The 56,620-nt window shown below is 40.7% G+C and overlaps 6 protein-coding genes across 6 annotated transcripts in view; 4 read left to right on the top strand and 2 right to left on the bottom strand.

Annotated features, from left to right (window-relative positions):
* The window catches only part of LOC103662479 (olfactory receptor 10G9-like), a 7,409-nt gene extending 5,757 nt beyond the window's left edge, over window positions 1–1,652 (top strand). Inside the window, exon 2 of the mRNA XM_008690164.2 lies at window positions 1,474–1,652. Coding sequence (XP_008688386.2) covers window positions 1,474–1,652 — 179 coding nt within the window. The remainder of the gene's footprint in view (window positions 1–1,473) is intronic.
* A 1,062-nt stretch (window positions 1,653–2,714) lies between these two features.
* Window positions 2,715–3,635, bottom strand: LOC103662269 (olfactory receptor 10G9). Its single transcript, XM_008689926.2, has one exon. The coding sequence runs from the start codon at window positions 3,633–3,635 to the stop codon at window positions 2,715–2,717; it is 921 nt and encodes a 306-aa protein (XP_008688148.2).
* A 10,584-nt stretch (window positions 3,636–14,219) lies between these two features.
* On the top strand, window positions 14,220–15,695 carry LOC103662270 (olfactory receptor 10G9). Its single transcript, XM_008689928.2, has one exon. The coding sequence runs from the start codon at window positions 14,694–14,696 to the stop codon at window positions 15,693–15,695; it is 1,002 nt and encodes a 333-aa protein (XP_008688150.2). The 5' UTR covers window positions 14,220–14,693.
* A 9,474-nt stretch (window positions 15,696–25,169) lies between these two features.
* Window positions 25,170–26,105, bottom strand: LOC103662480 (olfactory receptor 10G7). The gene has a single exon (XM_008690165.2). The coding sequence runs from the start codon at window positions 26,103–26,105 to the stop codon at window positions 25,170–25,172; it is 936 nt and encodes a 311-aa protein (XP_008688387.2).
* A 12,759-nt stretch (window positions 26,106–38,864) lies between these two features.
* Window positions 38,865–39,921, top strand: LOC103662271 (olfactory receptor 10G6). The gene has a single exon (XM_008689929.2). The coding sequence runs from the start codon at window positions 38,929–38,931 to the stop codon at window positions 39,919–39,921; it is 993 nt and encodes a 330-aa protein (XP_008688151.1). The 5' UTR covers window positions 38,865–38,928.
* Window positions 39,922–50,713: 10,792 nt separating this feature from the next.
* Window positions 50,714–51,703, top strand: LOC103662272 (olfactory receptor 10S1). The gene is given in 2 exon segments (XM_008689930.1): window positions 50,714–51,540; window positions 51,542–51,703. Coding segments are annotated over 2 exon segments (969 nt in total). The 5' UTR covers window positions 50,714–50,733.
* Window positions 51,704–56,620: the final 4,917 nt, after the last annotated feature.

Below are 56,620 nucleotides of genomic sequence, written 5' to 3' on the forward strand. Positions count from 1 at the left end.
TATTTGGAAAAAGAAAGGGTCTGTAGCAGGAAGAACATTTTGAAGAAATTAGGTAGGATTGATATAGGTGGAGACTATGGGGCTCTGACAGTATTTTTCCCAGAGGAACCCACAGCTTCATGGGGAACACATAAGGAACCAGTGGGATGAGACTGCGGGATGACACGTTTGTAATCTCAGTTAGGTGGGGGTAGAGCAGATCATGTGCTTTTCATAGTCTATGGGGGAAAATGTAGTTTCTATCAAAATCCTACATTTCAGTTATAAAATACAAATGACGATTGAAAAATCTGGTTTTGTTATCCCAATAATTACTGATGTACATTGATATTGCTCTGCTCCCCCCAAAATAGAAAGTTCCTGAAGTTAGTGATTGTAATGCACAGTAGAATTTAACGCTATGGGCTTTGGTGCCAGATAGCCTGAAATTAAACCTTGACCACATCCCTTACTAGTGTGGGACATTATCAGGTTATCTAACCAGCCTTTGTTTCTCATTTTTCATAGTAGCAGAACCCATCTTATGGGTTCTTGTAATGATTAACTTGTAAAGTGTCTAGCATAGCCCAAGCTTAATAATGTTTACTGTATTTGTCTCTGAATTATTCTAGAATACTTAATTCATTATAATTTTAATGTTACAGGTATTTTCTTATAAATTCCTTGAAAACTAGTAAATATAGGGGTAGTAAATTTATCAAAATACTTAACGAATCAGAATGATTACATTGTCCATAATTAGCTAGAGTAAATCCATGATCTATAAAGTGATGTAAAGAAAGCAACATTCACGCATCTTCAAAAATACGATTTTAATGGCTGGGAATCTTGACATAATTTGTGAAGAGAATGATTCTGAGAACCAGGCTATCTGACTGGTGGCCACAGGGTTGAACTTTAGATCTTTAATTGAGAATGTACTGTGGTGCCTGGGTGGCCCATTCTGTTAAGCATCTGCCTTTGGCTAGGGTCATGGTCTCAGGGTCCTAGGATGGAGCCCCATGCTGGACTCCGGCTCAATGGGGAGCCTGCTTCTCCCTCTCCTGGTGTCTCTCCCCACCCTGTTGGTGCTCTCTCTCTCTTTCTCTCACTCTCTCTAGTGAATAAATAAATAAAGTCTTTAAAAAAAGAATTTATTATATAATCAGTATCAATCAAACCAGTTCTATACACTCATTTAATCCTCATAACAGTATTTTGAGAGACGGTCATTTCTGAGAAGGAAAATTGAGATAAGGAGCATAAAATATTTCCAAAGTTATTTGAGCCAATATTTGTTTTTGTTTAGATGCAAGTATAGCATTTCATCTATTATATGTGGTGGATGCCCACAACTACGGGCCATGTAGCTATTAAACAGGTATTTTCAGGGTGCTTTGTCCTCTCTAGGCTGTTTTTCTGATTTTTAAAAGAAATGTTGAAATCCCATGAACAGGTTACTTAGAGATATTTTCATTTTTCTCCTCTACACAGGAAACATCATTGGCCCCAGCCTGCAATGTGGGTGTTCCTGTCGCAGAGCAGGTTGGAGTTTGGTGCAGCTGAATTTCCAAGACCCTAAGACGGTGGGAGCAGGAGCTCCCTGGGCAGATGACCAGCCGCCACCAGCTGTGGTAAAAGAATGCAGTGATGAATGGTTCGGTGCTAACTGAATATCGGGTCAGGTAGCCCAGGAATTCAAAGTCAGAGTATGTGATGGAGACTAGTGGTTTCTGTCCTTACCTTCCTCCCGATCCGCCTCACCCAGCCCGGGAAACTGCAGGACCCTGGCAAGGGGGTGATCGTTGGCGGTTCCTGAGAGGAGCATGTCAGCTCCACAGCCTGTCCTGGCAGAGCCACCTGGAGAGTTAAGGAGCTGCTCAGAGCTTAGAACTCTTTCAGGGGTGCCTGGCTGGCTCAGTCAGTTGAGTGTCTGCCTTCGGCCCAGGTCATGATCCCAGAGTCCTGGGATCAAGCCCCTCATCTGGGTCCCTGCTCAACAGGGAGCCTGCTTCTCCCATTCCCTCTGCTCCTCTTCCCCCAACTTGTTCTCTCTCTCTCTTTCTCTCTCTCTCTCTCTGTCTGTCTCTCAAATAGATAAATAAAATCTTGGAGGAAAAAAGGAACCCTTTCAATGTGGGAGCATTTAACATGGTCATGACGTGACAGGAAAAGGGGTGGTCACACTGGGACACACACTCAACACACACACACAGAGCCACTAATGGACTGAGAAGGAAGTCACACAACTGTAACCATGAGTAAGTGACTCTGATATTTGCTACTGTCCTTGGACACTATGCCCAGGAGTGTAATTTCCAAGTTGTATACATAAGTCTCAAGCAAAAATGGAAAAAAGCATATTATAAACTTAGCTATATGAATAATATGACCTTTGTGTCTGAGATCCAAACAGAATAATTTTTAAGAAGGCAAAAACAACGGTATATGTCAACTGTAGCTCAATAAAATGGAACAAAAGATAAAATAAACCTTTCACAGAGAAAAATTTGGTAGACCAAAATTTAAGCATGCTCATCATCAATAAAAATTTAATTCTGGTTTTAAAAATTACTCAGACAAATCCGTGAAACAAATATTTCTGAGTGGATGGTTTTGGACATTTAATACTGAGAACTACATATGTAATATGTTGCATGTTGATGCCTAAATTGTATTACTATTTTTATAGAAAAATGAGCATATCTACTTTCCAACGTTTATTTGCTTGGGGACTATGTCACTGTTTCTATAAGCTTCCACAGAGCTCTCTTCACTTCCTTGTTCCTCAGGGTGTACACCACCGGGTTTAGAAGGGGCGTCAGCACTGTGTAGAAAATTGCCACAACCCCATCTACAGAATCCCGGGAGCCTGGCCTCAGGTAAATGAAAACACAGGGAACAAAGAAACAAAGGACCACAATGCAGTGGGAGGCACAGGTCTGAAAGGCTCTGTGTCTCCCCTCTGAGGTGCGGATCTTCAGGATGGACCAGACGATGGACACATACGACAGCACTATCAAGAGAAAGCAGCCCGAGGCCACGACCCCGATGTTGACAAAGATCACCATCTCGTTCACGGAGGTGTCCGCACAGGCCAGCTTGAGGATGGGAGGGGCATCACAGAAGTAATGCTGGATCTGGATGGGCCCACAGTAGGGCAAACGGAATGTCAGTGTGGTCTGGACAGCAGAGTGCAGAGAGCCACTGAGCCACGTGCTGGTGGCCAGGAGGGCACACGTCCTCCCACTCATCATGCTGGTGTACCTGAGCGGGTCACTGATGGCCAGGTAGCGGTCATAGGACATGACTGTGTAGAGGAAACACTCGGTGCTCCCCAGGAAGTGGAAGGAGTAGAGCTGGGCCACACAGCTGTGAAAGGAGATCGCCCTGCCTCCTGGGGACGCCAAGGTCATCAGCATTTTGGGCACGGTGACCGTGGAGAACCACATGTCAATGAAGGACAGGTTGGTCAAGAAGTAGTACATGGGGGTGTGGAGGTGGGAATCCACCGTGATCACTAGCAGGATGAGGAGGTTCCCCACCACGGTGAGTACATAAATCACCAAGAAGAGTCCCAAGAGGGGGACGTCCAGTGCTGGCGCACGGGGAAGCCCCATGAGGAAGAATGTTGTGACAAGGCTCACATTTGTCATTTTCCACGCCTTGCTGCCTCTCCCTATGGGAATAGAGAGAGCACCTAGCATTTAATTGAAAACTGAAGACCCATTTTCATGTGGCAAGTACATCATCCATGGCAGATAATTCAAGAGTTATACTCCACTTGCTTCATCATCATCCTCCCTCTGTCTCTTTCTCTCTCTCTCTCTCTCTCTCTCTCTCTCTCTCTCGCACACCCACAAACACGTGCACACACAAACAAGGCACCCACAGATATATGTAGCAGAAAGTTTTAGAAATCCATTGTATTAACTTCTGGTTATGTATCACAAATGACCACAAACTTAGCAGCACAAACCAATGCAAATTTCCATTCTTACAGTGTCTGAGTCAGGTGAGCTGGGTGTTCTGCTCAAGATTGAAATCAAGATGTCAGCTGAGTCTGGAATCTCATCTGAGGCTTGGGTTTCTCTTCCAAGCCTATGGAAATCATTGGCAGAATTCAGTTCCCAGCAGCTTTAGGACAGGTGTCTGTCTTTCCTGCTGACTGTTAGTAGGACTCCTCACTCTCAGCTTTAGAGCCCATCCTCAGGTCCCAACCACCTGGCCATTTGATACCATGGCAGCTTACAGCTTCAAAGCCAGTAGAAGACTCTTTCTCCAGTTTGCTATGACAAAGTGTGATGTAACAAAATGCATCGAAGGTGATATCCCATCACAGTCTCAGGTCTCAACCACACTCAAGGGCAGGTAACTCAGCAAGGAGCGTACACCGGGGGCAAGTATCTAGAGGGCCTTTGGGAATTCTGTTTTCTCTCCAGAGTTTATGTGAAAACTTAAAGAACCAAGAGTTTAATTGCCGATAAGGCTGCACACTTCAAAAGTCTACAGTATAGCTGAATAGTTCTCTGGGGTCCTCATATGTAACTCAGCAGTAGTAATACCAGCTGAGAAATTAAAAGTATTAAGTAAGACAATAGATGTGACGTCCTTAATAAAGTGTCTGGCACTTGATAGCTGCTCAAGAAATGATAATGAATCATACAAAATTACCTTGTGATCCAGAACTGGCTTCCTATCGATATCTATCGATATCTATCTATCTACCAATTCATCTCAGATTGGGGGAATGAGAGGGAGAATAAAATGTATTGCAAAAACTTCTCAATTTCAAAGCTGGATCTTAGAGAAAGGCTTCATCACAGGTATTTGACTGGTGTCACTACAACCCCCCTCTGCTTATAAAAGGAGTTCCCTCAGAGGAGTTTGAGGAATTCAGCTCCATGATGATTCCTGCAATCTGCCATCTGATCCAGAAAATACCAAGCCTTGTACACTGCTGGTTCCATACTTCTCTTACACTAGGCTATCCTTTATGAGACTCTAAGAACATAAAATCCATATGTGTTCTCCTAAATCAATCCACTGGCAGTTTTCTAACATATATCCTTCCATCTTAAATATCTAGATATTTATACTAACTTGGCCTTGTTAGAGATAATATCCATTCTTCCATCTTCTACTCCTCATACTCATGAATTCAGGCAATGCCCTTATAAGAGAAAACATCTCCATCGAGAGTATGTTTCTTATTTAAGACCTACTACCTGAGACAGGAAGAACAGAACCGACACCAGAGGAAAGGATATTGCCAGCTTGATGTCAAGAAAAGTTGGAATTCTGTACAATGAAAAGCAAGGCGGAATTGATGTTTTTTTATCTAATCCAAATTAGTTTTGAGTTCAGGATCGTTATTAATTATTCTTTGAGGGAAGACTATGAAACCTGTTTTACAATACGAGAGAAGCCAGGATCTCCCATTTCTAGACAATGTGGCTTAAGCTACACCTAAGCTGTAATTTTCATAGGTGAAGGGGAGTTCAGGCTTCCAGACATGGAATGAATAAGCCATGGGAATGAAGGCACATAGAAAATACTGTCAATGGTATTGTATAATGACAAATGGTGGCTGCACTTGTGGTGAGCAGAGCTTAAAGTACAGAGAAGTTGAGTCACTATGTTATACACCTGAAAATAGTGTAACAATGAATCAACTATACACACAAATTATTTTGAAACCGTACTTTTCAAATAGGAGAATAAATAACAGAGCAGAATTATCATAATCACCTATATGGATATCAGAATTCAAATAATGGTACAAATGTATTTGAAATTTCTATTCTACCGGTGGGATCCCATACCCAGGATAATTTCACATTCAGATTAGATGAAATATGAACCTTTTCATCAGGTGAATTGCAAAGTAGCCTGAGATTTAGCACTATTGATAAGACTGTCAATTATGGTGTAGTGTGTGTGTGTGTGTGTGTGTGTGTGTGTGTGTAGTGAGGAGAAACAGACAAACAGAGACAGAGACAGAGACAGAGAAAGAGAGACTTAGTAACCCAATGTAGAAGGATGTCTAGCAATGCCCAAGCATCTTATCTCTCAGTGGAGGTTCAAGAGGGAAAACAGGAAGACTAAGAGAAATCTACCATTTTAAGAACTCACCTTACAGTATGCGATTCATTTCTGTATAAAACTAATCTGGTTTTTTTTCTTCCAATTTTTTACTATCATTGTCAAGGTGGTAGCTTGCAAGTTATTACTCAAAGAACAGACATACCTGTGATTCTTTGGTGCAAGTGGCTCATTTCTATCCAAGGACCCAACTAGTTGAAGTGCAGGGAATGGAAACTAACATGGCTGGATGGGTAGGAACTTAACTTGATTTGGTGTCTCAGGGGAAGGATTCCTTTTGGGTCTTCAGTTTCCCTTGATGAGCAGAAAAACAACAAGAAGAGACTAAGGAAAGATTTTTCATAATCATGCGTATGTTTCCCACTGTTTTGCTTTTTGAACCCTCCTGAGAAGAGTTCATGTCTTTCTGAAACTAGTATTTATACCTAAGAGGAAGGAAGGAGGACCTAGTTACCCTTTTCCCTCAACAGTGATGCAGATAAACACACGACTGTTGACTCTCAGCTTAAAATTGTCCAGAACTCATAAACAGTCACCACCTGTCCCCACTCTGCATCTCAATGCAACTGTCTCTTCCACCATCTTTTTAAGGTGTGTTTAAAACATCTAAACTTCTAAAAATTTTTGTTGTTTAGAGTTGTAGAGTGACTTTGCTGAAGGAAGTGCCTAAGGATACATAACTATTTCCCAGTTGTATATGTAATAGATTACATTGTTGTCATAACTTTTATGCTCTTATAAGCATGTGTAAGCACTTAATATGGTTAAGTAGTTCTTAATTTATAAATAAGTTTTTCATGAACTTTATTGATTTCTTTGTTTTGAGGTCATAGTCTTTTCTTATTGCTTTGTCAGGACTTTTACAAATTATTTTTTTTATATTTTTTTATTATATTATGTTAGTCACCATACAGTACATCCCCGGTTTCTGATGTAAAGTTCCATGATTCATTAGTTGCATATAACACCCAGTGCACCATGCAATACGTGCCCTCCTTACTACCCATCACCAGTCTATCCCATTCACCCATCCCCCCTCCCCTCTGTAGCCCACAGTTTGTTTCTCAGAGCCCATAGTCTCTCATGCTTTATTCCCCCTTCTGATTACCTCCCCTTTCTTTATCCTTTCTTCTCCTACCGATCTTCCTAGTTCTTATGTTCCATAGATGAGAGAAACCGTATGATAATTGTCTTTCTCTGCTTGACTTATTTCACAGCATCATCTCCTCCAGTGCCGTCCACGTTGCAGCAAATGTTGAGAAATCGTTCTTTTTGATAGCTGAATAATATTCCATTGTATATATGGACTTTTACAAATTAAGATAACTAATTCAAGGTACTCATACCAACATCTGTTGCTGGCTGGATGAAGGAAAAAGCTTCTTCCCACATAATGTTGGTATAAATCTATATACTTACAGTGCCTTCTTTAGGAAAGCAATACGACAGTAGTTGAAGGTAAGAATGCATATACACTTAATTCCAGTAATTCCGCTCCAGGAATTTTTTCGTGATTCTAAAAGTGCCAGTCATTAAGTGTCTTTATCCAAACATATGTGTTGGGGAGCCTTGCTGGCTCAGTTGGAAGAGCCTGGGACTCTTGATCTGTGGCCATGAGTCGAAGCCACACGTTGGGTGTAGAGATTACTTTAAAAAATGTAAACAAACCAAAAAAGAGTATGTTGATACATGGTTTCTAGTGACAAAACAACTGAAAACCAAGTGAATACCCTTACAGAGAAATGGTTGAATAAGTCATGGTGCTGCTACATCATGAAATATTAAGCGGTAACTGAGAGATTATAACCACACCCGATAACTCTGAGTGGCTTTCCTGGGATATTATCAATAATGCACAGAAGTGTTAGCGCTGTACCATCTTTATAAAGAAAACAATAATAATTTGTATATTGTAGGAGTATAGATAAAGGAGCAGGAGGATAAAAATGAGATTATTAATCTGCAGTTGAGAGGTGATGTTGAAAAAAAAGACAAAAAATATTTAAGGATGAGAACAATCATATAGCATATATAATATAATATAATTACTTTATATTTTTTCTTTTTTATAATAATATTTTTTATTATATTATGTTAGTCACCATACAGTACATCCCTGGTTTTTGATGTAAAGTTCCGTGATTCATTAGTTGCGTATAACACCCAGTGATATAATCTAATTACTTTAAATTATACACATTGTTATATGCCTAAAGACACCAGAAAATTAAAGATTTGGATATTAATCTATTGACTTGCAGTTTTTCCACAATATACATTTTAAGTGAAAAAAGTAAGTTAACCAAAGTATATATTTCAGTTGAAACACATTCTTCCCCCCACCCCCACTCCCCGCACACACTCATGTAACAAACCCCTAGAAAAGCCAATGACTCAAACTTGCAAAAGGAACAGGAAACAGGAATGGGCAGAATTATTGCAAATTTGTGCCTCATGAATATGTGATGGTGGTCCACTGACGTCTCCATGGAAGGCGCCAGTCCACAGCGGCTTATCATCACCCCAGCCATGAAGCCCTGAACACACTGCAGGACGAGGTCACCCTGCCGTTCAAATCTCTGTGCTGTTAGTCCTGTCAGGGCCATCCTCTGAATCGTCCTCTCTTGCACGTGCCTTTTATTGCCCCTGCTTTTGACCCAAAGTCTAGGCTGATATATCTTATTGGCTAAGTCTAGATTCCATGTTCATGTTCAGTATTTGCTGCATGGAATGGGAAAGCATCTAGTATTGTTGTTTCTGTAGCAAAATGCAACCCCACTGACAGGAAGAGGGTTTAAATGATACACAGCCAAAATATATGCACAAATAAGTATGCCAATAAAGATCCATGACTGCACACCACCTGTATACATCCTTCCCTGACTATTTACGCGCACACACACACAATGTCAGCACTTACTACAGAGAGACTGTATTCCTCAGGTCACTCCCTTCACAGGGAGCTATTCTGATACATCACCATTTATGCCATCCAGATCCAAATCTGAGTGATGTCCGTTCCATCTCTGATCTGAGGCAATTCTAACTCGATACCGTGTACCCTATACACAAACTAGTAAAATTACCATGAACACGATTTACACATGAAAATGCAGTGAATAGAGGGGAAGAAAGTAAAAAATGGAAACACACACATACCAGAACAATGTGGAAATACATGTAGAAGGTACAAGGCTTGGGCGCCTGGGTAGCGCAGTCGTTAAGCATCTGCCTTCGGCTCAGGGCGTGATCCCGGCGTTCCGGGATCGAGTCCCACATTGGGCTCCTCCGCTGGGAGCCTGCTTCTTCCTCTCCCACTCCCCCTGCTTGTGTTCCCTCTCTCGCTGGCTGTCTCTGTCAAATAAATAAATAAAATCTTTTAAAAAAAAAAAAAAGAAGGTACAAGGCTTATTTTGCAACTGGTTATGGGGGAAGAGCTAACATTAAGGACTTCTGTCTTCTTCAACACATTCCCTCATCAGGACGATCAGCACGTCAGTGTTGCCAATGGGGTGAATCACACCATTGTTTCTGCAAGACGCATGTTTTGATCTTGCCAATATATGCTTCAGTCTTTTATGATTCATTCATATGTCTGGATGGAGTTACATGCAGGGGCTTCCCATGGAATTCCCTAGATTCACTGTCTGGGAAAGGAAGAGGGCAAAGTAGAAAAATTACTGTCTTATGTGTTAGTGCAAATACATTTTCAGTAGGGGGATAAAAGCCAGTAATTCTAAAGTTTTGTGTTGCATGGCAGGTCAGATACTTCTTATCACACAGTATATCAAGAAAATGAAACCTTGGAGAGCCCCCATGTGGATATAGGAACACCAGGGGAAGTTGTGTCCTTTGTCCTATGTCAATCTGTCACATAGATTCTTGGAATTACTTCTTTGGTACCGCAGGAGTAAAACGAAATAAAAGAAACTTGAAGACAGTACAAGCTGACGTTGCTGAACATTATCAAATTGGACCAGATTTTGTGGACTAGCCTAACTCATCACAAGGCAACTGGATGACCGGAAATGTCACTGATGTGGGAATTGGTTTCCGTAGCCTTGACTCCCACAGTGCGGTACACACATGAATTTGCAGGGCATCTGAGTTATGTTCTATTTCCCACACCAGCCCCTATTAGCATGAGGTTACTAGTATAGTTAACCAGCGTAATGTCCTGTGTGTTTGTGAGTGCGCAAGTCACTACAAGCGAAAGTGTTACACATGCGATCCAAAACTGTATGTGTCACATGTGAAAAATTAATGTTGAATAAATAAACTCATGGTGTAGAAAAAAATTCTCTTTAAAAGACACAAAAATTTCGTTGCTTTTCCACTAGAAACCATGTATCAACACACATGTTTGAATGAAGACACTATATCCTGGTACTTTTATAATCAAGAATAGACTCCTGGAGTGGAATTACTGGAATTAAGAATGTACATAATCTTAAACTCAATAACTACTCTTGTATTGCTTTCCTCAAGAAGCCACTGTAACCATACAGATTTGTACCAACACTATGTGGGAAGAAGTTTTCTCCTTCATCCAAGCCAGCAACAGATGTTGACATTAGTAACTTGAATTAGTTATCTTAATTTATAAAAGTCCTGACAAACCAATAAGAAAAGACTATGACCTAAAAAAAAAAAGAAAGAAATCAATAAAGTTCATGAAAAGCTTATTTACAAATTAAGAACAACTTTAATGCATCAAGTGTTTACACATCTTATAAGAGCATAAAAGTTATGACAGCAATGCAATCTATGAAGTATACAACTGGAAAATAGTTCTGTAACCTCAGGTATTTCCTTCAGCAAAGCCACTCTAAAACTCTAAACAACAAAAAATTTTAGAAATTTAGATGTTTTATTTTATTTATTTATTTTTTCTTTTTTTTTTTTATTATTATGTTATGTCACCATACAGTACATCATCAGTCCTTGATGTAATGTTCCATGATTCATTGTTTGTGCATAATATCCAGTGCTCCATGCAATATGTGCCCTCCTTAATACCCATCACCAGGCTAGCCTATCCCCCGGGCCCCCCTTCCCCTCTAAAACTCTCAGTTTGTTTCCCGGAGTCCATAGTCTCTCGTGGTTCATCTCCTCCTCTGTTTTCCCTCCCTTCATTTTTCCCCTCCTTCTCCTTATGTCCTCCCTGATATTCCTTATGTTCCACAAATAAGTGAAACCAAATGATAATTGTCTTTCTCTGCTTGACTTACTTCACTTATAATCTCCTCCAGTCCCATCCATGTTGATGCAAATGTTGGGTAATCATCATGTTTTAAACACAGTTTTAAAAGATGGTGGAGGAGAGAGTGGCATTGAGATGCAGAGTGGGGTCAGGTGATGACCATATATGGGTTCTGGACTATTTTAAGCTGAGATTCAGCAGTTGTGTGTTTATCTGCATCACTGTTGAGGGAAAAGGGTAACTGGGTCCTCCTTCCTTCCTCTTAAATATAAATACTAGTTTCAAAAAGACATGAACTCCTCTCAGGAGTGTTCAAAAAGCAAGCCCAGTGGGAAATATATGCATGATTATTAAAAACCTTTCATTAGTTTCTTCTTGTTTTTCTGCTTTTCAAGGAACCTGAAGACCCAAGAGGAATCTCATCCCCTGAGACACTAAATCAAGTTACGTTCCTACCCATCTAGCCACGTTTCTTTCAATTCCCTGGACTTCAACTAGTTGGGTCCTTGGATAGAAATGAGCCACTCTCACCAATGAATCACAGGTATGTCTGTTCTTTGAGTAATAACTTGCGAACCACTGCCTTGACCATAGAGAGTGAAAAATTGGAGGAAAAAAACACAGATGTATTTTACACTGAAATGAATCCTATACTGTAAGGTGAGTTCTTAAAATGGTAGATTTCTCTTCATCTTCCTGTTTTTCCTCTTGAACCTCCACTGAGAGATAAGGTGCTTGTTAGACATCCTACATTGGGTTACCAAGTCTCACGTTGTCACTATGCCTGTCTGTGTCTCTCTGTCTTGCTCGGTTTCCCATCTCTGTCTGTCTGTCTCCTGTCTATTTCTCTCCATCTCTCTGTCTACACAAACACACACTTTTTAATTAAAGGCCTACAAATAGGGACCAAATTGCTGCGGCAAGCACAAACAAGTCAAACACTGACACCTCTAATCGATAGTCCTGCCTTAAATCTCAGGCTACTTGCAATCCACCTGATGAAAAGTTTCCTATTTCATCTAATCTGAATGTGAAGTTACTCTGGGTATGGGATCCTGCTGGTAAAGTAGAAACTTCAGATACATTTGTACCAGTTCTTGAATTCTGATATCCATATAGGTGATTATAATAATTTTGTCTGTTATTTACTCTCTTATTTGAAAAATAGAGCTTAAAGAGTTTTTGTGTGTTTGTATATTTGACACACAATGTCACACTATTTTCAGGTATACAACATAATGATCCAACTTCTCTGTACTTTTTTTTTTTTTAAAGATTTTATTTATTTATTTGATAGAGATAGAGACAGCCAGCGAGAGAGGGAACACAAGCAGGGGGAGTGGGAGAGGAAGAAGCAGGCTCATAGCAGAGGAGCCTGATGTGGGGCTCGATCCCACAACGCTGGGATCACGCCCTGAGCCAAAGGCAGACGCTTAACCACTGTGCCACCCAGGCGCCCCCAACTTCTCTGTACTTTATGCTCTGCTCACCACAAGTGCAGCCACCATCTGTCACCAAACAACGCTGTGACAATACATCGACTGTATTTCCAATGCAGGGCCTTCATTCCCATGGCTTATTCATTCCATGCCTGGAAGCCTGAACCTCCCACTCCCCTTCACCCATGAAAATTACAGCTTAGATGTAGCTTAAGCCACATTGTCTAGACACGGGATGCATTTTGTCTAAGCTTTGCTGAGATCAGGGATCCTGGCTTCTCTCATTGTGGAGCTGGTTTCCTAGTCTTCCCTCAAAGAATAATTAATAACGATCATGAACGCAACACTAAGTTGGATAAATAAAAAACATTAATTCTGCCTTGCTTTTCATTGTACAGAATCCCAACTCTTCTTGACATCGAGCTGGCAACATCCTTTCCTCTGGTGTCAGTTCTGTTCTTCCTGTCTCAGGCCGTAGGTCTTAAATAAGAGCCATACACTTGACGGAGATGTTTTCTCTTACAAGGGCATTGACTGAATTCATGAGTATGAGGAGTGGAAGATGAAGGGACAGATATTATCTCTAACAAAGCCAAATTAGAAAATATCTAGCTCTTGAGGATAGAAGGATATATGTTAGAAAACTGCCAGTGGATTTTGTTTGGGAGAACAGGTATGAATTTTATGTTCTTAGAGCCTCATAAAGGATAGCCTAGTGTAAGAGAAGTATGCAACCAGCAGTGTACAAGGCTTGGTATTTTCTGAATCAAATGGAAGAATACAGGGATCATGTTATAGAGTTGAGTTTCTCAAACTTTACTGAGGGAATTCCCTTTATAAGGGGGTGGTGGTTGTAGTGAGACACCAGTCCCAATACCAGTGATGAAACCTTCCTCAAAGATCTAGCTTTGAAACCGAGAAGTCTCTACAACACAAAGAGAATTTATTCTCCTTCTCATTCCCCCCTCTCTATTGATAAATAGACAGATAGATAGATAGATAGATAGATGCATAAGATAACAATTTTGTATGATTCATTGTAATTTTTTGTGAAGTTCTCAACTATCAGACACTTTATTATGGACTTCACCATTATTATATTATTTAATGCTTATTTCTTAGCTGGTATTACTACTACCAAGTTACATATGAGGACCCCAGGGAATTATTCATCTGTACTGTTGATTTTTGAAGTGTACATTACTATCAACAATTAAATTCTTGGTTCTTTAAATTTCCCCATGAACTCGGAAGAGAAAATAGAATTCCAAATGGCCCCCAATTGCTGCCCCTTGTGTACACTCCTTGCTGAACCGCCTAGCTGTGAGTAGGTGAGACCTGAGACTGCGATGGGATATCACCTTTGATGCACTCTGTCACATCACACGTTGTCACAGCAAACTGGACACAGATTCTCTTACTGGCTTTAAAAAGTAAGCCGCCATGTTATCAGATGGCCAGGTGGCTGGGACCTGAGGGTAGGCTCTAAAGCTGGGAGGGATGATCCCTGGTAACAGCCACCAAGAAAGACAGACACCTCAGTCCTAAAGCCGCAAGGAAATGAATTCTGCCAACAATCTCCATTGGGTTGGAAGAGAAATTCAAGCCTCAGATGAGATTCCAGACTCAGCTGACATCTTGATTTCAATCTTGAGCAGAACACCCAGCTCACCTGACTCAGACACTGTAAAAATGGAATTTGCATTGTTTTATGCTGCTAAGTTTGTGGTCATTTGTGATACATAAGCAGAAGTTAATACAATGGATTTCTATGACTTTCTTCTACATATATCTGTGGGTGCCTCTATTTGTAGCATGTGTTTCTGTGTGGGCAAGAGATAGAGAGAGAGAGAGGAAGAGAGAAAATGTTGATGAAATCATTCTATCATCTTTACCAAATAAGTTTTGTTACAAGTAAAGTTGAGTTTAACTCTAGAAATATCTACCATGGATGATGCAGTTGCCACATGAAAATGGGTGTCCAGTTTTCAATTACATACTGGGTGCTCTCTCTACTCCCACAGGGACAGACACAAAAGGCGTGGAAAATGACAAACGTGAGCCTGGTCACAATGTTCTTCCTTATGGGGCTTCCCTGTGCACCAGCACTGGACATCCCCCTCTTGGGACTCTTCTTGGTGATTTATGTACTCACCGTGGTGGGGAACCTCCTCATCCTGCTGGTGATCACGGTGGATTCCCACCTCCACAGCCCCATGTACTACTTCCTGACCAACCTGTCCTTCATTGACATGTGGTTCTCCACGGTCACCGTGCCCAAAATGCTGATGACCTTGGCGTCCCCAGGAGGCAGGGCGATCTCCTTTCACAGCTGTGTGGCCCAGCTCTACTCCTTCCACTTCCTGGGGAGCACCGAGTGTTTCCTCTACACAGTCATGTCCTATGACCGCTACCTGGCCATCAGTCACCCGCTCAGGTACACCAGCATGATGAGTGGGAGGACGTGTGCCCTCCTGGCCACCAGCACGTGGCTCAGTGGCTCTCTGCACTCTGCTGTCCAGACCACACTGACATTCCGTTTGCCCTACTGTGGGCCCATCCAGATCCAGCATTACTTCTGTGATGCCCCTCCCATCCTCAAGCTGGCCTGTGCGGACACCTCCGTGAACGAGATGGTGATCTTTGTCAACATCGGGGTCGTGGCCTCGGGCTGCTTTCTCTTGATAGTGCTGTCGTATGTGTCCATCGTCTGGTCCATCCTGAAGATCCGCACCTCAGAGGGGAGACACAAAGCCTTTCAGACCTGCGCCTCCCACTGCATTGTGGTCCTTTGTTTCTTTGTTCCCTGTGTTTTCATTTACCTGAGGCCAGGCTCCCGGGATGCTGTGGATGGGGTCGTGGCAGTTTTCTACACGGTGCTGACGCCCCTTCTAAACCCGGTGGTGTATACCCTGAGGAACAAGGAAGTGAAGAGAGCTCTGTGGAAGCTTATAGAAACAGTGACATAGTCCCCAAGCAAATTAACATTAGAAAGTAGATATGCCCAATTTTCTAAAAATATGGTAATATAATTTAGGCATCAACATGCAACATATTACATGTGTAGTCTCAGTGTTCAATATTGTCCACAATGACCCACTCAGGAATATTTGTTTCACAAATTTCCTGAAGAATTTTTAAAAATCAGAATTAAATTTTATTGATGATGAGCTTGCTTAAATTTTGGTCTATCAAATTTTTCTCTGTGAAAATTTTTTTTATCTTTTGTTCCATTTTATTGACCTACAGTTGACATATACCATTGTTTTGCCATCTTAAAAATTACATATTCTCCTTGGAACTCAGACACACGGGTTGTTTTATTCATATACCTAAGTTTATAATATATTTTTTTTCATTTTTGCTTAAGACTTATGTACACAACTTGGGAATTACACTCTTGGGCATAGTGTCCAAGGACAGCAGCAAATATCAGAGTCACTAACTCATGGTTACGGCAGTGTGGCTACCTTCTCAGTCTGTTAGTGGCTCTGTGTGTATGTGCTGTGTGTGTGTCCGAGTGTGACCACCCCCCGTCCGGGCACATCATGACCACGTTAAATGCTCCCACATTGAAAGGTTTTTTTTTTTTTTTAAGATTTTATTTATCTATTTGAGAGACACAGAGAAAGAGACAGAGAACAAGTTGGGGAAGGAGGAGAAGAGGGAATGGGAGAAGCAGGCTCCCTGTTGAGCAGGACCCAGATGTGGGGCTTGATCCCGGGACCCTGGGATCATGACCTGAGCCAAAGGCAGACACTCAACTGACTGAGCCAGCCAGGCACCCCTGAAAGAGTTCTAAGCTCTGAGCAGCTCCTTAACTCTCCAGGTGGCTCTGCCAGGACAGGCTGTGGAGCTGACATGCTCCTCTCAGGAACCGCCAACCATCGCCCCCTTGCCAGGGTCCTGCAGTTTCCCGGGCTGGGTGAGGCGGATCGGGAGGAAGGTAAGGACAGAAACCAGTAGTCTCCATCACATACTCTGACTTTGAATTCCTGGGCTACCTGACCCAATATTCACAGTTAGCACTGAACCATTCATCACTGCATTCTTTTACCACAGCTGGTGGTGGCTGGTCATCTGCCCAGGGAGCTCCTGCTCCCACCGTCTTAGGGTCTTGGAAATTCAGCTGCACCAAACTCCAACCTGCTCTGCGACAGGAACACCCACATTGCAGGCTGGGGCCAATGATGTTTCCTATGTAGAGGAGAAAAATGAAAATATCTCTAAGTAACCTGTTCATGGGATTTCAACATTTCTTTTAAAATCAGAAAGAAAAAAAAAACCTAGAGAGGACAAAGCACCCTGAAAATACCTGTTTAATAGCTACATACATGGCCCGTACTTGTGGGCATCCACATATAATAGATGAAATGCTATACTTGCATCCAAACAAAAATAAATATTGGCTCAAATAACTTTGGAAATTTTATGGTCTTTACCTCAATTTTTCATCTCAAAAATCACCCTCTCTCAAACTACTGTTATGAGGATTAAATGAATGTATAGAAGTGGTTTGAGTGATACTGATTCATAATAAATTCTTTTTTTAAGATTTTACTTATTCATTCAAGAGAGTGTGTGTGAGAGAGAGAGCACGAGTGGAGTGGGAAGGGGCAGAGGGAAAGGGAGAAGGAGGCTCCCTGCTGAGCCAGAAGCCCAACATGTGGCTCCATCCTAAGACCCTGAGATCATGACCCTAGCCAAAAACAAATGTTTGACTGAACCACCCAGGCACCCCAGTAAATTCTCAATTAAAGATCTAAAGTTCAAACCTGGGGCCACCAGTCAGATAGCCTGGTTCTCAGAATCATTCTCTTCACAAATTATGTCAATGATTCCCAGCCATTAAAATAGTATATTTGAAGATGCATGAATGTTGCCATTATTATTACTATTATCATTATTATTATATAAATTACTCCAGCTAATTATGGACAATGCAATCATTCTGATTCATTAACTATTTTGATAAATTTGCTGCCCTCATATTTATTAGTTTTCAAGGAATTTAACTATAAGAAAATACCTGAAATGTTAAAATTATAATGAATTAAGTTATTCTAGAATTATTCAGCTGTGAAACAGAAACATTATTGAGCTTGGGATATGCTAGACACTTCATAAGTTAATCATTACAAGAACCTTATAATTATTACAATAGCCCTATAATAAGTTCTCTATTATAAAAATTGAGAAAACAAAGACAGATTAGAAACTTGATAAAGTCCCACGCTAGTAGGAATATGGTCAAGGTTTAATTTCAGGCTATTTGGCACAAAAGCTCATGGTGAAAATTCTACTGTATGTTACGATCACTAATTTCAGGAACTTTCCATTTTGGGGGAAGAAGAGCAATACCAATGAGCAACAGCAATTACTGGCATAATGAAACACCGATTTTTGAATAGTTATGTGTATTTTATAACTAAATGTGGGATTTTGATAGAAACTACATTTTCCCCCATAGACTATGAAAAGAGCATGATCTGCTCTACCTCCAGCTAAGTGAGATTGCAAATGTGTCATCCCGCAGTCTCATCCCACTGGTTCCTTATGTGTTCCCCATGAAGCGGCGGGTTCCTCTGGGAAAAATACTGTCAGAGCCCCATAGTCTCCACCTACATCAATCCTGTCTGATTTCTTCAGGATATTCTTCCTACTAAGATGCTTTCTATTCCCAAATATTTACTTTTCAGGGACCCGACTTCCGATCCACACTGAGTCCTAAACAGATGGCACCTCGTTCTCTCCATATGTTCCTACCTTCTTTTCAAGTCCCTGATAACTTGAGTTCTTTGTTCTTTCCATTTGGAGGTAAACCTATCACAACAAGTTCCTATGTCTACACCAAAACCTTTTTTCCTTCTTCTTCTTCAATATTTGTCTCTCTGTGGTATGACCGGCCCAACAAAAGTAGCCCTGAAACTTGGAAGTTCTTCCCATAGTCTTTGTTCACACATTTCTTCTTCATGCAATTGGAAAAGTGGTAAGAGAAGAAATAGAGCAAAAGAATGGAGGTAGGATGACATGAAGAAATTCCAGAAAATAAAGAAGAATGTTGGATAATTTTGATACTTCAGTAGTGAATCCTTTACATTATGAAATAATAATTGGGACAACCTCATTTTGTAAATACTTCATTGTGTTGTTGATATGCTCCAAGAGTTATTAGTACTGTTTTCAAAAAGGGAAAGTAAAAAAAGAATAAAATACTGGAGAATTGATGTTTGCATTGCACATGGGAACCGATGAAATCTCAGCAAATGTCTCATCGCATTGTGCCACATTTTGATGTATTCTCCTGAGTTTCTCCCCAAAATAGCAGCTCTGGAGGATCGAACTTGTCCCCTGCGGCTCGTTATTCATGGTGCCATTCCACTGTTAGCCTGAATTCTGAAAATATTGTTTGATGATAGCATAATGTATCTGATTGATTCCTTGAAGCTCTATTTTCTGAGTTCACTAGTGGTCGAAAACTGTCTATATGATAGAAGTAGTAGCTGAATTATAAGAAGTAATTACCTAATATAGAAAAAATCAGGCTCAAATCACGAATGACTTATGACCTCAGTGCTGATACTTATTCATTCACTCATGCTTTCTCAAATAATTAATCAATGCAATAATTCCTTCAACAATTTAAATTAGGGGACTCCTATACGGTGTCGGTGCTCCAGAACTCCAGAGTCCAGTGGGGAACACATAAGTAGACAAATGAATCTTACAGTGTCCTAATGTATATATGAAATGCTACAGTAAACAACATAACATCTAACACAGATTAGGTAGTAGAGTGAATTATCACCTAAAAATAAAAAAAATAGCATACGCAGATAACAAAGACTTACTTCAACTACATAACCCATAATAATTAGATATATAGAGTATGAATAATACAAAGGTGATTTCAGTCTACATGTTTTGGCGTCTGCTCCAAATTCACAGAGCTTCTGTTTCCCAGGCCAAATCATAATGCATGTTGAATCTTTTAGTTCTAACAAGAAGAAAATTTGGACACAAAGGTCTAAACTAAGGTATTTTGCATTTCTTTTTATTGTCTGAAAATCTCTGTATCCAGACCATGCATACATGTTGACTAGGACCTGCCCCCACCCAACCACAGGAGGGCCAGAAGAAGGTATAATCCTACCATGTCCCGGAGATAGAGATGAGGAAGCATTAGGTGGACCGCACTAACTAAGCCTGACTCAGGTCTAACTCAAATGTTTGCAGTGTGACCCGATTTTTCTCACTGTGGGTAAAATTAAGACAAAAACATATCTCCTCCTCTTTGGTAGAATGGGGGGACATTTTCAAAATGGGTATTAGGGTCATATCCTTCTTCAAAGTCATCACCATCAAACTATTTTCAGGGACCTTATTCTCATGTTTGGATACCCATACTAGCAAAGTGACCAGGGGACGTATATATTAGATCAAAAGAGACATTGGCAAAACCCTACGGATTCGGTATCACTCTATTCCTCCAGTTCACCCCCAGTCAGCAGGGGCCATGTTGAATTTTGCAAATATTGAAATTTATGCAGCAAGTGTCAGGGGGTCAAATGCCCTAATGCTAGCACTTCAGATCATTAGATAGAAGCAGAAGGCAAGGGCTCTCATGGAGTGAGCTGTGAGTGGGAGACTTTCTAGTTAGTCCTCCTCCAAAGGCCACCTGCTGGCTGCATATTGACACGTGTGACCATGTGATATGAGAGTATTTGAAATCAGTAATGAAGTGTGACAAACCATTCACAGGTGGACCACACTCTAAAATCAACACAGAAGAGCAAGGTCGCAATGGGCAGTCTGCTGTGTGTTAATCACCCGTCACTGTCCCAGGCCAATTTGCCCTGTGACCTCAGCTCTCTGATGGGTCCAAGAAAAGCCTTGATATTCAATGTGTCCCAATTTGCCTTGTTTTAAGAAGGCAAGGGACAGCTTCCAAGCTCTTTACTTGTTGGAGATGAAACCAGAAGTCACGATCATGACTTTTTAAGCTCGAGAACTGAACATTATTTTTTATGATACAATAGTTATTCAGATTTACTTACAGGTTTGATTTTTTTAACTTTCTATTCCTTCCTATATTTCAAATGCCTATTTCAGGATGAGTTTTATTATTGTGTTGTATATTTTTAAGTTACTTGATACGGTTGTAGTAGTGGTAGAAACTTCCTATTTTTTAATGTCTCTAAATGTCATTATTGCACACTCATACTTGGTAATTACTCAGCATTCAATCATATTTATTTTTTTAATGGAACGTGGTGGATACAGAATGTTACATGAGTTTCAAGTGTACAACATAGTGGTCAGACAAGTCTACACGTTATGCTCTGCCCGCCACAAGCATAGCTTCCATCTGTCACCACACAAGGCTGCTACGAGATCACTGACTGTATTTCCTATGCGGTGCCTTTCCTCCCTGTGACTCACTCCTTCCATACCTGGAAGCCTGGACCTCCTGCTCCCCTTCACCCACTTCGCCCCTCCCCCAGCCCCCCCCTCTGGCAGCTGCCAGTTTGTTCTCTGCCTTTAGTGGCGTACAATTCTTGATTGACAGTTATCTCCTCACATTCTTTACACTTTATTTCCATATTGGTTGATTTGTATCATTGCTGAGGCTCGATAAGCTGTTAAAATATTATTTCACTGAAGAATTACTTATAGCATTTTTCACAAGTCATATATTTTGAAGATATTTTGCTAATTCATAAGAATTGTGGGTTTTAATATCTTCCTGTTAAATTGATTTTTTTTTATTTATAAAATGCCCTTTATACTCAGCCACAAAACAAATGAAATCTTGCATTCGTGACAACTGGATGGACCTAGAGTGTATTGTGCTATGTGACAGAAGTCACAGAATGACAAATAGCATATGATTTCACTTCCATGTGGACAGACAAACCAAACAAACAATAAAACAGAAACAGGCTCTGGAAGCAGCAAATCGCTCAAGTAGAGAACTACTAGTGTTGCCAGAGGGGAGGGAGTGGGAGGATGAGCAAAGCAGGTGAAAGAAATAAGGAGCTAAAGGCCTCTAGCTATCAAGTAGTATGTCACTGGATTCAAAGCACAGCAAATACGTAATTTTGTGTAGTGACCGATGGTGACTACACGTAACTTAGTGAACATTTTCTAATGCAGATCGTTGTCAAATCACTATAACTAATATAATATTGTACGTCAACTAGACTTCAATAAATTTTATAAAAAATATATCCTTCACGCTTCTTACTTCCTACCTTAAAGTTCACTTTATTTGATATTAATATAGACTTGGGTTTTTTCCTGCTGTTTTTGTGGTGTATATTTTCCACTGTTACTTTTCATTTTTTAATATCCATTTTTTGTATTTAATGAAGTTTCTTATAAACTAGATAATTAAGAATTTTCAAGTCAGTCTCTAACATTTTTATTTTATTTAAGGTGGTTACTGTATCTGTAATTGCTGGTATAGATTTAAGTTGAACATTTTGCTATTGTTTCAATTTGTGCTTAAATTCTTTTTTCTTTATTCCCATAATTTTTCTGTCTTCCTTGTATTAATCAAAGTATTTAGTGTATTAAACAAGTTTTCATTTTCTTATTTACTTTTTTGTTTTTACCTGTTTTCATTATTCTTTACCTTTTTATGATATTCAATATAATTTTTAATATTATTATTTACTTATGTTAACACTTTTACCACATCCTAAATAATCTAAGACCCTTACAATCATTTAACTCCATGTAACATCTTATATATTTTTATGTTTTGTCATATATTTAATTTCTAACTATGTTGTAAACCTCTTAGGACATTATTATTGGTGCTTTATTATTGAATTGATTTTTATTATTACATGTGCTTAAAATAGTTAATAGTGTTTTTTATTTACCTATATTTTCCCTTTCCAGTGCTAATTATTCCTTCTTGTACTTTGATCTGGGATCATTTTATTCAATTTTGGAATTTTCTTTAGTAATTTTTATGGCGCAGGGATATATTTTACACAGTTCATACTTTTCAGAGGGAGGTTAAGTCTGACAGCTACTTTGTCATGGCTGTGTAGAAATAACGGGTTCTCTTTTTGTTTTTAACTTGAAATTTGACTTTTCTCCTTGCCTGCTTTGAAAAAGCAGCTTTATAAAGATATAATTTGCATATGCTGAAATGTATCCATTTTAGGCGCCCAGTTTGATGCTTTAACAAACGCTGGTTACTTCCACAATCGAGATAAAAACCTTTCCCATCACCACAATGGAATCCCTATGTCCCCTCTGCTGTTCTTCACCAGCCGGAGACCCAGACTCATCTGCTTTCTCTCTCTGTAGATGACATCTGCTTTTTTGGAGTTTCCAACAATGGAATCATACAGTACATACGCTCTTGTGACTGGCTTCTTTCACTCATCCTTCTTTTTCTCCCTCATCTGCGTACTACTTAGCACACACCTACACACATACACAACACATGTACACATAAAACCGGGCAAATGTGAGTAAGATCTGTGGATGAGATCAATGCCAATATCCTGGTTGTGATATTATGCTATAGTTTTACAAATTGTTGCCATTGGGGGAAACTGAACATACTTACGTAATGGATCTCTCCATTTTACTGTATACAATTTTACATGATTCTACAATTATTTCAATAGCCATTTCAACTAAAAAAATGACACCGATATTTATCTTATATATCACCATTAAACACTTAAATTACTTTCAACTTGGTTTTGTTTAACATATATTATTATAGAATTTTGAATCTTTCAGCATATTTCCACTTTGAAACTATTAATAGTTCTCTCCTTGGGCACTCATGCTTATCACAGTGTCCACTGGATGATGCTACACCTGTTTTTCCTCCATAGCAGATGAGGACCTTCATGAATACAGAGACTTTGTCAGTTCTTTGGGTGTATCTATTGCTTATCACGTAACATAACACTCAGTAAATGTCCTATAACAGTTTGTGCTACTGTGAGTTAAGTAAAATAGTATGATGTAACAAGAAACTAGAAAGAATCCGAGTGAACCCAATGGCTAAGTAAGTTTGATCAAACTCATCCTCAGTTTTCTCCTTTGCAAATTGAGTAAGGTTCTAGACTAGGCCATATCAGTCTGGTTTATTGACATGAACACTAGTAATTGACCTCTTAAATAGATCACTGTTGCATGGTTTACATTGGTCATACCTTTATAGATAGTACAATTTTCTTCCCAGCATGGCCTCATAACTTGCTTAGAGCAAGATATACAACCTAGCATAGATGGGTTGCCTTGCTAAAGGGTCTCTGGAAGGCAGGTGCTGCAAGTCTGAGGAGTCTGACAAGTGATCTCCAGTTCTAACAGGTGCCTACCAGTTTCTCTTCTTCTCTTCTTGGTATGCTAGGCAGTGTTGACATTTATTGCACTAAGAGGATACCGGTGACATTTAAATTAAACATTTATTTTTAGAAAAACTACTTTATGCTATCAATATAGGTGTATATTTGACTGCTTTTGAGGTTCATGGCTCAAGTCTTACCTCCCAGATAGTGTCTAAAGTTCATTTTACACTTTAAGTCACACAAATGTGAACTACAGACAATATAATTACAGAGGTCTGGTTACTAGAGTCTGGTTCTAAAATTGGAAGATACTTTCAATATTTATTGGTAGTATATTTTTGTCTCTAAGATTATTTTCTTAATTTCACACATTTGCTATTTGTCTCTTGTTTATTCACAAAAATAATTTTAAGATTGCTGAAATTAGAAGCTTTGCATTTAAGATAACAGTCAGGAGCTCTGTAAATATAGAACAACAATCTAGATAGTGGTATCTGTTACCAATTCAGTACAAATAGTGCATAAAGTACATAGATAGGCAAATATTTACTTTAAAAATCTTGGAAGTCAAAGCGAAAAAATTAAAGAGTTATAGAGTTTTCATTAACTCATAAATGTGAATAAAGTCATTCTTGAGAATCAAGTACCTTTGGTATGATATTGTATAACATAAAATTTCATCATATGGGTACTATATTATATAATGAATTGCAAATATTACATGTGATTTTTATCAGTATAATGGTTTGAAAATTGAGAGAGATTTTTAGATTGATTTAAATTGGCAAAATGAAATATAGGTGAATTGTACTGAAGAACAATTTTACAAAATATTTATCAGGGGATAGGAGTAACAACTTTTCAGATGATTTACTTGATAGAATAGAAAAGAGAAGAAGAAGCCATCATCCTTCCTCTTACACTATCACCTAAATGTCTACTTATTGGGATTCTGGCAAGCAATGCAGAGGGAAAAATTAAAAATGCATTAAATTTTAATGAAAAAATCAAGATTGGATACTTGAAATGTTCCTTACAAGTATAATGTTCATGTTGGTGGTTTAATTTAGTCCTAAAAAAATTTTTAAAAAGCTAGTCATATCTGGCCTTTCTTCATTATTTACGTTGGGTGAATACTGACTGACTTCTCACCTTGAGCAGAGCTCTCTTCACTTCCTTGTTCCTCAGGGTATACACCACCGGGTTTAGAAGGGGTGTCAGCACCGTGTAGAAAACTGCCACAACCCCATCCACAGCATCCCGGGAGCCTGGCCTCAGGTAAATGAAAAGACCAGGGCCAAAGAAACAAAGGACCACAATGCAGTGGGAGGCACAGGTCTGAAAGGCTCTGTGTCTCCCCTCTGAGGTGCGGATCTTCAGGATGGACCAGATGATGGACACATACGACAGCACTATCAGGAGAAAGCAGCCCGAGGCCACGACCCCAATGTTGACAAAGATCACCATCTCGTTCATGGAGGTGTCCGCACAGGCCAGCTTGAGGATGGGAGGGGCATCACAGAAGTAATGCTGGATCTGGTTGGGCCCACAGTAGGGCAAACGGAATGTCAGTGTGGTCTGGACAGCAGAGTGCAGAGAGCCACTGAGCCACGTGCTGGTGGCCAGGAGGGCACACGTCCTCCCACTCATCATGCTGGTGTACCTGAGCGGGTGACTGATGGCCAGGTAGCGGTCATAGGACATGACTGTGTAGAGGAAACACTCGGTGCTCCCCAGGAAGTGGAAGGAGTAGAGCTGGGCCACACAGCTGTGAAAGGAGATCGCCCTGCCTCCTGGGGACGCCAAGGTCATCAGCATTTTGGGCACGGTGACCGTGGAGAACCACATGTCAATGAAGGACAGGTTGGTCAAGAAGTAGTACATGGGGGTGTGGAGGTGGGAATCCACCGTGATCACCAGCAGGATGAGGAGGTTCCCCACCACGGTGAGTACATAAATCACCAAGAAGAGTCCCAAGAGGGGGACATCCAGTGCTGGTGCACGGGGAAGCCCCATGAGGAAGAACATTGTGACCAGGCTCACGTTTGTCATTTTCCACGCCTTTTGTGTCTGTCCCTGTGGGAGTAGAGAGAGCACCCAGTATGTAATTGAAAACTGGACACCCATTTTCATGTGGCAACTGCATCATCCATGGTAGATATTTCTAGAGTTAAACTCAACTTTACTTGTAACAAAACTTATTTGGTAAAGATGATAGAATAATTTCATCATCATTCTCTCTCTCTCTCTCTCTCTCACACACACACACACACAGAGGCACACACACAGATCTATGCAGTAGAAAGTCCTAGAAATCATTGTATTAATCTCTAGGTATATATCATAAATGACCACAAACTTAGCAGCACAAAGGAAATACAAATTTCCTTTCTTACAGTGTCTGTGTCCGGTGAGCTGGGTGTTCTTAAGGTTAAAATCAAGATGTCAGCTAAGTATGGAATCTCATCTGAGGCTTGGGTTTCTCTGTCAACCCAATGGAGATTGTAGGCAGAATTCATTTCCTTGCAGTTTTAGGACTGAGTTATCTGTCTTTCTTGCTGGCTATTAGTAGGAATCCTCACTCTGAGCTTTATTTCTTTTAATAATATTTTTTATTATATTATGTTAGTCACCATACAGTACATCCCTGGTTTTTGATGTCAAGTTCCATGATTCATTACTTGCATATAACACCCAGTGCACCATGCAATACGTGCCCTCTTTACTACCCATCACCAGCCTATCCCATTCCCCCACCGCTCTCCCTGCTGAAGCCCTCAGTTTGTTTCCCAGAGTCCATAGTCTCTCATGGCACTCCCAGCTTTAGAGCCCACCCTCAAGTCCTAACCACCTGGCCATCTGATAACACAGCAGCTTACTTCTCTAAAGCCAGTAGGAGAACCTCTCCCCGTTTGCTGTGATAAACATGTCACAGAATGCATCACGAGTGATAATCCACCAGAGTCACAAGTCTCACCCACACTCAAGGGGAGGTGATTTGGCAGGGAGTGTGCACGAGGGGGCAGCAATCGGGGGGCGGTGCTTTGGAATTCTATTTTCTCTCCAGAGTTCATGTAGGAACTTAATAAACCAAGAATTTAATTGTTGATAGCAATGCACACTTCAAATGTCTACAGTACACCTGAAAAATTTGGGGGGTTGTCATATATACTTGACACCGGTAATACTAGTTGAAATATTGTAAGTATTAAATAAGGTAAGAGATGTGATCTTTAATAAAGTGTTGGCTTCTTGGGAGCTGCTCAAGAAATCATAATGAATCATACAAAATTGTTGCCTTGTGAGACCGAAATGCCTGTCTGTCTATCTATCTATCTATCTATCTATCTATCTATCTATCTATCTCCCAATCTATCTATAGAGGGGGAAAATGAGAGGAGAATAAATTCTCTTTGTGCTGTGAGACTTCTCAATTTCAAAGCTAGATCTTTGAGGAAGGTTTCCTCACTGGTATTGGGACTGATGTCTCATTACAACCACCACCTGCTTATAAAGGGAATTCCCTCAGAGGAGGTGAGAATCTCACCTCTATGATGTGAGACCAGGAATCTTCCATATCATTCAGAACACCAAACCGTGTACACTGCTGGTTCCATACTTCTCTTACACTAGTTTATCCTTCATGAGGCCCTAAGAACATAAAATTCATATGTGTTCTCCCACATCAAGCCACTGGCAGCTTTCTAACATATAACCTTCCATCTTAAATATCTAGATATTTTTTATTTGGCCTTTTTAGAGATAATATCCATCCCTACATCTTCTACTTCTCATACTCATGAATTCAGGCAATGCCCTTATAACAGAAAACATCTCCGTCAAGTGTATGGCTCTTATTTAAGACCTACTACCTGAGACAGGAAGAACAGAACCAACACCAGAGGAAAGGATGTTGCCAGCTTGATATGAAGAAAAGTTGGGATTCTGTACAATGAAAAGCAAGACAGAATTAATGTTTTTTATTTATCCAACTTAGTGTTGCTTTCATGATCGTTATTAATTATTCTTTGAGGGAAGACTAGGAAACCAGCTCCACAATATGAGAGAAGCCAGGATCTCTGATCTCAGCAAAGCTTAGACAAAATGCATCCCGTGTCTAGACAATGTGGCTTGAGCTACATCTAAGCTATAATTTTCATGGGTGAAGGGGAGTGGGAGGTTCAGGCTTCCAGACATGGAATGAATAAGCCATGGGAATGAAGGCCCCGCATTGGAAATACAGTCGATGGTATTGTCACAGCATTGTTTGGTGACAGATGGTGGCTGCACTTGTGGTGAGCAGAGCATAAAGTACAGAGAAGTTGGATCATTACATTGTATACCTGAAAATAGTGTGACATTGTATGTCAAATATACAAACACAAAAACTCTTTAAGCTCTATTTTTCAAATAAGAGAGTAAATAACAGACAAAATTATTATAATCACCTATATGGATATCAGAATTCAAGAACTGGTACAAATGTATCTGAAGTTTCTACTTTACCAGCAGGATCCCATACCCAGAGTAACTTCACATTCAGATTAGATGAAATAGGAAACTTTTCACCAGGTGAATTGCAAGTAGCCTGAGATTTAAGGCAGGACTGTCGATTAGAGTTGTCAATGTTTCATCTGTGTGTCCCTGCTACAGCAATTTGGTCCTTATTTGTAGGTTTTTAATTAATACTTGTGTGAGGGGGTGGAGAGAAACAGGCAGACAGACAGAGGTGGGAGACAGAGACATAGACAGAGACAGTGACAATGTGAGACTTGATAATCCAATGTAGAAGGATGTCTAACAATGCCCAAGCATCTTATCTCTCTGTGGAAGCTCAGGAGGAAAAACAGGAAGACTAAGAGAAATCTACCATTTTGAGAACTCACCTTATAGTATATGATTAATTTCTGTATAAAACTCATCTATTTTTTTTCTTCCAATTTTTTACTATCATTGTCGAGGCAGTAGCCTGCAAGTTATTACTCAAAGAACAGACATACCTGTGATTCTTTGGTGCAAGTGGCTCATTCCTATCCAAGGACCCAACTAGTTGAAGTATAGGGAATGGAAATGAACATGGCTAGATGGGTCGGAACTTAACTTGATTTGGTGTCTCAGGGGATGGATTCCTCTTGGGTCTTCAGGTTCCCTTGATGAGCAGAAAAACAACAAGAGACTAACGAAAGGTTTTTAATAATCATGCTTATATTTCCCACTGTTTTGCTTTTTGAACCCTCCTGAGAAGATTTCATGTCTTTCTGAAACTAGTATCTACACCTAAGAGGAAGGAAGGAGGACCCAGTTATCCTTTTCCCTCAACAGTGATGCAGATAAACACACAACCCTGACTCTCAACTTAAAATCTTCCAGAACCCATAAATGGTCACCACCTGTTTCCATTCTCTATCTCAATGCCACTCTCTCATCCACCATCTTTTTAAAGTATGTTTAAAACATAAAAGTTTCTACCCTTTTTTGATTGTTTAGAGCTTTCGAGTGGCTTTTCTGAGGAAGTACCTAAGGATACATAACTATTTCCCAACGTGTAAGTAATAGATTGCATTGCTATCATAACTTTTATGCTCTTATAAGCTTGTGTAAACACTTGATGTATTAAAGTCGTTCTTAATTTGTAAATAAGATTTTCATGAACTTTACTGATTTCTTTGTTTTGAGGTCATAGTCTTTTGTTATTGATTTGTCAGGACTTTTACAGATTAAGGTAACTAATTCAAGTTACTAACATCAACATCTATTGCTGGCTGAATGGAGGAGAAAGTTCTTCCCACATAGTGTTGGTACAAATCTGTATGGTTACAGCGCCTTCTTTAGGAAAGCAATACGACAGTAGTTATTTTTTTTTTTAAGATGTTATTTATTTATTTGACAGAGAGAGAGACAGCCAGCAAGAGAGGGAACATAAGCAAGGGGAGTGGGAGAGGAAGAAGCAGGCTTCCAGTGGAGCAGGGAGCCCGATGCGGGGCTCGATCGCAGGACTCTGGGATCACGATCCGGAACTGAAGGCAGACGCTTAATGACTGAGCCACCCAGGTGCCCCCAATAGTAGTAATTGAGTTTAAGATCATGTACACTCTTAATTCCAGTAATTCCACTCCAGGAGTCTATTCATGATTGTAAAAGCACCAGGGTATAGTGTCTTCATTCAAACATGTGTGTTGGTACATGGTTTCTAGTGGAAAAACAACGGAACCAAGTGAAAAACTCTAGAAAGAATAAATCATGGTGTTGTTACATCATGAAAACTTAAGCAGCTACTAAAAGATTGAATTACAACCACACCAGTTACCTCTGAGGGGTTTTCATGGGATATTTTCAAGGAGGAGGGGGAACATCATGTCCAGATGTGTGGTTAGCATTGTCTCATTTGTGTAAAGCAAATCATCACAAACTGTGTATTTCAGGGACATAGAGAAAGGAGTAGAAGGATATAAATGAGGTTATTAATCTGGAGTTGAGAAGTAGTGGTGTGAAAAAAGGACAAAATATCTTCAAAAGATGAGAATAATAATATAGCATATAAGATGTTGTCTAATTACTTATAATTTTATTCGTTATTTTATGCATAAAAAACCAGAAAAAAGGGAATTATACATAGTTTAAGTAAAAAAGGAAGCTAAACAAAACTATATATTTCAGTTGAAACACATTTATTTCCCCACACACTCACACACATACAGACACACACACACACACACACTCATGTAACAAACCCCTAGAAAAGCCAATCACTCAAACTTGGAAAAGGAAACAGGAACAGGCAGAATTATTGCAAATTTGTGCCTCATGAATATGTGATGGTGGTCCACTGACGTCTCCATGGAAGGCGCCAGTCCACAGCGGCTTATCATCACCCCAGCCATGAAGCCCTGAACACACTGCAGGACGAGGTCACCCTGCCGTTCAAATCTCTGTGCTGTTAGTCCTATCATGGCCGTCCCCTGAATCATCCTTTCTTGCACGTGCCTTTAATTGCCCTTGCTTCTGACCAAAGTCTAAGTCTAGATTCCGTGTCCACGTCCCATATTTGCTGGAGGGAATGGGAAAGCATCTGGTATTGCTGTCTCTATAGCAAAATGCAGCCCCACTGACAGGAAGAGGGTTTAAATGATACACAGCCAAAATATATGCACAAATAAGCTCTCCTACGCTCCTAGTTAAGGTGGTGCCACGAGATCTCCAGCACAGGTACAGAGCTGCACGCCGTGTGGTCCAGCAGATGCTCTCCAGGGACCTACATAGGTCTTGTACATTTGCGTTTCCCGCCATGTATAAACATATCCTTAGCTGCTCTGCTTACATGTAGCAAAAAAAAATGTTCCCAATTCAAGTGTTGTTTGGAAAGAGAAAATTGTGAAAGGAGAGAGGTGAAAAACATGCTTTATTCATAAAAGAGAACCACAGAGGTTAAAAAGAGAGAGAGAGAGATGAATAAACCACACCCATGAAAATCAGTGAGTCTCAAAAACATAATTCTTAGTTAAGAATACCTCTGTATGGGGGCGCCTGGGTGGCACAGCGGTTAAGCGTCTGCCTTCGGCTCAGGGCGTGATCCCGGCGTTCTGGGATCGAGCCCCACATCAGGCCCCTCCGCTATGAGCCTGCTTCTTCCTCTCCCACTCCCCCTGCTTGTGTTCCCTCTCTCACTGGCTGTCTCTATCTCTGTCAAATAAATAAAATCTTAAAAAAAAAAAAGAGTCATAACAAAACAAAACAGAACTTTAAAAAAACAAAAAAGAACACCTCTGTATGTTACATCAAAAAATAAAATAAAATGAAATGAAATAAAAATGGGCATCAAATGACCAACTCCTTTGAATGACATAAAGCAAAATGAGATAATGACAGTAAAAACAATATATATTTGGTTATACATACATAGGCATGTATATATGCATATGCATATATACATTTATGCACACATATAGTTAGCATAACGTTGCCAATAAATATTGCTTATGTTAAAAAAAGAATACTTCTGTATGATTCCATTTATATGAAGTTCAAAATTCGAATGAACACATATTTGGTAAATTAACAAAAGAAAATCAAGGAAAGGAGTAGGAGAAATTCCAGGATAGTTATTACCTCTCGTGGGGAGAGCAGAGAATGTCATAGAAGAAAAGGACAAAGATGCAACAGTGGTTCTGGTACCATTTTATTCTTAAATTGGATCATGGTTATGCATATTTTGTTTTATTAGTATTTACATATGTATATTATGTATGCATTATATACACATCTAATTTGTAACACTTTCAGAATACATAGGTGTACGTTCAATCTTTTGGATGTTGAAAGTTTTAATGTACACCTACGTATTTGGAAACTGCTAGAAATTAGATGTCCCCACCAGTTGGAGGTGCTGCTGTGCTGATGGCTGTGCTGGTATATTCTAGCAAGACCACTTCGAGAACTGGAGCTGACATTCATCACTACTTCATTATGCTTGCAACTCTCTGTCGTTCTGCACCTGGCATACTGCAGAGTTAAGTGGGAATGACCTCGAAATTTCCATCCTGAATCTTTAAATCTTTGATAATTGTCTTAATCTCTGTGAGCCTCCCCAAAGACACAAAAGATTTCATGACTCTTTTGCTGGAAGTAGGGAGCCCCAGGGCTTCCACGTGACCCTCTCTATCAAAACACTCCCTACTTACTCTACGGGCAGGAAGCCAATCTGGAGATTCCCTCAGTTGCTGAGAAGACCAATTGCAAGTCCCCACTCGTGAACTAGGAAATATTGCAGGGGAATTTGACATGCTGCTAAGGCAGACTTGGTTCGGAGCACGATTTATCACATGACAAAACTGAAGTTCGATAAATGCAATTGATCTGATTCTTTTTCTGTGTAGTTACTGCGTGGAATACAGGTCCATTTGCGGAAAGACAGGAAGAATATACACAGTTCAGGCTATGTTGTTACTACAGGGAATACCTGGTCTTTCCTTCTCCGAAGTGGCACCAACTCAGTGAACTGGCTCAATCAGGAATTGGGGAAGGACATTGACCTCCTTGGTGGCTTAGTTTGGGCCTCTGTTTATGATCCCTGGTGGGATTTTGTTATATTAATCAATAAGGAAAGACTTTTTGGGTTGGCAAGACTTTTTGCTCTTGGATTCATTTGGACTACTATATTCTCTGACCACTCACACTGATGGTCCCCCCCACCCTTGTCTGGGAGTTAAGACCTCTTACTTATGATCCTTAAAACACTGTAAAAATTAAAAGTTCATTTCAATTGCAATAATTCCAACCAGTATCCTTAGCTCTGTATCCGGTATCAATGTCATTCTTAGAGTCTTGTTAAAAGGAGTATGTTCTTGGCCCCTTCAGAGCATACGGTTTGCACGCGAGTCGGCTCGTTGCACGTGTATGATGAACCCACGTCCACATCGCCAGCTGGTCAAGTCATGGATTCCTTTCCCTGCATTCTTATTTAGCATAAGCCACTGTGGAGTCCAAGCATCCGTCAATCAATCAGTCAGGAAACAGTGTAAGGCTACTGTCTTCTGACCAAGCTAGCACAATACCTGCAGAACTTCTGGAAGGCTCTTAGTGGTAATTTCTCCAAACATATAAGGGCAGTCTTTTGTCCTTGGTCAAACTCTTTTGGAATTCATTTTCACCTGACTAAAACTAACGCGGGGAGGGTGGCGGTGGACCAGGGAGGGAGAAAGGACACGTGAGGCGTGCGACTGAGGAAAACTTCCTTCCTCTTAGAAGGAGAGGCCTTTTGGATTTCCAAGCAAGGCAAGAAGAGCCTCACCATGTGGAGCAGGAGGGGCTGATTTTTCTGGGTACGGAGACTCAGTGTGAGGTTGGGGAGTCAGGCACTGCCTCATGCAAATCCCCCCACCAGTTCCCATGCCATTTCTCAGAGCTCTGTTCTTTCTAACCATTCTCTAATCTTACATGAGAGCTCGAGCCAACTAGGCAGTTCATTGGATATTACAGTTAATAATCCACAAAGTATGTGGGTTTGGTCTTTGCTTTTTGCTATTTCAGCCCAGTCTCCCCAACAAAATAAGTCATTATTTTATCATCATAATAGAAGACCACTGGGTTTCAGTATGTTCTTTATCTGAACATTAGCGGATTGGAGGTTCTCAGACGCTCTCTGTAAATTGTTACTTACATTAGAATTTGTCACTCCGTCCCAGAGACCTTCCATGGCCCCATCCATAAAGAAAATCAAATAGGAAGCAAAGGGAGCTCTAGAGTAGAGAGACAGCCACTTGGGCTCCCTAATACAGAGAAAAGATCTCTCCTGACATTCCAAGGCCAAGGATCCACATCAGAATTTGGAACCAAAGCCCCAGTCTGTAATCAAGTATTACTTTGGCTGGTATTATTCGAGATAAATATTTATTCCCATCAGGATAGCACAGAACTTAAAAGCCCCCTGTCACAGGGGAATGAGGTGTTTGGCATCCTAAGTTCCTCCCACCTTCTTCTCCATATGTAGAATCCTCTCTCAGCAGAACCCTATATCTCACTTAAAATCTGTATCATGAGAAAGTATAGAAAAATTAGGAAATCATGTCCTTATAATGGGAAATGTACTGATAAACTAATGCTGACGTTAGATAATTTCTTTAGTGGAGAATGGCTCCGTCAGTAAATAGACCAAGTGCAAAGTTGGGTCTCACGACATGTTACATAAAAATTGCACACCAACAATGGTTCCAACTAAATCATTAAACATATTTAAAGACAAAAACTTTTTCAACAAATATTTATTGGTCCATAGTTCGCCCAGCACTATTCCAGAACTACCCATTCCTCTATTCTCACAGATGGGGAATTCCTTACCACATATCTACATAGACTTGTAGGAGATTATATCCACTGTCTGCACAGTATAATCTTTCTCCTTTGAACTTCATCTCTTTAGAACTGGTTTTTGTTTTTTGTGTTTTGGTTTTTTTTTTTTTTTAGTGTAAAATTGGGATGTGCTCTGGATTATTTCTCTAAAGGGTCTTCCGCTCTAATTTAAGTGTGTTTGACTTTTAAGGGATTGCCAAAATTGCATACTCTACCTAGCCCGGTCTCTTGTTTGCATACTGGAAGATCAAGACATTCCTGCCTGAAACAGTGTTGCTTGTCCTAGGAATTTACTTTTGAATCTGAGTGAAATTCAAAGGACGCTTTTAGGTAATTAACACACAGCATTCATGTAGCATCTTTGGCTTTGAAGTTCTTGCAAATTCCCTCCCCACACTTTTATGGCAGAAACAGATAAAGCAACTTTATCTCTAATTTACAGGTGAGAAAAGGAGGACTGGTCCTTCCTGACTCCTGATCAAGTCTATGCTCTCAGCAGGATCCTATGCTTCAGGGACACTGCTAGCAACTGAGCAAACATCCTGGAATAGCCCTAGCTCACATTTTGCTGTTAACAAAGCCCACTGCATCTTATTTTCATGCAAGTTAATTGCCCCTGAAGGGTGAAGCAAAAGTGATGTCAACCCCGGGCCCCACCCCATGGGGACTCCAGGAAGGAAGAAGTTGCTTGCCAGAAAGTGAGACTCCAGAGCTCACACCCCAGGGACATTGCTGCCAACACTTTGAACAAGGCTACAAAGAGGAGGGATGCACCCAGAGAAGTGTGCAGAGAGACTACGGTGACGAAATCAAGCTGGGGCGTCTCAGAGAGCCCGGGGAACCTGTCCAGCTCAAAAAGGGCCTTCCACAAGAAACAGCAGAGAGCAAGAGACTGAAGCAAGCAGCAGGCCATGGCCTCATGGCAGAGTCACAGCCAGGTAGAGGCCGTCAGCAGAGAAGACTCCAGAAGGCAGGCACAGGTGTAGTGATGGAAACTCTTCTGAGATACATACTTATGAGAGTATGTGAGAGGTATTGGGAACAGAGAGGACAGCCAAGATCTCCTAAAGCCTGTGCTTTACAAATACACGGGGGGGAGAGGAGGATTTTATGTTCTGCTCACCAAAGTCCGGTTTACCTTTCAGAGTTTTCTGACCCAGATGAGTTTCAAGGTCTAGCTTAAGCCTAGTTTAGGTCATCCAGGGTTTGAAATGGCCAGAGAATGCTAGTATACGGGTACTAATCTCCTTTTCCCCAGAGCAGCACGTGGAGATGCTTCTTTTCCCATCACATAGATGAGCACATCATATGTCGATAATATCATGTGATCCTGACTAAATTGTATACACCATGTACCTGGAGCAGTTTTAGTTTCTAATGGAGAAAGAAGGGTATTTTTTTGGCTTTCCCAAGGGAGAAATTATAATTTCTGTGTAGAAAGAACAAGAAATTGTAAAAATGAATGAAGACAGAGAGAGCAGCGCAGTGGGGGGACAAAAGAGGAAAAGTACAGAACTAAAGAGAATTGGGGCTCGCAGGAAAATTGACCTTCTATGTGTAAGAACTAAATTTAAAATGTGAATTGACATGGATGCAGGAGACGTTGTGATTTCTTTTTTGGGGTGGGAATATACACCACCTCCTCTTTTCTCTCTCTCTCTGTTTTTTTTTTTTTTTTTTAACAAAGGAGAAACTGAGACTAAGACTATTAAGAGATTTGTTCAAAATAATGTAACTAGTAGGTAATGACAGTCGGTATTAGAATTCTTATGATTTCAGGAGCTACATTAAGACCTAAGTGATATTATCCTGGGTTCAGTGTCTAGATCACAGTGACATCCAGACAGAGAGGAATGCATTTATTCAATAGAATTTAAGAACCTTGCAATGCAAGGGGTGCCAGGATGGTGAAGTCAGTTAAGCATCCAACTCTGGCTTTTGGCTCAGGTTGTGATCTCAGGGTCGTGGGATCAAGCCCAGTGTGGGGCTCTGTGCTCAGCATGGAGTCTTGCTGGGGTTTCTCTCTCCCTCTCCCTCTGCCTCTCCCTTCCACTCTCTCTCTTTCTTTCTCTAAAATAAATAAATACACCTTAAAAAAAAAAAAAAAAGAATCTCCAGAGCAAGATATGCCACAAACATGGGATGAAAAGAAAATGAGACAAAGTCCCTTTGGAGCTCACAGTCTAATGGGAGAAATCAGGTGCTCAGAAGGGTAAATTGCAGCATGCTTTGTAAGCCCATAGAAACATGAAGGACTGTGGAGGCTACAATTGGGGGAAAGGGAGAAAAGGCTTTCCTTAGTAGATCACACATGAATGAGATATTGAAAGATGAGAAGAAAATTTTCAAGCATTGGCAGAACAAGGCCCTTCTAGATTAAAGGGACAGGTGTCTAAGGAGGCAGGAAAGAATGTCTGGCTACAGCACAGATTTGTGGGATGGAGCCCAGAGAGGGGAGGCTGGGGAAATAAGTTGACACCATATTACAAAGCTACTTTTTCTCTAGACCATGCCAATAATTTTACACTTTGCCCTTGGCTGCAGTGGTGTTAAGGTTGGTAAGCAAGGAAATGTCTAGGAAATCTGGTCATGTCCCTGATTTCTACCTTTCATTGTGGCTGATGCCAGTCACCAGTAGCCCCGGGACAGAAGGCTCTTTGTCATGCTGCTTCAAATTTGGGGACTCAGATCTGCTATGGGACAAGTCACAGGAAGCTATAGGTTCACTTCAGATCTCAGACACAAATGCAACGACTGAATTTGCCTAATAATGAGGACCACTCCACATAGTTGATGGAAAATAATAGCTAATGTTGATTGAGTGCTGCTATGGATTATGTAATTTATTTAATCCTTACAACAATCCCATGAAATGGGCACAATGATTGTCCCCACTTATAGAATTAAGCAAGGAAAGGGGAAATGGCTTTTCCAAGTTTACCAACAAGTATAAGTGGAAGAGCTAGGATTTTTTTGGTAAATTTTAACGTGTGTTATGTGCTATTTTATACACTTGACATGTATTACCTCATTTAGTTCTCACAGTTCTTTTTTTATGATTTTATTTATTTATTTGTCAGAGAGAGAGAGGGAGGACAAACAGGGGGAGCAGCAGGCAGAGGGAGAAGCAGGCTCCCCACTGAGCAAGGAGCCTGATGTGGGATTCCATCCCAGGACCCTGGGATCATGACCTGAGCCGAAGGGAGTCCTTTAACCCACTGAGCCACCCAGGCATCCCTCCGAGCTAGGATTTTTCATTCTGGTCTGACCTCTGAGGCTATGCTCTTAAGATACAACACATGCTTCCTTAGTGGATGGATGGATGGATGGATGGATGGATGGATGGACTGACAGATAGATAGCACTATCCAGAAGCAGAGAGAAAGTGACAACAGGCGCCTTGTGGATGAGATTTTGTATTGTTTCACTACCTTGAAAGACTTAAAAATGGCATGTATATTTTTTTGGCATGTAAATTTTTGAGATGCAGTTAATGAAAATGATTATTTCTACCTACAACTTCATTCGATGTGTAGCCCAAACAATGCATGTTTAAAAATCTATGCTGATTTTTATTGGGCACACCTACATCAGGAAATATAATTTCAATTCTCATGTTGTTAAAAAATAAACAAGCTGTTACTTATCTCTCTGGTATAAAGATCAGAGATCAAAGTGAAGGGAAACAATGGAATAGCCATTTCTTCATGGATTGATTTAGGTTTTTTATGACTGTAATTCTTCCTGACATGAAAAGCTCTGTGCATGGTCTTTCCTTCAGTCTCCTGAATTACATACACATCACCTGTCACATAGGTTTTAACCTTGGACAAAATAATTGCTCCCTGGAATCAAGCAGAATCCCAAAATCAAGGTTGGACAGATGGATGGGGGTGAGGGGTTGGTTGGGGGTGGAGGCGACAGAATGATTAAGAACAAGAGCTAGAGCATGATCTCTCTCTTTCTGAGACCCTTTTGTGTCCATGCTTGGGAATGACACAGAATATATGTTCCATGCCTAAAGAATTGAATGGGCCTTGAGCTTTCCCTTCTGCTACTTCTTCTGGCAGATGTGAACAGCAAGGAAATGCACAGTGGAAACCAGACTTCCGTGTCTCACTTCATTTTGGTGGGTCTGCACCACCCACCACAGCTGGGGGTGCCACTCTTCCTGGCTTTCCTTGTCATCTATGCCCTCACCGTCTCTGGCAATGGGCTCATCATCCTCACCGTCTTGGTGGACACCCGGCTCCACCGCCCCATGTACTGGTTCCTGTGTCATCTCTCTTTCTTGGACATGACCATCTCCTCTGCCATTGTCCCCAAGATGCTGACTGGCTTTCTCTTGGATAGCAGGATTATCTCCTTTGGAGGTTGTGTAATCCAACTTTTTTCTTTCCATTTCTTGGGCTGTACTGAATGCTTCCTTTACACGCTCATGGCTTATGATCGTTTCCTGGCCATTTGTAAGCCTTTACATTATGCTGCCATTATGACCCGCAACGTCTGTAACTTCCTGGTTTTCGGCACCTGGCTGGGAGGCACCCTCCACTCACTTTTCCAAACAAGCTTCATATTCCGGCTGCCTTTCTGTGGTCCAAACCGGGTAGACTACTTCTTTTGTGACATTCCTGCCATGCTGCGTCTAGCCTGTGCTGACACCACCATCAATGAGCTGGTCACCTTTGTGGACATTGGGTTCCTGGTGCTCACCTGCTTTATGCTCATCCTCACTTCCTACGGGTATATAGTGGCCGCCATCCTGCGAATCCAGTCCGTCGATGGGCGTCGCAATGCCTTCTCCACCTGTGCCGCCCACCTGACGGTTGTCATTGTTTACTATGTGCCCTGCACCTTCATTTACCTTCGTCCTGGCTCTCAGGGACCCCTGGATGGAGTGGTCGCTGTCTTCTACACTGTCATCACTCCCTTGCTCAACCCCATCATCTACACGCTCCGCAACAAAGAGATGAAGGCGGCATTGTGGAGGCTGGGAGGTCGCAAGGATGTGCAGCCTCACTGACTCATTCATCGCAAACATGCAGAAGACACTAAGGTTTAGGGCAACAGATGGGATACTGATAACGGGGGAGATTTAAGACAGAAAGCAAAGAAGGATCCATGCAGAGAGTAGAAGACTCCTAGGTGCACAGATGGAAACTCTGGAATGTTTCCTGCTTTCAACATGATATTTTCATATTTCTTCCTTCAAATCCAATGGGAATCAAGCAAAGCAACTCAGCAAGGATGGAAGCTTACAGAAAAGATCCAAGATGAGTAAAAATCCACATAAAAAATTTGTTTCTCTATAGCATCAATCTACATGTGTTTTTTTTAAGATTTTATTTATTTATTTGACAGAGAGAGAGAGACAGCCAGTGAGAGAGGGAACACAAGCAGGGGGAGTGGGAGAAGAAGAAGCAGGCTCCCAGCGTAGGAACCTGATGTGGGGCTCGATCCCTGGACCCCGGGATCACGCCCTGAGCTGAAGGCAGACGCTTAATGACTGAGCCACCCAGGCGCCCCATACAAGTTTATTATTGCTGCTAATCCTTGAGCTGATTCCCATATTGCTTTTTATATGTTACAAATAACCTTCATGCAAAACAGGAACTTTGACCTCGACATCGATTATATAAAGTAGGTATTATTCCCAGGTAGCTGTGGGAAACTGAAGTCAAGGGAGAGAGTGGCCCTTCCACTTCCTGTTCTCAGCCTTTTACTTTGGTAAAAATGGTTGATGAACTTGAATGTGAAGATGCAATTCCACCACACTGTGCGGGTGTTCATGTGCAGGCCATCACTACCTCACTAGTTCTAGCCTCCTCAGGTTGCACAGGGCTCTGACTGGTAAACTGAGGGACGTATGTCAAGGGTAAGCTCTCTTGCTCCACAATCATATACTAGATCCCCTGGTGTTTCCATGGATATCAGTGAAACAGATCCTATGAGGTGGTGGGAGAATGTATGTGCTACCACATTCTGGCATTTTCCCACAACTGTTGAGTATGAATGAGAAGCAGATGGGTTGGGGCATAGACCTGGTTGCAAGATGATGACCTGAAGCCTATCCTGTTGGTTTTCCTTGTGAGAATGTTCCCGGTAGCTCATGAAGGCCCTTCACTTCCAGGTTTGGGGATACGGGGTGCTAGAGATGCTTTTGTTATTTCAAGTGTCCATGGGTAAGTGCAACCTAAGAAGATTCACTGTATTCCCCCAAATCAATGCCGATTGTTAAAAACTATGATCATGAGTAAGAACCAGTTTCTACGGACCAGAAACTTTCTGAGATGAAATGCATAGGTCAGTAGCTTTTCTTGCTGTTATAATAGCAGAGATGCAACCCTTACGCATCTAAACATGCATGAGGAGGCAAGCCAGTGCAACTCAACAGCGATGTGTGCAGTAAGACCCCAAAACTATGACGTCGCCGTCTGTTCTAAATGAGTCTGTAGTCTTATGAGAAGGAAGTGCCTTTGTATCTGAGCATAGAGATAAAAGATCTGACTAGAAAATGGTGAAGAAACAATTGGTACAATTCAGTGTCCAATAAGTCCTGTAGTAGTCCAGGAGAAGGAGACTGAGAGAGAGCATTAGGTCTAGAATCTGCAAAGCTGGCATCATGGGAAGTATGGGATAACCTATGGATTGAAGGTCTTGTAAAATCTGGTCAGTTAGAGGAAAGGAGTAGATAGAAGTTTTTGTGTGAGGCAAAAAAACAAAAACACCCTAAGGATATTCCTAGGAGAATGCTCTAGAAAAGTCTAATGAACCATTTTAGGAGAAGCAGCCCTGGGGCTAGGAAAAGGCAGTTTACAAACTGTTTGGCACATATACAAAGGACAGTGTCATGGGCACCTCAACATCCCACAGGCCAAGAGGAGGCAGCAGTCGGTCAGTAAGCCTCCAGGGCCAGAGCAGACCACGGGCAAGTCAGAGGAAAGCAAACGTGAGGACCTCCTTTCCCATGAAGGCCAATGACCCATTATGCCCAAAAAATGAAGGTTCACATCAAAAACTTAATTTGTTGGTCAACTTTTAACAGAGAAATATAAAATACATTTTAGCAATTTTTTAAAAAGACACCTAAAAACATAACACAACAAGCAACAAATTTTAGTCTCCATCAACAATTAAAAGAGCAGCAGAGCTGAGGAGTGAACGTAGGTCTGAGTCCCGAGTTTGAACTCTCCACTAGAAGGAACTGCAGGGAGTAGTGTTTTCTCCGTTACTTCACCTCTAGGGAGGGCGTTTAGTTTTCAAGTGTGCTTTGAGGTTATCTAGCCTTGAGGGTGAGAAAAATAAAGCAGAGAGGAAAAGCACTAGCCTGAATGTTTCTCCAGTGTTAAAAATAGTAACTAAGAGCATAAGACTGTTTAGAGTTTGAATATTCAGTATGCTTTGGCTTCCTTCTAATTTTGGCTTCTTGTTTTAAAATTCAAATAACTTTCTGGCTTCATATTTTAAAACTTAAGTAATTGATCCAAGTAGGATTTTACATTAGAGAAAGAAGCAAATTGGAAAATTGTGTTAGCTTTCATTTCCCAAATGACTAGCTAATTGTCACATTACCCTTATTAAATACTCGTCACACACACATGCTTAATATGCTACCTTCTAAATATACTAAATTCTTACATGTACTTGATCTTACTTCACAGTATCCTTTATATATACATACTGTATGTAGGCATATCTTTTATATATATGTGTGTGTATATAACGCACACACATAAAATACAAATTCCATTAATATGTCCATTAGCACAACCCTTTGGAACAGCTACATTTTAAAAATACTTTTAAATACCCAATAGGACTACTTTCCCATATTTTCTATTCATGGTTAGATTACTTCCAGCTATTTTTTATAGTTATTAAAGTGGATTTATAAATAATTTTATGTTATATATATTTTGTGTATTATAGTGTATTATATATTATAGTATTTAGAAATATATTGCTTTATATGTTTTGCTGTCATGATCTAATAGTCATTGTAAGTTACGTTTGTATATATCTGTTCAGATCACTTATATAGTAATTTTTTAATTTTAATATTCAGCAAGAAATCTGATTATGCTTATTTCTAAATTCCTAGAGGACATTTCAATTTATCCCTCTTTCACTTAGCCTCTCTAAGACTCATTTTCTTCATCTGTAAAATAAAGTTGAACAACATGATCTCTAAGCTACCTTTTATTTTGATATTCAAAATCTCTATAATTGTTCTATTCCCACTGTTTCCACGAAATGTTCTTAAAAATTGGTGTATACAGAAAATGTTCTTAACAGAGAGACAGGAAAAGAGGAATCATAGAAAAATAGCAAACTGGCAGCCACCAGCCAGATTTTTTTCATCCATCATTTATATGCCAGAAGTGATAAAATATAGAATGAACAATTTTATCAAAAATTTGCTTCTGTTGGCATTTATTGCATAGTTTGACTCTTTCATTGCATTCAAGGGGCAAAGATAAAGCTAACTGATGGAAGTGAGGTATCTTGATTTAATTGCATGTAAAGAATATTCTAACATATCTGAACTGTCCAATAGTGGAACAGGCATTTCTGTGAAGTAGTAATATTCTCATACCGAAAGGGTCATGGAGAAATCGGTGGGTTGGGTAATCAGTTCAGAAAAAGTGAGGATGTTGTGCTATGTCACATGTCCCAGGGCTGATGCCTACTGTTAACAGAACACTTGTCATGTATCATTATTTTAAAGGTGTGGAGTTGACATACTGAGCATGAGATGAGAAACTGAGCTGTCTTGCCAATAAGTGGTGATGATAAGATGTGAGCCCAAGTCCATCTAACTCCAAGGTTCATGCTCTTTCTACTGTGCTCTTTCAAAGATGCTTATGGAAAGCACAAAAACCCATAGCACAGGCCTTCTTCCTAGGGGGCTCTGACACCTGCACAGAGAAGAGGGAAGTAGTACCCTAAGCCAGTTTGGGAACGGGACCCCTGACACAATACACTGTCAGTGCCACTGGAGTTCACAGACGAGCCAGGACACTCTTAGCCAGAGAAGAAAAGGAGGAGAAGAAGAGCTCGATCTTAATCTCAAATAGTGGTTTAGATTCTTGCTTCTCAAAGGGCAACCCATGGAACAGCAGCATGGATATCTCGGGGGAGGAGTCAGAAAGGCAGAATCCCGGGCCCTGCTCCACACCTGGGGGATTAGGATCTATCTGAAGATTCTCAGGGGATTCAGGTGCACATTAAGCTCTAAGAAGCTTTGGAGATATTATGAGGTAAAAATGAAGGTTGATTTCTTCAAGATGGACAAGCAGAGTGAGGAGAACAAGAGGAAACTGATAAATTTAGGAGAGGGTGAAGGAATCTACTTGAATAGGGAAGTGTACTGAACAGAGGACAGGTGGAGGAAAGAAGAATAAATGGACAATAATCCATCAGATTTTAGATAGTCTTGAACTGTGAAATGAAAATGTTATGGAGCCCAGGAAGGAAGTGTGTGAGGGTGGGGTGGCTCCCGTTTCTAGGGGGAGCAGTGAGACACACAGGGCTGGGATTTGCTCAGGCGGTGATGCGCAGGGCGGAGTGACTCAGTCAAAGAGAGAGTTGACAATTGAGGAGACCTCGTAGGAGACCATTTTTCTAATCATCCAGCTGGGATGAAATAAGAGAATAATGGTAAAGGTTGTAAATGCGGATGGAGCTACATTTCAGAACTAAAGCCTAGTTAGACTGAAACAAAAAAGATAGAACACTTCAAACAGAACTTCGGTGTTGAGCTGACCCACTAAGAGACTGGAAAGGAGTTGCCATTCTGCTTATTCGGTGAACACGCAATCCCAAGTTGGGGGAAAATCTGTAGAGCTCGGACTACAGAGCTCACTCTGGATGTGTGCAAAATGGGACTATTATGTTCCTGTCAATGTAATAAAATGCAAACTCCGGGCAATAGTTTATATGAGGTTGATAAACTTTTCCATGCCTCCTAGAAATAAGGCCTTGCCCGTCACCATCTGCAGCTCTAAAAAGCTTTTAAAAAGCAGGATAGTAGAAGTCTGGAAGAAATCAAGTTTTGCAAGTTCTTCTGTAGCAGTTGATTTCCCAGGCTCTCTTGGAGGTGATGCATGTACTCGGATAGGACATCAGCCCTTTCACCCCCTGGCTAGACCGTGAGTGCCGAATGCAAGGAGTTATTTCTCCACTGAGGGATCCATACTGAAAGGAAGCAGGCAATAATAAAATTCTTGTAAGGACCTGCAGAGTAATCTTACAAGTCTTTATATGTCCCATGAGGCCAACTGCACTTGGAGGTGACCTCATAGGAAAAAGGAAATGCTAAAATAGGAAAAAGGAAATGCTAAATTACAAAAACTGGACTCAGATAAGTAAAAAGAGGGGCAACTAACCAACTACTCTCAGTGAAAAGATGACCCTGGGGACAAATGGTCCAACTCCAAGCAGGTAAATCACTTCCTCCCGAGCAGCACGCCCAGTATCACTGTGCCTGAGAATCTCTCTTCCTCATGCCTATGGGCTCTACAGCTCACCTTTCCCACGGAATCTCTTCTGGTATCACTGCTGTAGGGAAAGCATCTGTTCGCCTTTGCTCAACTATTTTGATCGTGTATCTAAAATATAAAAGACATGTATTTCTAGGCTCTCACGTGATACACATATAGCCCAATGCAGCATAAAGCACTGATAAGAGCAATTGGCTATTTACGCGGAAGAAAAATGCTATGTTCAGGTATCAGAGTTGCCTTGAAAAGTTTTGATTGGGCTTCAGATGGTGGACTCTCCATTGTTTAAGGGGAGAATGAAGAAAGCATCATATGGAAAAATTGAGAGAAGAGTGACAGCTATTTGTGTGACCAATTAATAGAAATGAAAATATATCAATGTGAGTGTTGAAGTTATTAACTATAGTGATTGGAGAGAAAGTAGAAGGGTGCATGGCCGAGCTATTTCAAAGAGGGCATGAAGTCATAGAATATTGGATGTAGAATTATAAACAGTGGCCAATCGGCGAGTAAATTATTCCACAGTTATTCGAGCACATCTAGAATCCTCCTAAAACCTTACAGCTTAAGTGTTTTTTAATCCAATTACATATGAGGAAAGTAAGTCTCAGAAACTTCAAGGAACTTCATAACAAGCTACTAGTCTTGCATGGAGCCTGGATTTGAACACAAGTCTACCTCTTTCCAGAACACCTACTCATTTCACTGCATCTTAGTGCCTTGGAGATCGTCAGCTACAATCCTTTCGTTACATGGGATATCACCTCATTCAGAAGATTTCAAGTTGTGGTCTCCTTTTTTTTTTTTAAGATTGTATTTATTTATTTGTCAGAGAGAGAGAGAGAACACGCATGTGCACACAAGCAGGGGGAGCTGCAGACAGAGGGAGGAGCAGACTCCCCACTGAGCAGGGAGCCCAATGTGGTGCTGGACCCTGGGATCAGGACCTGATCCGAAGGCAGACGCTTAAGCAACTGAGCCACCCAGGTGTCCTATGTTCTGCTTTTTTAAAAACAGATTTATTGGGATGCCTGGGTGACTCAGTTCGTTAAGCATTTTCTGCCTTTGGCTCAGGTCCTGATCCCAGAGTCCTCGGATCAAGTCCCGCATGTGGCTCCTTGCTCAGTGGGGAGCCTGCTTCTACTGCGGGCTGCTTCCCCTGCTTGTGCGCGCTTTCTACTCTCTCTGACAAGTAAATAAATAAAATCTTTAAAAAAAATTTTTTTTGACAGAGATAGAGACAGCCAGCGAGAGAGGGAACACAAGCAGGGGGAGTGGGAGAGGAAGAAGCAGGCTCATAGCAGAAGAGCCCGATGTGGGGCTCGATCCCATAACGCCGGGATCACGCCCTGAGCCGAAGGCAGACGCTTAACTGCTGTGCCACCCAGGTGCCCCTTTAAAAAAAAAATTTTTTTTAACAGATTTATTGAAGGAAAATTACTCATTTTAAGCATACAGTTCATTTTTTTTAAGTTTACACAAGTTGTGCACCTTCTAATTTTAGCACATTTCTGTCACATTAGGCCTATTTGCAGTGAGTCCCTGCTCCCACCCACAGGCTCGGACACTCCCTAAAATCTACTTTCTGCCTCTGTCCATTTCACATACTTGTCATCATACAATATATGATCTTTTCTCCTTTCACTTACATGGTTTTGAGGTTCATTCACATTCACAGTCGTGCTCTTTTTCAGGTTCATTGTTTTAATAACAGTTACTATCCACATGTACAGCATAGCAGTACTTCATGCTTTTTACAGCTGAGTACTATTGCGTACTATACACATACCACGTTTCGTTCATCCTTTTACTGGTTGATGGGCTTCTGAATTGGCTCTCTATTTCAGCGATTACAAAGAGTACTGCCAAGAATATTTGTGTATGTTTTCATGAGAACATGTCTTCAGTTCTCTCATGTATATAACCAGGAGTGGAATTGTGTCATATGGTAACTCTGAATAACTTTTCGAAGAAACTCCAAACTGTTTTCCACAGTGGCTGCACCATTTTACATTCCCACCAACAAGGCATGAGGGTTCCAACTTCTCTACCATTCTTGCCAATGTTTGCCCTTGCTTGCTTGGTTTTTTTTGTTTTTTTTGTTTTTTTTTGATACAAAAGGAGCCCAGACCATCTTGTTGTGCCTGGAAGTAAGAAAGTATATGAAAAAGATAGAGCATGTCAATAAGACACAGGTGACAACCAGAAGGAGCTCCAAATAACCAAAGCTAGTACCATTTGAATAACAAAATAAATAATTATCATATTGGATTATATTTAATCTCAGAATCAAATGTATATCCGTGAGTCCCTACCTATGTAAATAATTGAATAAATAAATAAGTGGGGAAGAAGAACCATTCCCTACAGAAGTTCCTATTCATAATGCAGAAGATCAAGGGAAATTTTTCACAATCGCCATTAGATAAACAATAAAATAATAATATTTTCAGGCAAAATACATGAATATATTCTAAAATCAGTGAGTGAAAATTTGACAGGATGTGGAATTTAAGCATATTCTCAAAGTATTTTCACCCCCCAAGACATGTCACATAACCAATAATAGGACATATACTCTGAAATGATGTCCTAGAAAGGATACAAAATCCCTTCTGTGGTATCCACAAGTACTCAGGAGAAAGCATCATACATACCCAACCTGAGAGACGTTGTCTCAAATAATGGACCAGTACTCATCCAAACAGTAAAATCATTAACTACAATGAATGAATGAGAACTGTCACAAACTGGAGGAGACTGAGAGCTTGTGCTTGATTCTGGAATAGAAAAAGGATATTGAGGGACAACTGGTGACATTTCCATATAATCGGTAGTTGAGTTTATAGTCCGATACTATCAATTCTCTGATTTTTCTAATTTTACGATAGCTTATAAATTGTTAACATTAGGGGAAGTTGGCTCCAACTATAAGAGAACTCCATTTTGTTTTTTTAAATTTTATTTGAATATAGTTGATACAATGTGTTACATTAGTTTCAGGTGTGCAATATAGTGATTCAACAAGTTCATCCATGACACTATGGTCGCAAGTGTAGCTACCATCTGTCAGCATACAACACCATTACCGTACCCCTGACTATATTCCCTATGCTGTGCCTTTTTTCCCATTACTTATTCATTTTTTTAACTTTGCTGGAAATTTAACATTTCAAAATAAATAGTTTTAAAAATGAGAGGGAATGTAAATACATTATTATGCTCATCCTTAAACAGTCTCTTTCCATTTATTTAAATCATGTGTTGTAACTAATGAATCATCGAGCCTTACATCGGAAACCGGGGATGTACTGTATGGTGACTAACATAATATAATAAAAAATCATTAAAAAAAAAATAATAATAATAAATAAATAAATAAATAAATCATGTGTTGTGTCACTCAGCAGATTTTCCTTTTTTATATTTCTTTAACAGCTTATTAAAGTATACAATGCAACCATTAAATTAGCATATTTCAGTATACAATTCAATGATGGTTAGTAAATTTGCAAAGTTGAACAACTATTACCACAATCCAATTTTCGAACATTTCTATCGCTTCAGAAAGATCTGTCTGACCATTTGTGCTCATTCCCTGTCTCAGCCCCGTCCCAGGCATCCATTAATCCACCTTCTTTCTTTAAAGACTTGTCTTTACAGAACGTGTCATCAGGGGCACCTGGGTGGCTCAGTCGTTAAGCATCTACCTTCGGCTCAGGGCGTGATCCCAGGGTCCTGGGATCGAGCCCCACGTTGGGGTCCCTGCTCTGCTGGGAGCCTGCTTCTTCCTCTCCCACTCCCCCTGCTTGTGTTCCCTCTCTCCCTGGCTGTCTCTCTCTTCATCAAATAAATAAATAAATAAAATTTTAAAAGAAAAAAAAGGTTTGTAGAGGAATTAATGTTCAAACTTAAGTACAGAGAGTAGATTTGTGAGAGATTAAATGAATTTCATTCATGTTCAAAACTGGACTGCAGTGAGGAGATCAGGGAGAGATTATGGCAAATTGCACAGAAGACGAGCCAAACAGCATCCCTAGATCAGAGAGATTTCTTTAAGGGGTTGTAGGAGATAAAGATTTTGTGATAATAATGGAAACAATGTATAGATAATTTTGAATATCAGATAGCGATGCAATTGTTGCCTTAGGCAGTGGGGAACAGTAAAAAGCAGAGATAAATCAAACAATGTTGCTCTGGGAAGACCTGACGAAGAAGCTGAATACAGAACCATTTGATACATTCGGGATGTGAGTGAGAGTTGGGACATAAAACCATTGTGAAATTCTAGGTATAAAATATGCACATGTAAGGGTAGGTCCATGGGAATTGAAGATACAATAGAAATCAGGAGTTTACCTTTTTTAAAGATTGATTGATTGATTTGAGAGAGATTGCGAGAGCACAGGGGGCAGAGGGAGAGGGACAAGCAGACTCCCCACTGAGCAGGCAGCCCGATGTGGGGCTCCATCCCAGGACCCTGGGACCATGACCTGAGCCAACTGAGCCACCCAGGTGCCCCTAGAAATCAGGAGTTTAAAGAAAATTTTCATAAAATGCAACATCTAATAAGGTTTAGGAGATAAAGGATGGAAACAATCCAAGAAAGCTCTTAGACTATCAATTCCGACTCAACAATAAAAGCACAGGAAAACATTTTCCAAAAGATTTATAGGAAGAGCAAGAAATGTACTTAACATTTTGTCCTTCTAATTATTCACTCAATTCTCTAAGGCTTCATTGTCATACACTTGAGAGTTGGCTAAGGGGAGCTGTTAATTCCAAAGAACTCCCTCTGGGTGAGGAATGGATGGAACTGCTGGGTTCCTGGCTGACATAATAGCACCCCAACTCTGGGCAAGTATCCCCCAAAGATGGGATACAACTCCCTAGTGTCACGTGGCAATAAGAGCTGGCTTATCCACATCTGCAGTCTGGCAAAGTAAATTAGGACAGTGAAGGCATCACAATTCTAAAATATTTGCAAAAAAAGACATGGTCAATGAGAGTAAGATTTACAATCCATATTTATATTGCTGTTATTTAGGGAATGCATTTCTCCAAGTAATTGATACAGCTCTTTATGTGCCTCAAAGGATTGTGTGGATCCCCCCTATTGAAAGATCCATTTTTGAAATAACAGCAAGAAAACACTGGAACAGGTCAAAAGAGTGAAATGAAACTGTGTAGCTTTCTCTCATTTATGGGGCAAGACCAAGCCAGCATAGCCCAATGGCTAATGACATTTCAGTGAAGAGGAATGGCTGCTTATTATGCTTGTTGATGTCAGTTTTGTTACAAAGGGGATAACTAACCACTTTTCGTGGGAAAAGATGCCCATGGAGACAGAAGACCCCAACCAGACTGTGGTGAGCCACTTCCTTCTGGAGGGCCTGATGTACACAGCTGAACATCCCAGCCTCTTCTTCCTCCTCTTCCTCCTCATCTACAGCATCACCTTGACCGGGAATCTCCTCATCCTCGTAACTGTGGGCTCTGACCCTCACCTCTGCTCCCCTATGTACCACTTCCTGGGGCACCTCTCCTTCCTGGATGCCTGTTTGTCTACAGTGACAGCGCCCAAGGTCATGGCAGGCTTGCTCACCGTGGATGGGAAGGTGATTTCCTTCGAGGGCTGTGCCCTGCAGCTTTACTGCTTCCACTTCCTGGCCAGCACTGAGTGCTTCCTATACACGGTCATGGCCTATGACCGCTACCTAGCTATCTGCCAACCCCTACGCTACCCAGTGGCCATGAACAGACGGATGTGTGCTGGGCTGGCTGGACTCACTTGGGCCGTAGGTGCTCTGCACTCTGCAATCCACACCTCCCTCACCTTCCGCCTGCTCTTCTGCGGTCCTCACCGCATCGCCTACTTCTTCTGTGACATCCCCCCGGTGCTGAAGCTGGCCTGCGCAGACACCACCGTTAATGAGCTTGTCATGCTGGCCAACATTGGCATCGTGGCGGCGGGTTGCCTGGTCCTCATCGTCGTATCCTACGTCTTTATCGTCGTGGCGGTGCTGCGGATCCGCACGGCCCAGGGCCGGCGGCGTGCCTTCTCCACCTGCACCTCGCACCTCACAGTGGTACTGCTGTACTACGTGCCACCTGTCTGCATCTACCTGCAGCCTCGCTCCGGGGGGGGCAGGAGCTGGGGCCCCCGCTGTCTTCTACACAATCGTCACTCCCATGCTCAACCCTTTCATCTACACTCTGCGGAACAAGGAGGTCAAGCGGGCTCTCCAAAGACTTCTGGGTCAAGGCTCGTGAGAGTCTCCAGCAGGCAGCCCACCCCCCTGACCTGTGCCGGGACTCTTCATGGGCCTGCCAAGAAAACAACTATCCCCATAGCAAAATGGGGAGGGAAAATCGTTCAAGGGGGTATCAGCGCAATGGAGCTTCCACTTGGCCATGAACTTTTCTCCCTCCCTTCGGCCAAGTGACATCTCTCATGGTCTCAGTCACAAACTCCTCATCTATGAAATGGAGGGACTGCTTAGGTGATGTCTGAGAGCATCTTCGAGATCCAAGTTCCATGGCTCGGAGGTATGTGAAATGCTGTTCTTATCCTCACTTGTTTTAGTAAATGATTCTTTTTTATTTCATATGCAATAATTTGATTAACTAGATAACGTATCAAAGAATACCGATAACAGAAATGTAATGAACAAATAATAAATGGAATTTTACCTCTGTATCACCTAGCTTAAGAGGACAAACTGCATTTTTAAGATGATAAAATACAACTGCAAGGAGAAAAGTGACTTACTCAAGGTGACTTAGTAAGTGTCATTATCTTTACCTTCCCATTCAAGATGGTATGTAATGAAGTAGTAGAAATAACATAGACAGTGACGTCAGAGCCACCAGTAGTCTAATGCTGATCCCACCAGTCAGTGAACGTAGAATCTTGTGCAAATTCTATAATACTTGGTGTCTCAATGTCTTCTTTTTTTTTTTTTAAAGATTTTATTTATTTATTCGACAGAGACAGAGACAGCCAGCGAGAGAGGGAACACAAGCAGGGGGAGTGGGAGAGGAAGAAGCAGGCTCATAGCGGAGGAGCCTGATGTGGGGCTCGATCCCAGAATGCTGGGATCACGCCCTGAGCCGAAGGCAGACGCTTAACCGCTGTGCCACCCAGGCGCCCCTCAATGTCTTCTATTAATAGGGTAAAAATAACTGCTTTGTAGGGTTTTATGAGGACTAAATGATATAATTACATTAAGTGCCTTGTGCAAAATAAATGTTCCCTTTTCTTACCAAGCCTGCTAAGGATGTCAAAGAGAGCTTATTATACAAACTAAGGTTCAAAGTATCTCTGAAGAATTGGCAGGGTTTTGATATCTTCATTGAACACAGAGGAAGCAACACAAAAATATATATATTTCTAGACTCCAAGGTAACAAATAATAACTCGAGGCTTTAGTTAAAGCAGCTGCCATATAAGTGGGTGGAGCCGTGCTGTGTTCAAAAAAGTCTGTGAATGACCTGGAAGGACTCTGTGGACTGAAAAAGGGCCTTGAATGTCAGACTAAAGAGTTTGGATTATGCACCAAATATTCTGCCTCTTCATTTCTCCTGTTCTTCTCTAGGAAGAAGAAGCAGCCACATTTGTAAATGCTAAAACATGGGATACGTAAGAAGAGAGAGGAAAAGAGACAAATGGTAGAATGACCAGTTAATAGACCATTATAACCTCCTAGACATGAAAGAAACAGTGTCAAACTTGGGTGATACCGTTGGAGATGGAGAGACATTTTAGGGAATTATGGTAGAGGTGTTGGAAAGCGAACAAATTGAAAGAATGTTAGAATTGGAACAGTAACCATGATCATTTTGAGCACACATGTATACAAGGCACTGTGCTCATTACTCTATAGTATTCCTCCTTAGAACTATATTTTAAGACAATGTTATTAATCATATTATACAGACAAGGAAACTGAGACTGAAGGAGGTGATATAACTATTCCAAGGTCATGCAATCAGTAACAGTTGAAGCCATGATTTCAACTCACATCTGTATGGCTTCAGAGACCGCACATTTCGATTATACCAGAATACCCTAGAGAGAATTGAATCTAGCCTTCACTGTTTATGAACTCCCAATTATATTAGAGGTCTCAAGATCATGTTAGACTTGAACCAGGGGCAGTCCTCTTAGAGATAAAGATTCTCTGACCTTTAAATAGTGCTTCATCCTCCATAAAGGCGGGATCTGAACCTGGCATTTCTGGAAGGGAAAAAACACATCGAAAAAAGAAAGAAATGCATTGAAGGTGCAGAACTCAAGCCAAAATTCAGAGCTGATCTCCTTTGTCCTAGTATCTCAGAATTACTGATTTATCTGTAGGAAGGCCAGAAGGAACCCAGAGAAGATGATTATTCCCATAGAGTAGGTTTTAAGCACAGGTAGAATATAGGGAGGGCCAAACAGAGAATGGGAGGCAGAGCTAAAAATAAATTGTCCTGTCCTAAAGCATTCCGCTATCTTGTCAAATGGCTGCTTTGTTGAAATAATAGGATATCTTACAGAAAACTGTGTCTATGCCATTCTAGTCCCTTCTTCTCAACTTTGACCCTAATCCTTCTATACCTGTCTACCCAGTAAGAATCCTTTACTCTCTCAAACTCTGCTCCTCCATCGTCATATCTGACCTGGTCAGCATGGATTCTTCATGACATTGATTTATTATAGTTTTCACAATGGCACTAAAGCTATCCTGTCTTACATAGTTATTGAATGTGTCATGTGCATAACTGGATTATAAGAACTTTAAGAGCACAGACCCCTTATACCTCACATATGTCCCAACCAAAGGTTAACTCTATAAAATATCTGTTCAACTCAATATTCAAGATCTGAAAATCAAACAAGACACTATCCGTTCTTCACAATAAAGGTATCAAGTCAGAAAATTGGTTTTTCATCCAGTGGGGAAAAGAGACAAATTGTTCCTCCGGATTATTTTCTCCTTTTAGATATTTTGATCTTTAGGTTTGATTTTTAAATTTTGGGGACTTGGTGTATTTATAATATTACAGGTTCACTTGAAATTTAAGGGAAACAGACAAGAGGATTACTGAGTATTAATTAAGATGAAAACAGCACTTAACAAAAGGAAGACAACTGCATAGGGCTATCATTTTCTCAGCCTCCCAGCAATGCTAATAGGGCATAGACTGATAGCCTCTTTTTGATGAATATGGCAAAGAGATGGGAAACAAAAGCATTATTTAGGTGGGATAACTTGCAGAGAAGAACATGTTACAAGAGTGACTGAGCATCCTTACTATTGGTCATCTATGGCGTGGAGCTCCTGAGGGAGGAGTTCACCACTACTCCTGAAGGTAGAGAGAGTGTGCAAAGGAAATCGTGAACCATGTGATCAGGCGGACTAACCAACCTCATCAAATGAAGGACTTCCGTGGCAGCAAAGGCATTCAAACAATGAATATGCAAGTGATATATGATTTCAATAATACTGTTGTTTTAATAATATGAAAATCTGTAAAACATATACTTGTGTCCCCCTCACCAGCAATGCTAGAATTTAATAAAATAACATTTCTTTGAATGTATTTTGTTACTTCGTTTTTATTGGCAAGTTTATATCCACTTCCCATTTTAATGATTGCTAACAGTTGTGCTATGTAAATTAGGGTAAATATCTGAAAACATTAAAACTGGGGGAGCACAGACTTAGAGCACATGACAAGGTAAGGTTTCCCCAGAATGTTGTAGAAATGTGTAAGCTTAGGAGTCAGATGTTCAAGAACCACTTTTACCACTCTTTAATTAAGGGAGGTTCACGTTGAAATAAGGATTCCCCCAAGTTTGATTAAGAGTCCTTGAATTTAGGGTGCCTGGGTGGCTCAGTTGGTTAAGTGTCTGTCTTCGGCTCAGGTTATGATCCCAGAATCCTGGGATCGAGTCCCGCATCAGGCTCTCTGCTCAGTGGAGAGTTGGCTTCTCCCTCTGCCCCTCCCTCCTCCGCTCATGCTCTCTCTTTCTCTCACAAAAATAAATAAATAAAACCTTAAAAAGAAAAGAGTCCTTGAACTTAGATCATTCTCCCTCCCTCTCTCTCTTTCTCTCTCTCTCAGTGTCTCTATTTCTCCCCTGAGCCCCTCAACAAAGTTTTACTAAATTCTAAGATATTGAGGCAGATTGTATTTTCCAAAGATGACCACAACAGTATCATCCATTCCAAACCTTCTTCTTGAAAAGAGATGATGACACTTTTCCATCAAGAGGTAGGGGGTCCGTTCCCCACCGCTTCTGAATTTGGAAGATGCTAGGTGACTTCTCCGGCTGGATAACTATAGGCAATGCTCCCTCACCCTGGTTCTCGAAGGCACTTACTCTTGGAACTACTCACCATGGTCTGACAATGGGCTGTCTGCCCATGGGCCATGGGAAGAGGACCACATGAAGAGGTGTTGAGGCCCAGGACCCTCAACAGCTAAGTTATCAGAGACAACAGGGAGTATGGGCTTACCAAACACAGGACAGAGCCATCTAGCCTCAGGCTGCCCCAGGGAATATGAAGTGAAGAAGAGATGAGCCTTTCTCACCACACCTGGCACAAATTCCAGACTTGTGACTAAATCAATAATTGTTGTTTTAAGACACTAAATGTTGGGATGTTTTGTTACATAGCAAAAGATTAACAGAACACAATCTGTGCACGGTCACTGCTATTAACATATACACACAGACATGAGTATAACATCATCCCCAGGTATCCCTCAGGAACCATTGGCTATATATACTTCCAAATAATTAACCTATTGTTCTTTATATTCTGTTCCCTCATACATCTTATAATAATAGAAGAAATAATAGAACAAACTAATTCCAAAGTTAGCAGAAGGAAGGATATAATAAAGATTAGAGCAGAAATAAATGAAATAGAAAACACGGAAAAAATAGAAAAAAATCAACAAAAGTAAGAGTTGGTTTTTTGAAAAGATAAACAAAATTGACAAACCTCTAGCTAGACTAAGGGGAAAAAGAGAGAGAAAACTCAAAGAAAGAAAATCAGAAATAAAATAAAAGACTTTACAACTGATGGCCAGAAATTAAAAAGATCATGAGACACTATTATGAACAAATATAGACCAGCAAATTTTGCAACACAGAATAAATGGATAATTTCCAGGAAACATAAAACTTACCAAGACTGAATCATGAAGAAATAGAAAGTCTGA

This window comes from Ursus maritimus, unplaced genomic scaffold (genome assembly GCF_017311325.1).
Source record: "Ursus maritimus isolate PB19 unplaced genomic scaffold, ASM1731132v1 scaffold_16, whole genome shotgun sequence".
Classification (NCBI taxonomy): Eukaryota; Metazoa; Chordata; class Mammalia; order Carnivora; family Ursidae; genus Ursus; species Ursus maritimus.

Bases quoted from the DNA above. Each gene is read 5' to 3' on its own strand.
- LOC103662269 (XM_008689926.2), bottom strand. From the start codon at position 3,635: ATGACAAATGTGAGCCTTGTCACAACATTCTTCCTCATGGGGCTTCCC.
- LOC103662271 (XM_008689929.2), top strand. From the start codon at position 38,929: ATGGGCCTTGAGCTTTCCCTTCTGCTACTTCTTCTGGCAGATGTGAAC.
- LOC103662270 (XM_008689928.2), top strand. From the start codon at position 14,694: ATGAAAATGGGTGTCCAGTTTTCAATTACATACTGGGTGCTCTCTCTA.
- LOC103662480 (XM_008690165.2), bottom strand. From the start codon at position 26,105: ATGACAAACGTGAGCCTGGTCACAATGTTCTTCCTCATGGGGCTTCCC.